This window comes from Gossypium raimondii, chromosome 13, assembly GCF_025698545.1.
Source record: "Gossypium raimondii isolate GPD5lz chromosome 13, ASM2569854v1, whole genome shotgun sequence".
NCBI lineage: Eukaryota > Viridiplantae > Streptophyta > Magnoliopsida > Malvales > Malvaceae > Gossypium > Gossypium raimondii.
This window is the reverse complement of record NC_068577.1, coordinates 27,542,371-27,614,459: the sequence shown is the minus strand read 5'-3', so window position 1 is coordinate 27,614,459 and position 72,089 is coordinate 27,542,371. Positions and strand designations below refer to the sequence as shown.

The following is a 72,089-nucleotide window of genomic DNA, read 5'->3' as shown; positions in this document are numbered from 1 at the left end:
ACATTTCCATCGAAGAAGTTTAGAGGTGACGCAAAATAGTGACTGGCCCTTTAGAGTTCACTAGCATAGATAAACCGAAGCAAAGCAATATGAAGTCTGTTAATTCTCCAGTGGCTAGTGTTGGAAGTGTGAGGAATGTCGAGAGAACTGTCCATGTTCATAATGATTGTGGCAAAAGACATTTTAGGGAATGTCGACCAAAGTTTGGAGCTTGTTTTTGTTGTGGATCTACTGATCATTTCCTTCATGTCTGTCCAAAACAGAAGAATTATTTTAGGCAATCAAACAAGCAAGCCTGAAGTAACCTCACAAAGAGGTAGATGACTTGGAAATGGTAGAAATTCTACTCCTGGTCGAAGAAAGACAAGTGATAAGAACAAACAATTTGAAGCAAAAGCACTAGCCAGAGCGTATGCAATCAGAGCTCCAGAGGAAGCTACTACCCCGGATGTTATTGTTGGTACATTTTCTCTTTTTGATATTAATATATATGCATTGATTGATCCTCGATCATCTCACTCTTGTATATGAAATGCATTAGTAGAAAAAAAGAATTTGCATGTTGTGTTCACTGATTACACTGTTAAGGTAACGAATCCATTGGGTCAATGTGTTTTAGTTAACCAGATCAAAAAATCATGTTCGCTGAAAGTTCAGGGTTACGACTTTCCTGCTAGTTTGATGTTGTTACCATTTGATGATTTTGATCTCATTTTGGGAATGGACTGGTTGTTGGAGCATGATGCAATAGTAAGTTTTTGAAGAAAGCAAGTTAGTTTGAAGCGTCCAAATGGTGAATTTATTTATGTTAGGGCAGATGGGACCAATTGTACTACAAATGTGATTTCGGCATTGTGAGCTCAAAAACTGATTACAAAAGGATATGAAGCTTATTTAGTTTATGTTCTTGATTTGAAAGTGGCAGAATCAACAATGAATCAAGTACCGATAGTCAAAGAATTTGCTAATTTTTTCTGAAGAACTGTCGGGTTGCCATCGACTCGGGAAGTTGAATTTGTGGTCAAACTTGTGCCTGGAACAACTCTAATTTTGATAGCACCATATAGAATGGCTCCTATAGAATTGAAATAGTTAAAAGGACAGTTGCAAGGGTTGTTAGATCGTATATTTATCCGATCGAGTGTATCACATTGGGTTGCTCCAGTTCTGTTTGTGAAAAAGAAAGATGGGTCGATGAGATTGTGTATAAATTATCGACAACTGAATCGAGTCACCATTAAGAATAAATACTCGTTACCTGATATTAACGATTTTTTTGATCTGTTAAAAGGAGCTACAATGTTTTCAAAGATTGATTTGAGGTCCGAATATTACCAATTACGAGTTAAAGATCCAGATGTACCAAAAATTGCTCTCAGAACCCGATATGGTCATTATAAATTTCTGGTAATGCCATTTGGTTTGACTAACGCCCCTGTAGCATTTACGGATTTGATGGATAGGGTCTTTCAACCATATTTGGATCAATCTGTTGTGGTATTCATTGATGATATCTTGATATACTCTTTGAATGCGTTAGACCACACCGAGCATTTGAGAATTTTGTTGCAAACTTTACGTGACAAGAAATTTTATGCAAAATTCAGCAAATGTGGATTTTGGTTGCGAGAAGTCAATTTTCTAGGTCATGTTATTTCAGCTGATGGTGTCCGTGTTGATCCGAATAAAATATTTTCAATTGTTGTTTGGAAAGTTCCAAAGAATGTTTCTGAGGGTCATAGCTTTTTATGTTTAGTAGGATATTATCGACACTTTGTTAAAAAATTTTCTATTATAGCCTCGCCAATGACAAAATTATTGCCAAAAGATATTACTTTTTTTTGGACTGATAAATTTCAAAAAAGTTTTAAGCAACTGGAGAGTATGTTAACTGAAGCTTTAGTTTTGACTAAACCTGAATTGAGGAAAGAATTTTTAGTGTATAGTGATGCATCTCTTTGTGGTTTAGGCTGTATTTTGATGCAAAGTGGCAAAGTAATTGCCTATGCCTCGAGACAGTTGAAGCCTTACGAGTGAAACTATCCGACACGCGATTTGGAACTAACTATAGTAGTTTTTAACTTGAAGGTTTGGCGACACTATTTATATGGTGAAAAATGTCATATCTTTACTGATCATAAAAGTTTGAAATATCTAACGACTCAGAAAGAATTGAATTTGCATCAGCGAAGGCGGCTTGAATTGTTAAAGGATTATGATTTAGTAATTGATATCATCCCAGGAAAGCTAATGTTGTTGCTGACACTTTGAGTCAGAACTCTTTATTTGCTTTGAGGGCTATGAATGCAAATTTGACATTAGAACATGATGCTTCTATTTTGGCTGAGTTGATAGTAAAGCCAGTATTTCTAACGAAGATTCAAGAATTATAGAAAGTCGATTTAGAGTTGTTAATGAAGTTTGACTTGGTTAAAAGAGATCAAAAATCTAATTTTTGTATTGGGAATAATGATTGTTTATATTTCTGAGATCGACTGTGTGTACCACATGATTTAGAGATAAAACGGTAACTATTGCAAGAAGCTTGCAATAGTGCTTATTCGACTCATCCTGGGAGTACAAAAATGTATAACGTCTTGAAACAACATTTTGGTGGCCCGTTATGATGTAAGAAATAATAGAATACGTGTCCCGATGCTTAGTTTGCCAGCAAGTGAAAGCTAAACATTAGGTTCTATCAGGTTTGCTACAACCAATAATGATTCCTGAATGGAAGTGGGAACGAGTCACTGTGGATTTTGTTTCAAGGTTACCTCTTACTCCGAAAAGAAAAGATTCATTTGGGTTATTGTGGATAGATTGAGGAAATCGGCTCATTTTATACCTGTTAGAACCGATTACTCGCTTGAGAAGTTAGCTAAGTTATATATTTTTGAAATTATGAGACTGCATGGTGTGCCATTGTCAATTATATCAGATCGTGATCTGAGATTTACTTCTAGGTTTTGGGGTAAGTTCCACGAAGCTTTAGGCTTGAATTTGAATTTTAGTATCACTATTCATCCGTAAACGGATGGTCAGTCTGAACGAATTATTTAGATTTTAAAAGATATGATACGGTGTTACATCATTGATTCGAGGGCAGCTGGGAAAATTATTTGCCATTAGTTGAATTTGCGTCTAATAATAGTTATCAAACGAGCATAAAAATGTCCCCATACGAAGCTCTATATGGGTGTAAATGAAGAAGTCCACTATTTTGGTATAAGTTGAGTGAAAAGAAGTTAACCGAGGTTGATTTAGTTCGAGAAACCGAGGTTGATTTAGATCGAGAAACTGAAGAAAAAGTCAGGATTATTCGAGATAACTTAAAAGTAGTATCCAATCATCAAAAGTACTGAAAAGGAAAGATATCAAGTTTTCTGTTGGCGAAAAATTATTTTTGAAATTCTCGCTTTGGAAGAAAGTGTGACGATTTGACAGAAAGGGGAAGCTCAGTCCTAGATTTATCAAGCCGTATAAATTTCTAAAAAGAATAGGATCAGTAGCATATCACTTGGCTTTACCTCCAGAACTTGACAAAATTAATATTTTTCACGTTTCAATGCTTCGACGATACCGATCTGGTCTATTGCATATTTTGTCTACGAAAGAAATTGAATTACATTTTGATTTAACATATGATGAAGAACCTGTAAAGATCATAGCCCAAGAAAAAAAAGAGTTGAGAAATAATTCTGTACCATTAGTTAAAGTGTTATGGCAACAACATGGTATAGAACAAGCAACGTGGGAAATAGAAGAAAATATGATTTCTTAGTATTCTAACTTTTTCTCCGATAAGATTTTTTAGAACAAAATTTTCTTTAGGGGGAGAGGGTTGTAATATCCCGTTTTTTAGTAGTGTTGGAGAAATGATTTCGGGACTACAAATCCAATATGTGAAGTCATGTTTTATTATTTAATTAATGTTTTTGGAGTTATAGTAGAGTCATATTAAATTTTGGAGACGAAATTTTCTATGTTTAATTGTTAATTGAATAATAAGGATTAAATTGTAATAGATGTAAAACTCTATTTATAATTGGATTATGGTGATTAAATGGGGTAAGTTCTATAAGTGGAATGGCTTAATGGGTAAATATACCATTCTTGTTAGATATGGACGGTTAAGGATACAATTTAACTATGATAATTGTTTAACTAAAGGGTAAACATGTAATTTAATAATTTTAACTAAATAAACCAATAACATAAAACGATCATCTTCTTCTTTATGGGATTTTTTTCCATCGAAAATAAAAGCTTAGAACACCATGTTAGTGCTTGAAGTTTCGGCAAGCTTGTAGCTCTTGCATAATAAGGAATTGTTAATTGTTTCTTGTAATTTTTATGTTTTTGTGATCGTTGCAACGAGGCTTAGCTAACCCATACCTTCATGTTTGAAACTGTCAAAGTTATTAGATGTTTCCATTAATGAGTTATTGTTGTTTATGATGTTAAAGCTTGGATTTAAAGTGTTGGTTGTTGATTAGGATGAATTTGTAAAGTAATTTTGTTAGTTTTGGTAAAAAGATTATGTCGATTGAATGATAGAATTTGTAAGGAATTTATTTCAATTTAGAATAATTTTGGGTTGAATATGGTAAGGTTGAAATTCGGCTAGCTTATGGTGTTATAATGTTTTGTTAAATTTTGATAGCTTGAGGATAAGGACTAAATTGTAGAGAATATAAAAGTTTAGGATTTGACAGCACATTTGTGCTCCTGATTACACTTTGGTGCCCCTATTTTGCATCTATGATGCCCTTGAAAATAAGTAAGGTTTGAGTATGTAAACCGGGTAATGATGAACTTGATTAAATTATATGAAGAATTACATGGAATTGACATATTCTAGTTATGATGAATTCTTGAAAACTTATAGATATAGCAATTGAGAATTTTAGTTATCATGTTATAATTTTTTTAAAGTGATTTATTTACTTAAAGCAAGTCAAGTACAATTTAAATTATGATCTCACTAAGCCATTTAAGCTTAATGATTTTTCTCATGTCATTTTGTAGTTAACGTTTGCGGACGGCTTAAGGGATTGACATCAAAGCTCACACTATCCATTTACTTTTGGTAGCTTTTATATCTCTTTTTGGCTTGTGGCATGTATATAGGTTTTGTTGTAAAAAGGTTAACATTAGAAGTTTTGGAAGATATGTAAAGTTATTTAGTACTTGTGAATATGTTATGTAATGTTCAATGGTGAACTTTAACAGTATGTTTAGAAGATAATAGTGTGGTTGGTTATGAAAGTTGAATTGAGGCGTGTTAATGGATAAAGTTTTGGTGTGATGTTTGGTTATAATTGAGGTACCTATGAATGGTACATTGGTTAGAAGTTTAGGTTATTAATTTTGATATGTTTTATGTGTATGTTTTGATTCTTTTGGTCATGGGATGGTTTGCGTTTTAGGTGTACCTTTTTGGGCAAGTTTTGTCTTGATCTTAGCTTGTTTAAGGGGTTAATTTGGAAGCACATGGCCTGGGACAAGGGTTTATCACATAGCCGTGTGCCTCATACGGTCACCCCACATGGCCGTGTGTGCTCTGTTAGTTTTAGTGTAAGTTTCACACGCTCTGAGACACGGGCGTGTGTCTCAAGTCAGTGAGTTACACGGGCTAGCACACGGCCTGCGACACGGCTGTGTGAGCTAAGTTAGTGAGTTACACGGTCTATGAAACGGGCTGGGACATGGCCGTGTGTCCTTAATTCGAATGCTCACATAGTCTGAGCTGTGTCACACGGCCTGGTCACATTGTTGTGTGACCCTTGTTTTTTGAATTTTCAAGCTTTTCCTAAAATTTATGTTTTGATTCATTTTGATCCCCAATTGATTTCAAACTAATTTTAAGGCCCCGTAAACCCGAATTAAGGCCCATGTGATTATTTATTCTATGAAATGATATATGTTTATAAATTAATTGAACACTTGTTCTGAATTAAGATAAATTGTTCTGTTTGGTTTTGTAACACTCTAACCCTTAATCCGGCAACGAAGACGGGATACGGGTGTTACAACTGATGAACATAGTTGAGGTAGAATTATTTGATGTTTGGGGTATTGACTTTTTAGGTTCGTTTCCTTCTTTTTATGGTAACAAGTATATCCTAGTGGTTGTGGACTACGTATTAGAATAGGTTGAAATGAAGGCATATTCGAGGAATGATGCCAAAGTAGTCGTGCAATTCCTACATAAGCACATATTTACATGGTTTGGGACTCCTAGATCTATAATTAGCGATGAAGGATCACACTTTGTGAATAAGTGGCTTAAGTGGTTGCTTAACAAGTACAATGTAAAACATAAGGTGGCTATTGCCTATCATCCACAGAAAAATGGGTAGGTCGAGCTGGTGAATCGAGAATTCAAAGGGATACTTGAGAAGGTGGTACATCCAAATGAAAGAGACTAGTCCTAGGGGCTTGATGATGCTCTGTGGGCCTATCAGACAACTTTCAAAACACCTTTAGGGATGACTCCTAATTGGTTGGTGTAATGGCCCAAATTTAAGGTTATCGAAACAGTGGTTTTGGGACCACAAATCCGATGAGGAAAAATTTATTTTTATTATATTTCTATGGCCTTCAATTTCACGAAAAGATTTCATGAAAATTTCGTTCAAAAATTTTGATGTTTGGGCACTCAATTTAGTCAAAAGGACTAAATTGTAAAAAGTGCAAAAGTTGAGTTCTATATGTTAGAGGTGTCCAATTGTTATGAAATTTTAAATTGGAGGTCTTTATATGGTAATTAGACCATTGGTTAAGTTGGTGGACAAAAATGGACATGGTTAGGCATGCTTCCAAAGTTTTTCATTAAGAGCATTTTAGTCATTTAGTTATTAAAATGAATTAAAAATAAAATTAAAAGCCAATTTTTGATCATCTTCTTCATTAGGCCGAATTTAGCAAGGGGAGAAGCCATAGTTAGGGTTTTCAAGCTTCCAAGCTCCATAGTAAGTGACCCCAAGCCCCGTTTTTAATGCTATTTACGTTTTTGAGATCCCGGTAGCTTAATTTAGTTTATTCTAGCAATAATTTAACCTAGGGTTTATATTTGGAAAAATACCCATAGGTGAAAAGTGTTTATTTTGATGTTTTATGATAGAATATGAAGCTAGAAATTATGTTAAACAACTTTTGCTAGCCGATTTTAAGCGAAAAGAAGTAAGTTGACATAATCGGTAAAAATCCCTAATGTACATAAGTAAGTGTTAGAGTGAGAATTTGATGTTGTCATAAAAGAGAAAAATGTTCAGCATGTTATATAACATAAGAATCTGAGATGAAGTTTAATTTCTGAACTTTGGGGCAAAAGCGTAATTATGTAAAAGTTTAGGGGAAAATCGTAATTTTGCAAAAGTTAGAGTCAAGGGCTATTTTGATAAATGTGAGTATTAAATGAGTTAAATTTGCTATTTTAGATCAATAAGAATGAAACTCGAGGTTAGACAAAGGAAAGAATAAAGTTGAAGGCTAAGTTGGTGAATTTGGCTATATTTTGTACTGAAGTAAGTTTACGGTAAATAAATGCAATATTTTAATAATTATTATTAATGTTGTTATTTTCCAGCAATTATATATTTATTTCATGAAAATATCTAATGTTAACTCAAGTATGAGATGACAGAGAATCAGTGTTAAAAAGCCCCGTTGAAACATGAGGAATGTATCGGATACAAATGTCATGACATTTGGGTAAAGAGTTCCCATGTAAGACCATGTTTGGGACATGGCATTGGCACCGAGATGAGAGGTCCCATGTAAGACCATGTCTGGGACATGGCGTTGGCACCGAGATGAGAGGTCCCCCGTAAGACCATGTCTGGGACATGGCTTTGGCATGTTATTATCAGAAAAGACCCAAGTATCCTTATTATTCCACCATGGCTCAACAGGCTAGTAAACGAATCATGTTAATGAAAGTTCATTTAAAAGCATAAATGGCAAGCTCAGATGAGTTATAAGAGTTAAGAACTTACTATATTATGAATTGATACTCAATGTTTCAGCAAGAGAAGAATAAGTTACGATCATGAGTTAACTAAGTAAACCAGCAAGAGAACGAGAATGAGATTAAATAAAGAGTAAACTAGGGATCTTGACATTTGAGTTTAATTATTTGTGTTAAATGTTGTTATTTATTTGCTAGTAAACTTACTAAGCTTTATGCTTACTTCTTTTATTTTTCTTTCTCTTATAGTATTGTAAAGCTACTTTCGGGAACTTAAAGACGTCGGAGATCGTCCACACTATCAACGACAACAACTCGGTATTTTATGATGAACCATGTTTGGGTTATGACATGTATAGGGACTTAGTTATTTTGAATGTTTGTATTTATGATTTTGCTAAAGAATGATATGTAAGTATTTTATGATGAATGGTTGTTAAAATGGCTAAGTATGAAGGTGTTTGTTGTTACGAATATTTAGGTGATAAATCATGCATAGAAATCATGAAAGAGTAAAATTTGCAAAGAAAGTTTCTAGCGACAATAAAGGACGTGACTTTGAAAAATCACCTAGGATAGTATAAATGAATTAGAAGGTGAATGATATATAGAATTAAATCTTATTGAGTCTACTTTCATAGAAAAATAATGGTGTAGCAAAATGAATTTTATATTTTAAGATATGTGAATTTTAGTGAGACAGAGTCAGAACTGTTTTTGGAGTCCTCTCTTTTGAGTTTATAAAATCAATTAAAAATTGTAAAAAAATGGTTATGAGTTTTAGTTTATATGTATAGATTCCTTATTGAGTCTATTTTCTGTAGAAACAAGTGAGAACACCATATGAAAATCCTACAATGAGAAAGCTTAGTTTTAGTGACAAGAGGTGAGGATAGTCGAGTGGTGAAACAATGGAGACTTTAACTAATAAACTGTACTAATTGACTGAACCAAAAATTTTGAAAAATTTATGGTAAGAAGAAAGATAAGTCTAGTTTTAGGGAAAATTTACAGATTTAAATTTTGAATTTCGTAGCTCGAGTTATAACTAAATTAGTAACTGCTGCACAGGTGGACAGCTTCGTTGTGAATAGTGAAATTCATTTCAAAAGTAAAATTTTATGCCCCGAATTTTTAAGTTAAGTAAAGTAATGCCTCGAGCTCGACTCTGGCAACGATCTCGGGTTACAGTTGGTCGTCGAAAAAGCTTGTCATCTATCCTTGGATTTGGAGCATAAAGCTCATTGGACCCTGAAATAGCTTAACCTAGATTTGAAACAAGCTGGAGAAAGAAGGATGATGCAACTCGACGAGGTCGAGGAATTGAGGTTGCTCTCTTACGATAATGCCAAAATCTTTAAAGAAAAGACCAAAAGATGGCATGAAAAATGCATACAACTTTAAGAGTTTAATGCAAGACAAAGGGTCCTATTGTTCAACTCAAGACTAAAGTTATTTCCTAGAAAACTTAAGTCCCAATGGTATGGATCATTCACCATCCATCAAGTCTATCCATACGGAGTGGTCGAATTACATAACTGTAAGGGACGTAAGTTCAAGGTCAATGACCAATGACTTAAACACTATTGGAACAATTAAGATGAGCGGAATAACACCATGCTCACTTTATTGGACCCATAATTTTCTTTTTATTTTTAATAATTAACTTACGCAATATTTTTCTTATATCATTATATTAGAAAAAAATTATGTCGAGGAGATTGGGTTTTAAGCGGGACTATCTGTGATCCCTCCAATCTTTCCTGGAAATTGATTCTAATATAGTTTCTCGAAAAATATTTCACAAGTAATTAGATAAAATTTAATTTGAAAAATAAAGGGTAAATTTGGCATAGGTTTTTATTTTTATGTTATTTGGCATTTTTAGTATTGGTACTTTACTTATTGATTCTATTGTTTTAAAATAAACAACTATAATTTTTTGTAAATATTTTATACAACTACTTTGTCTTCTTTATATATATCTTCATTATTTTAATTTATATTTTGCAAAATAAAATGATTTTGTTTTATTTAAAACTAATCACCTTGTTTTGAGTGATTTGTTATCTCAGAATAATTGTTTACTTGTTTTAGTAAAATTTTGCTTAACAACATTTAACGTGAAATCACCCCTATAAATAGACCCCTTCACAACACTTTAACACATCAGCAGACCATCAACCGTCTCCTCTCTTAAATCCCCTTGTTGTCGCCTCCTCTCTTTATTTTTCCAAGGTTTCTTCTATTTTCTTCCACAATTTTCCTTCCCCAAAGCCACTAGTTGAACCACCATAAGTCGCCGCAACAACCACTGCCACGCTTACCCTTCACACCATAAATCGCTGCACACCCTAGCTACCTAAACCATTGACCTTTGCCACCCTAGTCACTACTTTTATCGCCACCGCCACCATTTTCGATAACCCTACCATCTCGAATTCTTACCAATTTTCCACAAATTTCTTCTACACTCCAAAATATGTCTCACACAAGAAGGGGAAGTATGTTTGAATCAATAGAAAAAAAGCAACAAAAAGGTTTGAATCAATTTTCAAAAAGAAATTGATGCTTCAGAACAAAGAGTTACTTCATAAGTGCTCTCACCACGGAATTCCACATTGCATCTAGCTAGAGACATTTTCTAATGGTCTCAACTTACACACTAGGATGGTGGTAGATGCTTTTGCAAATGGTGCTCTCCTTTAGAAGTCTTATAATGAGGCTTACGAAATAATCGAGAGAATAGCCAGTAACAATTACCAGTGGCCAACCAATCGAGCAACTTCAGGAAGATGAGTAGTAGAAGTGCATGAAATGGATGCTCTCACTTCGCTTGTAGCTCAGTTATCTTCAATTTCTTCAATGCTTAAAATTTTTTCTACTAACGGTCTAAAGAATGTTGCAGCTTAGCCACCGAGTCAATTTGACGTTATTTCCTGCATATACTGTGGGGATGGACATTCATTTGAGAATTGATGACAAGGACCAGAGTCAAAATTCTATAACCCTTCGTGGTGAAACCATCCAAACTTCTCTTGGAGTAGCCAAGGAGCTAGACTAAACATGAACTACATCAGCACTGATCAAACCAACCTCTTGGTTTCAAACAACATTTAGAGACCACCACAAGTTGAACTATCCAACAATTTGGAGAATTGTTTAAAGGTGTACATGGCTAAGAATAATACCTTAATCCAAAGCCAAGCAGTAATGAAAAGTTTGGAGAATCAAATGGGTCAGTTAGCTACGGAGCTTCGCAATAGACCCCAATGAGCCTTGTTAAGTGACATGGAAAATCCAAAGAGTACAGGTAAGGAACACTGTAAAGCAATTGCTTTATGAAGCAGAAGGACTTTGTAACCTAAGGAAGTTGAGGTTGAAGATGAACTTGTTAAGAGAAAGGAAAATCAACCGACAGTTGAAATTCTTGCACCATAGATGCTAGAGTCTAAAAATTATGGAGAGGTAAAATCTAAACTAGTAAATTATAATAAGCTAACACCTTTTTTAGATGAAGATACAACACCTTTGAAAGTTTTTTTGATCCAAGCCAAGGTTCTATCACTTTTGTATCCTCAAAGACTCAAGCAACAAAAGCTGGAGGTGCAATTTAAGATGTTCTTAAGCTGCTTCACATCAATATCCCATTGGTAGAAGCCTTAGAATAAATTCCCAATTATGTCAAGTTCATAAAGGATATTTTGGTTAAGAAGAATAGGCTTGACAAGTTCAAGACTGTAGCATTAACAAAGGAGTGTAGTGCATTCCTACAAAACAAGCTACCTCCGAAAATGAAGAACCCTAGAAACTTTACTATACCCTATAATATTAGAGAATCTTATTGTGGTAAAGCTTTATATGATCTAGGAGCAAACATCAACTTGATGCCAGTGTCTATTTTTCAGATGTTGGGTATAGGTGATGTTAGACCAACAACTTTGACATTCCAACTGGCGAATCAATGTCTAGAACACTTGGAAGGAAAGATCAATGATGTTCTGGTATGTGTAGATAAGTTTATTTTCCTATTGATTTTATTGTTTTAGATTTTGAAGTAGATAAGGAAGTACCGATCATCTTGGGCAGACCTTTACTAGCAACAGGGAGAACATTAATAGATATGCAGAAAGGTGAACTCACTATGCGAAAGATGACCAGTTGACTTTTAATGTTCTTAAAGCCATGAAATTCCTTGATCCAATGGAAGAATGCTCAGTAATGGAAGAGCTAGAATCCTTAGTTTCTACATAATGGGACTGCAATTCTGTAGAAGACCCTTACAAGACACCTTAAGGTCTGAGCCTTTGGAAGATGAACAAGGTAAGGAAAATATAGCTTTGATGGAAGCTAATCCGAAGGACTCTATTCGAAACCATTGAAGTTGGAAACTCGGGAATTCACACAACCAAAGTTGTCAATCAAGGAACCACCCAATCTTGAACTAAAGGTACTACCTTTTCATTTGAAATACACTTGTCTAGGTAACTATTCTACTTTTCTTGTGATTATTTCAACAGAACTAACAGAACACCAAAAGGAGCAAGTGATTGAATTTTTGAACAAATTCAAAAAGACGATCGGCTGGACTCTAGCTAATATTCAAGGAATAAACCCTTCCTTCTGTATGCACAAGATTATCTTAGAGGAGGGTGAGAAAGCGAGAATTGATGAGAAAGGAGACTCAATCCTATTATGAAAGAGGTAGTTTGGAAAGAAGTTATCAAATGGTTAGATGGGAGGATTATTTACATAAATCTCAGATAGTTAATAGGTAAGTCTGGTACAGTGTGTGCCAGAGAAGGGTGGAATCAAGATTGTAGTGAATGAGCGTAACAAATTAATCTCGACAAGAACAGTCATGTGCTTGAGAATCTGTATAGACTACAAAAAGCTGAATAAGGCAACCTGAATGGATCACTTCCCACTGCCTTTTATGGACCAAATTTTAGATTGATTGGCAAGTAAAGAATATTAAGGTTTTTTATATGGGTATTCGGGGTACAATTAGATAGTTGTAGCCTCGGAAGACGAACACAAAACAACTTATACTTGCTCATACAATATGTTTTCTTTTAGGAAAATGCCTTTCGATTTATGTAATGGACCTGCAACATTTCAACGATGCATGATGACAATATTTACTGATATGGTTGAAAATTTTGTTGAGGTATTCACGGATGATTTTTTTTTTTTGTTTTTGGTGATTCATATGATATTTGTTTAAGTAATTTGGCTATGGTACTGAAGAGATGTGAGGAGACAAATCTTTTCCTTAACTAGGAGAAGTGTCACTTTATGGTTAAGAAAGGGATTGTCTTAAGACATAAAATATCCAGAAGAGGGATCAAAGTCGATAAAGAAAGGGTAGATGTAATTGAAAAGTTGCCATCCCCAATCACTATTAAAGGAGTTAAAGTTTCTTGGGGCATGCCAATTTTTACCGAAGGTTTATCAAGGATTTCTCAAAAATTTCCAAGCGTTTGTGTATGCTATTAGAGAAAGACACCACTTTTAAGTGTAACAAAGCTTGCTTGGAAGCCTTTGAAGAATTGAAAAATCGGTTAATCTCAACACCAATAATCGTTACACAGATTGGAACTCTTTTTTTTAGTTGACGTGTGATGCTAGCTATTTTGCTGCGGCAGTTGTAATGGGGCAAAAAAGAAACAAAGTATTTCATTCGATCTACTGTATGAGCAGAACTTTGACAGGAGCCCAGCTTAATTATACGGTAATTGAAAAAGAACTATTTGCTATAGTTTTTTCTTTTGACATGTTCCGTTTATATTTTATAGTTACAAAATTCACAGTCTTCATGGATCACTCAACCATCAAATACTTACTCATAAAGAAAGATGCTAAACCACATTTGATTAGTGGGTACTCTTACTCTAAGAATTCGACCTTGAGTTCCAAGACAGAAAAGGAGTTAAAAATCAAGTAGTGGACCATTTGTTGAGATTGGAACAACACGAGGTAATTCACTCATTTGTTCCTATTAACAAAAAATTCCCAAATAAGCATATTTTTTTAGGTAAGTCAAATCAATGAAACTCTTTGGTTTGTCAATTTTGCAAATTATTTAGCATGTGGAATAATGCCTCCTAGAATGACATACAAACAAAGGAAGAAACTCCTTCATGATAGTAGGTATTACTTTTAGGAGGATTCGTTTATATTTAAATAATGTGTAGATAATATAACTAGGAAGCATATAGTTGGAAGCAAGATCAACGAGATCCTATACCACTGCCATTCATCTCCAAGTGGGGGACTTTTTGGTGGTTCTTGCACTGTAGCAAATATTTTGCGAGCTGGATTTTTCTAGCCTACGGTGTTTGAGGATGCATATGTATATGTGAAGAATTGCGATCGATGCTAGAAGACATAAACATATTAAGGAGGAATGAGATGCCTTTAACAAACATCCTAGAGGTAGGACTATTTGACGTTTGGGGCATTGATTTTTTAGGCTCGTTTCCTTCTTCTTATGGTAACAGGTGCATCCTAGTGGTTGCTGACTATGTATCCAAGTGGGTGGAAGCCGAGGCATACCCAACAAATGATGCTAAGGTAGTCATGCGATTCCCAAATAAGCATTTATTTACAACATTTGGGACTCATAAAGCTATAATTAGCGATGAAGGATCTCACTTTGTAAATAAATGGCTTAAGTGGTTACTTGACAAGTATAATGTAAAACACAAAGTAGTGACAGGCTATCATCCATAGACAAATGGTCAGGTTGAGCTTGCAAACTACGAGATCAAAGGAATGCTTGAGAAGGTGGTTTGATCTAATAGAAAAGATTGGTTTCAGAGGCTCAATGATGCTCTACGGGCTTATTGGACAGATTTCAAAACACCATTAGGAATGACACCTTATCAGCTAGTCTTTCAGAAAACTTGTCATTTTCCACTTGAATTGGAGAATAAAGCTCACTAGGCCCTAAAACAATTAAATCTGGACCTAAAGCAATGTGGTGAAAGAAGGATGTTACAACTTGATGAGTTGGAAGAATTGAGGTTATTTTCACACGAGAATGCCAAGATATATAAAGAAAACACCAACAGAAGGCACAAAAAACATATACAACCTTGATAATTCATAGAAAGTCAAAAGGTCTCGTTGTTCAATTTAAGATTGAGATTATTCCCTGGAAAGCTCAAATCTTAATGGATTGGACCATTCAACATATAGAAAGTCTATCTAAAATCTCGATGAAGCAAATCGAAAATGCCAAGAAGAGGGTGAATTGGCCTTTAAAAATTTTGGTCAAAGAAAAAGCAAGAAAGAAATAAAGAACACAAAGCATTTAGAGTGGTTCAGCCCCAATTGCCTACTCCACTACCTTAGCTTTCCACCACTAAGGATTTTTCCCAAATTCACTAATTTGTTCAACCTTTGAGGACAAGGTTTAACCTTACAACTCCTTAAGATTTCTACCCCAAATCTTAAGTTTCAAAACCTCTCAAAGAGATACAAATGAGCAAACAAAGAAACAATCCTTACAAGATAAATTTGTTTACAAATTGAAGTACAAATATAATGAAGTACACTTGAGCAAAAATAAAGGAGATAAGGCTCACAAGTGTATGTAAGAAGAATATGAAAATTTAAGCTCTAAAATTGTTTAATTGATGATTTTTTCTTAAAGTACTTTTCTTGGATGTTGTAGGACTTTAAAAGATGGTATTTATACCCCCTAATAAATTTCCAGCCGTTGAGGATGTTGGAGAAGTAAATATGGCCATTGGGAATGTAAAACCAGAACATTTATTTCACCTACAACTTCGAGTATCGATACCTTTAAAAAGGGTATCGATATTTTTTGTCATAAATGCTAATTCAGTGACCGTTGGAACAAAAAATTGATACTTCAAAAATATTTTATTGATACTTCCTGAAAGAGGTATCGATACCAGATTGATACTGTGTAGGGTTTTGTGAAACAAAATACAAGTTTGGTATAATTTTTAAGTAAGGTATCGATTATTTTAGAAAAATATCGATACCGAAATCATGGTATCGATAATTTTTAGGTTTTTGACAGATTGACTTTTTGGTCTCGATTTTACTAAGGGTATCGATTATTTTAAAAAATATCGATACCGGGCCAAATGGTATCGATACTTTTTGGCCTGGATCGATTCTGACTTGTTTGAAAATCATTTTGATGTGTTAAAATGATTTTAACTTAATTGGAATCATTTTGACCTGGTTAAAAATAATTTCATTTGATTTTAAAATTGTTTCAAAACTTTCTAAGATTTTATTGTAAGTATTAACAATTTTATTTCTTAGAATTCAAATTTAAAATTATTTTGTCAAATTCATCTTATATTCAAAATACTTTTAATTTGTTATATCAAATTATTTTATCAAATAAAGCTTAATTTAACAATCTACCCTTTTGTATAACAAAACATTTGGTAAATTTGTTTTGAATAATTGCCCCTTAATAAAAGACATTTTAAATTTGAGGCCAAATTAAGATTTGTCAAACAAGTTGGCATTCATTCGTACGTAAAAAATTTTGGTCACAAAATTTACATTTAGTTATCAACAAAGAGTAATCTCAATCATCAATTTACCTTTTTCTTCTCCCTCTTTTTGTTATATCAAAAGACAAATAAAGCTTAAAGAGAGAAGTTAGCTCATCAAAATATAGAAGAAGTGAAATGAGCATAAAAAATAGCTTAGGATAAAAGTAAAATAATAATGTGCAAGAACAAGTTATAGGCATAAAAAAAATAAATGTGCAAATGTTATGAAAATGAAATGTATGGTCTAAAGCTAATCTAATCATCATGATGAGGAGAGAAATGAGACATTGAAGGGAAACGAGCTAATAGAGATGTCATTTGCGTCTCCAAGGTCGAGAGACGATAGTTAACATCTTCCTGAAGACCTCAAATGTTGTTGCTCAAAAAATGTATAGCATCGAGGATAGCACCACTATTAACCTCGGAGGAGGGTTGAGCAGCATGCAACGAAGAAGGCGGTGGAGGAACGGGGTCCGAAGCTAGAATATCATCAAAGGTAGCGTTGACATCATCATCTTAATTTTCCCTCGGTTCATCATGTTTCATCTAAATGTTGGAGTTAGCATCGAAATGGCATCTCGCATGATGTAGAGCCTCATAACTAATAGGTTGATTAGAAGAAACGGGGGTGTCTCCATGAGTGCTAATACCTAATCGTCTAAGAATGCATGACAAATTCGCACCATAAGGAAGAGTGATATTTTTGTTCATCCCTCTTCCAATAGCTTTCGTAATGTCATTAAACAAGATAAGTGCAAGATTAGTGTGCCTATTGGATTTAAAACAATCGAGCCGCCAATAATCGGTGTTTTGAAGCTTGGCATGCTTTTTGATAGGTCTTAGATTCCAAGTAAGAATTAAATGCAGGACACGATCATGGATATTTAGTTCGAAGGTTGATCTGGACTAGATAAAAAAGAAGGGATCAAAATGCCCTTTTTCATCGGAGAAACCTCTGGAAGGTTAGTGAAGATAATCTCCAAACTCATCGAGACTGAGGTGAATGGGAGTTCCCATTAAAAATGAGGTGATGGCAATAACAGAGTCACCAGACTCATCGTGTTCGAGTTTGGCATTGGAAAAGAAAGCTCGAAAAAGATTTAAATAAGTTGACGATGAAATATTTAACAAATCCATCCACCCTCAATTTTGCAAAATAGGCAGATAAGCAAAGATAATGGCTTCTAACATGGGTATATCAATTTTCCTAGCCTCCAATACACGTTTTGATGTAAAATATGAGTTAAAAATATACCGAGATTGTGCGTCTTGAAAACAAGTGCTAAATGATAATCCAACTCACTAGATGAATTAGAAGACGATGCACTACTCCTAGAATGCTTCTTTGGGGCCATAATAGCTAGAAACAACTTAAAGAAACACTAAAACCAAAAAAAAAATTCTTTGAGAAATTTTATCAAACACTTGGTGGGTTAGGGTTTGAAAAAGAGTTTAACAAATATCTTTAAGAATAGGTGACCTCCTGTAAAGAAACATGATATATATATGTTCAAAAACATCCCAATAACCATAAACAAACAAGATTTCAACCTACATTTGTCAAAATCAACAAGTTGAATTTTTTAGAAATTTACCTCAAAATTGTTGAAAACGGAGAAATCTTCAAGCAAGGAGGATCAAATCTTGTGATAGAGAAGTTTAAGATGGAAAAGAACCAAGATTTCAGGAAACAATGAAGAAATTTGAAAAAATTTTGAGAGGAGAAGAGAGAAATTTTCGGTGGATGGAAAAACAACTTAGGGTTCTTTATGTTTAAAAACAGCTGCAGTACCTTTAAAATCCTAATGGTATCAATATTTTTACATGAGTATCGATATTTTTGCAAAAGTATTTATATTTTTTAGTTGGTATCAATACCAAATTAGCATTTTGTTTTCCAAGTGCAGTAAAACGACAAAAACAAGATTTTTAGGTTGTATTATTTCTCAAGTGTCCTAAAATGACTCCAAAACAGTTCCTAAGCATTTCATATGCATAAAGATATGTAATGTGAGTGAAATGCATGAAATGAATGAAGTAAGAGTATGTAGAAAAAAAATGACTAAGTTAATACCAATTCTTTAAAATGTGAATAAAAATAGAACAATTTTTCACAGAAAACTCCCCCTACCTTTTTGCATATAAAAGCTATGAAATTCATGCTCAACAAGCTTGTAGCAATAAAATAATCAAATATGGTACAAGAAGATTGTAACACAAATTTAAGGCAAGGTTGTTAAACCTAGTTCTCCCCTAAGTGTCCAAAATCTTTGTCTAATGGTTTTGTGAAAATGTCAGCTAATTGGTTTAAGATTTCAATATACTCTGGAACTATTTCAACCTTTTGGACATGATCTCTAATGAAATGATGTCTAATTTCAATGTGTTTAGTTCTAGAATGTTGGATGGGATTTTAGTGAGACAAATAGCACTAGTATTATCACACTTGATAGGAACGATATCTATATCAATTCCATAGTCCTTAAGTTGTTGTTTCATCCATAAAATTTGAGCTCAAGAACTACCGATAGAAATATATTCAGCTTCGGTTGTAGACAATGCAACACCATTTTGTTTCTTTGAAAACCATGAAATTAGCATATTGCCTAGAATTTGACAAGTAATAGAGGTGTTGTTCCTATCTAATTTGCAACCTCCAAAATATACATCGAAGTAAGTATGCAAGCTAAAAGATGAGTCTCTAGAGTACCAAAGGCCTAAATTTTGAGTATCACTAAGGTATGTAAAGATTCTCTTAATGGCTTGTAAATGTGATTCTTTAGGGCAAGATTGATATGTAGCACACAAGTATACTCTAAACATAATGTTGGGTCTACTTGAGGTAAGATAAAGCAAAGAACCAATCATTGGCCTATATAATTTTAAATCAATACATTTACCTTCCTTATCTTTGTCAAGCTTTGTAGATTAGCTCATTGGAGTAGCTTGTGGTTTGAGAGTGTCCATCCCAAACTTTTTGAGCATGTCCCTTGTGTATTTAGCTTGATTGATGAAGATACCATCATTTCTTTGCTTGATTTAAAGACCCAAGAAAAAATTTAGTTCTCCCATCATGCTCATCTCAAACTCACCTTGCATTAGCTTAGAAAATTCTTGACAAAGAATATCATCAGTAGAACCAAAAATAATATCATCAACATAGATTTGATCTACTAATAAATCTTTGTCTTTTCTTTTAATAAAAAGTGTTGTATCAACCTTCCCTTTACAAAAATCTTTTTCAAGAAGAAAATTTGATAATCTTTCATTCCAAGCTCTAGGAGCTTCTTTCAAACCATACAAAGCTTTTGAAAGTTTGAAAACATGGTTTGGAAATTTTGGATCTTCAAAACAGGGTGGTTGTTCAACATACACTTCTTTATTTATAAAACCATTTAGAAAAACACTTTTTACATCAATTTGATATAATTTAAAATTGTTAAAGCATGCAAAAGCTAAGAGCATTCTAATGGCTTCCATTCTAGCTATGGAAGCATATGTTTCATCATAATCTATTCCTCCCTCTTGAATGTAACCTTGAGCAACAAGTCTAGCATTGTTTCTCACTATGTTACCATTCTTATCTAGTTTGTTTCTAAAAACCCATTTAGTACCTATAGTAGATTTATAACTAGCTCTATCAACTAGAGTCCAAACTTCACTTTTCTTAAAGTAATTTAACTCTTCTTGCATATCCAATATCCAATATTCATCATTTAATGCTTCTTTAATATTTTTAGGCTCAATGCATGAGATAAATGCAACATACTTACAAGTATTTCTAAGAGAAGATCTAGTGAATACCACTTGGGAAGGATCTCCCAAAATCATACCATCCTTCACATAGTTGAACTCTATTGGATCAGTGATTTCTCTTTCCTAAATTGAAAGTTCTTCTAGAGTATCTTGTATTTGTTCTTGAATTTTTTCATTTGATGATTGATCCTCTTTATTAAAAAATCCTGCATCATCATCATCAACACAAAAATCTTTTCTAAAAAGAGGATTAGAGTCATCAAAGATAACATGTATAGACTCTTCTACTACTAAATTTCTTTTGTTAAAGACTCGATAAGCTTTAAAATTTAAAGAAAAACCAAGAAAAATTTATTCATCACTTTTTACATCAAATTTACCAAGATTATCTTTCCCATTGTTTAAGACAAAACACTTGCATCCAAAATGATGAAAATAGCTAATGTTAGGCTTTTTGTTTTTGAAAAGTTCACATGGAGTTTTATTTAAAATAGGCCTAATCATTACTCTATTAATCACATAGCAAGCCGTGTTTGTTGTTTCCGCCAAAATTATTTTGGTAAATTATTTTCTCAAAGCATAGTTCTAGTCATTTCTTCTAAAGTTTTATTTTTTTTCTCTCAACAAATACATTTTGTTGAGGGGTTCTAGGTGCAAAAAAATTTTGGCTAATTCCATTTGAGTTGCAAAAATTTTCAAAACTAAGATTTTGAAATTCGGTTCCATAATCACTTCTAATACTAGTGATAGAGTAAACTTTTTCATTTTAGTTCATTTTTGAAAATGTAATGAATATTTCTAAAGCTTCATCTTTAGTATTTAAGAAAAGAACCCAAGTAAATCTAGAATAGTCATCAACAAGTACAAAAGCATATTGTTTACCACCCAAGCTAGATTTCCTAATTGGACCAAACAAGTCTATGTGAATTAGTTGAAGAACTCTACTAGTTGATACATCATTAATAGATTTCCTAATTGATCCATCTTCTCCTTGTCATGGACTCTTTTTTTGGAAAAATTACATTTATGTCCTATGTCCGTTTCCGACTTACAAGATTTCTAAAATAAAAATAATCTTATGTAGAGATGATAATCCATGGTCTATTTCCTAAGAATCACAATCTTTGCAAAAATAATAGTTATATAACAAATATATAATCTTGCATTCGTTCACATACATTCCCTTCAACATGTGAATACCAATTGTTATTTCCTAAGAATCACAACCTTGGCAAAAATAATAGTTATATTACAAGAATATTACATCTTATCAAATATTAATCAAACAAGATGAAGAGAGAGATGCGGTCTCGATTTACACTATAAATATAGCATAACCTAAATCTGATACCAATTGTTGGAAAAAAATCCGGTTTGAAAATGGTTTTTTTACATAACGAAAAATTAAAATTTTAAAAAACAACCCGGTTTGTTATATTTATAACATTAAACCTTGAACCAAAATCATACCTATGTTTTCGAAAAAATAGATCCTTAAAGTTTTTAGGCTTTCAACCAAATGATCTTCTCTATTATTCTTAAACCACGAACTGTTTCGAATATGGACTCGAGCCAATTAAATCAAAACATAGAACTAGAAAAAAAATTCTTTTCTTTTTTTGGTGAAAACGAAAATTCTCTCTTCTTTAATAGAAACAGGTAGAATTGTTATTCTGGAAAAATATATTTCATAGTTGCGAATAAATTTTCTTTATTTTTTGGCAGAGTAACAATCTCTCAAAATTGTGTAAATAACTCTACTAGTGTCATCTATTTATAGGTAGAGAAAGTAGAACCCTTGTTGAGTTGTAGTGGTTTATTTCAAATAGAAAAATAACTTCCTACTTAGAGTAAGAGAGGGGTGGACGGCACACCCTAGTATTCCTACTAGGATTGTCCCTTCATGTTACATGAGGGTTTTGGGCCTCTCTCACATCGGCTCCAATTACGAGTACTTCTTGGGCTTTTTTGACCCAATACTCTGTAATGTGATCCAACCCGATTCGGTTTTTCTATTTCCAAAAATAAAAATATTTATATATAAAACAATTTTCTCATCTCTATTTTACCCCAACAAAATTTTGAAAACGTTACCCCTAGTAAAATTTTGGCTGTTTTCCCCTAGTAAAATTTCGAGAAAATATGTTCAATATTTCACAACTCAACATGTTCACCATGACCAAAATGTTCACCATGACCAAATGGTTTGTTTTCATTTTTGGGCTTCAAAATAGTCCAAAAACATAAACTCATTCTTCTGATCATTTTTAAGTAATTCATATAGTATTGCAAATTTCCATTTTCATTTCCATTTCCATTTTTGAAAACCTACATTCATTTTCAAATGATCACATTTCTCCATTTAAGAGGAAACCATAATTATTCCTAAATGTTTCTCATTTCTCTTTTTCTATTCATTCTGTTCATTTCTATTCAAACACGCAATTCATTTCTGGTTTCAACGAGCTAGGTGAGGGACCGATTGGACATATGTAGTTGAGGCTCAAATGATTTATGGTCACAATGTTCCCTTACTAAAACCATGACATCAACCTCTTGAATCCTAGGTCGCGACTCACCTCGATTGCAATTGTGATGTCATGCTTTTGCCCTCAGTCTCGCGACATGCCTCTTTCATAGTCGTGATGTCACCATTGTATTTTTCAATTCTTACATTTTAGTCCCTCATTTATCACGGTGTTTCTTAAGAGCTTTCTTAAGCTCACTTTTAACTTGAATTTGATTAAATAATGTATTTTAATTAAGTTTTGGAACCCAGTGGCTTGCATAAATGAAATTGTAGTTGCTTTGTCAATGAATGTGGTATCTTACATTTGAAATCTGACGATTGAGTCGAGTGTGGTGCGTTACATATATAATATATAAGAATAACATAATATAAAATATTACAAACTTAAAAATGGGTCAGGTCGAGCTTGTGTCTTGAACGTTCAAGCCCAAGTTCAACCCATATTTTAAACAAGCCTAATTTGTTTGTCAAAGCCCATTTTTCGAGTATAATATTTTTACCTGAACCCTCCCAAATTTCGAGTGGGCCTTTGAGCTATGCAAGTAGCCCGACCCATGAACACGTCTAATGAAATACAAACTCATGCCAATTGTATTGGTAAAACCTTAAATTACCACCCAATCAAAGCCTTATTTTGATTTTTTTTTGTACTATTGATTGGGTTAATGTATAAGTTAATCAAAATTGGTGTCATTTTTTAAAGTTTAATATCGTATATATTCCATCTGTTGTTGTTATTGTTGTTGTTGTTGTTGTTATTATTATTATTATTATTATTATTATGACTAGAGGTGGAGCATGAGAGTGTTTAGGATCGATTGGGGTTGAACTTAAGCTTTTATACCTACGATAAAATACTTTTGTCACTGAGCCAAATGATTGTCAAAAGTTTCATTATTTATGATATATTATTTTAAGTACATATTTGTATTTTAAATACATAATTTCTATAAGTATATTCATGTGATAAAATTTCTAATATCTTATAAATAATGATTACTTCTTAATTGTATAAAATTAAAATATTTTATTAAAATTAACTAAACGTTAATGCTCACTGCACGTATATAACTTATTATTATATTCAATGTATTAAAATATCGAGAGGAGATGAAATGATTAAAGGTTTAGAACTTTTGCCAAAAACACATGTTTTTTGTTTTTTTTAGGAAGCCAAAAACACCTATGTTTAAAATTACTTAAAATATTCACCTCATGCTCATTCATTAATATATAATATGGGTAACTTTCAACGCCAAAAACATTAAGTTAATCCCATTTTGCTTCTGGCCAAAAAGAGAAAAAAAAAATCCCCATTTTGCCAGAAACAAAGAGCTTGTCAAGAAAGCTCCAAGATATCAACAATGGCAGTTGAAACAAGCTCTGCAACTCCATCTCCAATCAAAACAGTGGTTGTTTTGGTTCAAGAGAACCGTTCCTTTGACCACATGTTAGGCTGGTTCAAAACTATAAACCCAGAAATCGGCGGTGTGACAGGCTCCGAATCCAACCCCATTTCCACCTCCGACCCCAACTCCACCCAAATCACCTTCAAGGACACCGCCGGCTACGTTGATCCCGACCCCGACCACTCTTTCCAAGCCATATACGAACAAGTATCCGGCAAAACGTGGGATACCAACAACCCGGATCCGAACCCGGAGATAAAAATGAACGGTTTTGTACAAAATGCTGAACGTACAACTCCGGGGCTGTCGGAGACCGTAATGAATGGGTTTAAACCGGAGGCTGTGCCAGTGTTTAAGCAGTTAGTGACGGAGTTCGCAGTGTGTGATCGATGGTTTGCGTCGTTGCCGGCGTCGACGCAGCCTAACAGGCTTTACGTACACTCAGCGACGTCGCATGGTGCCATGAGCAACAACACACAACAGCTTATCGAAGGATTTCCTCAAAAAACTATATTTGAATCATTGGAAGAGAATGGATATAGCTTTGGGATTTATTATCAATCTTTTCCATCTACGCTTTTTTACAGGTAATAATTTTAACTTAGCTCTTCTGGAATTCTTAATTTTTATTCTATAGAATTACGGTATTAATTTTATTTTTTAAATATTATTTCCTTTGATGATATTAATTTATATTTATTTAATATCAATCTTAATCTGAATTAATTTCTGCACGTATACACTTTTTTCATTTGATACACATCAGCTCACAAAAATTTTCCATTATTGAGATGGAGGTCAGATTTTCGTTTTCTATTATTTTCCTTACCTTTCATTTATATAATATATTTTCTAAAATTTTATTTATGTGGCCTTTTTCCTCACTCTTTTAACTATAATACAAAATAAATAAATTCTAATATTAATCTATATTTTTTATAAAAGTTGTGGAAATAATCTCTATATTTTGATTTGATCATTTTAGTTTTTGTATATTTTAAAATTTAAAATTTTAGTAATCACCACACAATAATTATTAAATTTATTAATTAAATTCCAAAATCTAATGCAGCAAGCATATTATCATATATTTAATGTCATATCAGTTTGATATGTTTATATATTACTCACTAAAATTCAAGTTAATAGATAAACAATTATCATTTATGTCAAGATTAAATTTTCAAAATTGAAAGTATAAGGATTTAAAATGACCAATTAGAGAATATTGACTAAATCTACTACTAAACCCATAATACAATATTAGTAATAAAATTTAATCAAACATATTTAACTTCTACTATTTGAGTTAGAATTTAAATTTCAAAATTCAAAGACTACAGGATAAAATTTGATCTATTCAAAAGGACCGAGACTAAAATTGATCAAATTAAAATATAAAGATTAAATTCATAATTTTATAAAATACAAGGATTAATAAAAAATTAACACATTTTAAAGAAATATCTTTTTATAAGAGTAGTAGGAATGTCCAAAATCAAAATATACGAGATTAATTGAATTTTTTCAATAGAATTTTTTTTACACTAGGTTTATGGTATCCTTCTTGTAAATTGTATGTAAATTTATTTAATTAAAATTAGAGTCATCTAACTTCTGAATCATGATAGGCTGGCCATGTTCTATTATTTAAAGTCAATTACTTTAGCTGCATAATAAGATTGTTTAGAATTTAATTATTTCGCTCATCACCATCCAAAACCACAAGAATCCAATAATGTTGAAAGGGTCCCATTCCCATATAATTGAAATTTTAAAAATATAATAAACCACTTTAAAAAACAATAAAGCTCATACACAATAACCACTTGCTGCTCTTCTTTTTCTTCGTCAATCCAAATCCAAAGCTTCATACACTATTCACTTTTTAATATTAAAATTAATTAAATATCATATTGCTGTACACCTTTTATATACTTACAAAAAAATATAACTAAAAGATTTCTTAATAATTAGGAGTGGAGAATAATATTATTTAAAATTGAACTCAAACTTTTGTATTTATAATATAATGCTTTTGCTATTAAATTAAGAGATCATCCACACTTATTATCTCTTATATCATAATTTTTATTGTTTCAAGATTAAATTTTGAAATTGACAAGTTCCATCAATCCATCTTCAAGAATTCTTTTTACCATATTTCTGTTACTGCAAATTGTTTTTTATCCAATCAATTGTTCAAAAGAAATTTTCTTATGTTTGATTGGGATTTATTTACATATATTTTTCCCTCAACCTATAAAATTGAAAATATTATATATTTAAGCACGTTAAAATCAGAACCTCTAAGTTGGTTTTCATTTTTATTTTTTGCTTCCAATTAGGTAACTATGGTAGTCGGTAGATGTGAACACTTTTCTCTCGTTCATATTTTTATCTTTGGAGATGATATATTTTAAAAAAATGCTAGCATATAAATTGAATACCCAACTACCATATCTATACTATATATAAAAGGAAGCCTTCCTTCTTTGACGCTGACTTCTTTTTATATTGTAATGGTTAATTTTAATTTCCGTCCTTGATTTTTTTATATAAAATGATTAAATTTCAATTCCGCTCCTTATATAATATTAAAATTTGAGGTTTGATCTTTATATTTGAATATTTTATATAATTTGGTACTTCAATATTTATAATGTTATTAGTTAATCAAATAATTTATTCTAATTAAAATACCAAAGTAAATTTAAAGAATTATTAACATCATTAAAATGCCAATATTTATATTGTAATGATATTTTTATTACATGATTATCGAGTGAGTATTTTTTTTTTACTTTTAGAATGTCATACAAAGTAAATTTAATAGAAAAATTTAACGACGTCAATAATTAAGCCTAATTTTTAAATTCAAAAAATAAAAAACTAAATTAAAAATTAAATTCTAAATATAAACTTAAAACATATAATAACTTTAAATTTTAACTATTTAATCCAAAAAATTAATACTAACTATTCATAAAACAATATCAATTATTAAGAGATTAAAATACACGTCATTTCAAAAATAAATGAATTAAAATTCATTTTTCCTTTTCCTAGTGTGAAGGTAACAATAGCTAACGAAAAGCAATAAACAGGGACCAATTAAAATCATGACACCCTTTCAATATCATTAAAAACATCATGACTACTGCTGAATTCTTTATTATTATTACCTACCTTTTAGATATATACAAAGTTTTTTCTCCAAAACCATATCATATTCAAAGTTTAATATTTTACATTTAGTTTAATGATTTGTGTTTGTTTTAGGTAAAGTTATTTTGTTTCTTTCTAATAAGATTCCTTGACTTTGGGTGCCAATTTTAGATCTACATTACACGTAACGTGTTCAAAGAAGAAATTTTGTATTTTCTATCAAACTTTCAACTAATTCATCTATAAATTACACGTCAAGTAAAATTTAAAGTTAGTGTTTATCTATAATTGCTATTCTTTTAAATGTTTAATTGTGTTGGTATGGCTTATTATTTATCGTATTATTAAAAATATTTTTATAAAATAATTAATATTACTGTAAAATTTTAAAAATAGCCACATATTATAATATTTGAATTCCCATTGTTTTTATAAAATAATCAAAACCTCATTTGTTTTTCATATTAATTTTTTTATAAATATATTTCTTACATAATATATTTTCAGGGTGCCAAGGGCAAAGTCAAAAATTTTGAGACTAAAATTAAACTATATATTTCTATGAGCTAAAATGTAATTTCACCATTATATTAGCTTACATTATTATAATTGTTAGAAAGTTTGAATAAAAAATTTGTCATTTTAAGGGCAAATTATAATTTTACCTTGTATTAACTTATAATTTTGTTGATTTTAGAGAGGTCTAAAGAGCAATGTTCCATTTAGGGGGAGGGGGAGGGAGCATGTCCCCTACCTATCCTGGTGTGCCATAATCTGGTACTTACATAATGCAGCTGATTAAATTGGCGTCATAGGTGAATTCGACATCAATTTAAACAAAAAAAAATTTACTTAAAAATAAATTTTTTAACAAAGTAATGAATATTAATATAATTGTGTTTTTATCTTTTACTATTTTATATAAAATATTTAAATAAATCAACTAAAAATTAAATATCTAATGATTGAACATGAAAATGATGAGGGTCTGATTATAGATATTTTACCATTTTACCTATAATTTAATTGTTAAATAAGTCATTTATAAATATATATTGATATAATCTAGTATATATAATATTTAGAACTACATATAATTTCTCCCCAACTTATAAATAAGAGGATAATGTGCTTTAACGCACTCGAACTCACGTCCTCTTGCATGGACAACAATGTCCACGCTAATGGAGCTAAGACTCAATGCAATTATTCAACATTTTTATTGGATATATCTAAGGGAAAATGTTTATTTTGCTTTATTTCAACTTTTATTAATTTTGTTTTGAATCTCAAACATTTATAGATAAAAAAATTAAAAAAGAAAACTTAATAACAAATAAAATCACTTAGATTCGGTGGATTGGAGAAAAAAAAATCCAAATCCATCTACAAATGAAAGAAAAGAGACGTAAATAAATCTCATTATTCTTACAAAGATCATATAATAGAAGAGATGTACTAATATGAATTAATTGATGCTGATAATATGGTTTCATTAATTAATATCAGGAAGCTTAGGCACTTGAAATATGTGGACAATTTCCATCAATACGATCTAAGCTTCAAGCGTCACTGTAAGGATGGGAAGCTACCAAATTATGTGGTGATTGAGCCCAGATATTTTGACATTTTAACAGCTGCTGCAAACGACGACCACCCTTCCCATGACGTCTCAGAGGGCCAGAAGCTTGTGAAGGAAATCTATGAAGCGCTCAGATCAAGTCCTCAATGGAATGAAATCTTGTTCCTGGTCATATATGATGAACATGGTGGTTTCTATGACCATGTTCCGACACCAACCGGAGTCCCTAGCCCCGATGATATTGTCGGTCCTGAGCCTTATAACTTCAAGTTTGATCGTCTTGGTTGCAGGGTTCCTGCCATTATGGTTTCCCCTTGGATTGAGCCTGAAACAGGTAAGTCCGGATGCAAGATTATGATATGTTGCTTATAACCTAGCTTACTCAGATTGGTTTGGATAAAAATGTGGCTGACATTGAGTATGCTGAATTCAGTGTTGCATAGGCCATCAGGGCCAGATCCTACATCAGAGTTCGAGCATTCCTCCATTGCAGCAACACTTAAGAAGATTTTCAATCTCAAAGAATTTCTAACAAAGCGTGATGCGTGGGCTGGTTCCTTTGATATTGTTGTCAATCGAAGCACCCCAAGAACGGACTGTCCAGGTAAATTCAACTATCTAAACACCCTACAGTTGTTTTTTTCGCAGTAAAGTGATTGAAAGCTATAATAATAATTACTGCATAAAAATGTAGAAAAACTGGCAGAGCCAGTGAAAATGAGAGACACTGATGCCAAAGAAACAGCAAAACTAAGCGATTTTCAAGAAGAGCTAGTGCAAGCAGCAGCAGCATTGAAAGGAGATCCATTCAATCTTGTCGAAAACATGACAGTCTCATCTGGTCTCAAGTACGTTGAAGATGCCTTCAAAAAATTCTATGATGACGGCCAGAAAGCTAAGGAAATTAATGAAGTTGAAGATACTGTTTCAGCTGATGCATCAACTAGGAGGACAACAGCTTCCAAAACTTTCATGCAAAAAGTTTTCTCCTGTTTGGTTTGTGATCGTTGATCTACAAAAACATGATCATCAATTATCTGCCAAGCTTCCATCAATCCTTTTTTCCCTATATGTTTGCAATTTGAAGAGATTTGGGGTTTGAAAAGTTAGCATGCGTAGCTACTTTGACGAGACAAGTTTGTGAGAATCGTGTCATGTTACCGCATTTTAAATTTGATTGACTTTCTTTTTTCGCATCATGAGGTGGCTATTCTTCTTCTTCTTCTTCTTCTTATTATTATAAATTATGTGTATAAAAAATATGTATTAAAATGCAAACGTTATTTTGAAATATACAATAAATAATTAAACGTATAGTTTAAAATCAATTAATAATAATACATCAAATATATATACGATACTAAAATAGAAAAAGATTAAATTGTGAGTAAAATGAAAATTAAACATGTAAATACATCATATTAAAAACACTAAATACACTACAATTGTTGATTATGGTGTTTTCATTGATCTTGAATTAGTGTCTAATTAACTAATAACGCAAACTCAATCAACAACATTATCAATAATACAATTAATAGAGATAATAAAGTATGTATAATACAATGAAAATGTAAAAATTATATTAAAATAAAGTTTTGGTTTAGTAGTAAGTTTATGATTATTTATTGATGTAAACAGCATATGTTCAAATCCTACCACATGCAACATCCCGAGGTTACAACGGCAAAGCTGCTCGTTTGATTCCTTCCTTTAGTTAAGTCCTTGAAAGTGCCTTAGCGATACATTAAGCTCAATTTCACATATAATTGATAATTTTATTGAAAATAACATAGGAAATAAATAAAAAGTGCAATGTTAGTAAATTCTAATCTAAATGCGAAAAAATGATAAAAGACTCAAAACATCGCTCGGAATTAAGCTCTTTAAGTATGAAAAGAGCCTAATTTTTCATATCGAAATATGACGTATCAAGTTACATGATCACTTTTGCAGGGGAACTTATGGGTTGGCAATCTAGATTGTAGAAATGTATTGTTTTATCCACTACAGAATTTGAGTTTATTGCAACTATCGAAGCGTGCAATGAGTTCTTTTAGAAGAAGAAATTTGTGCAAGAACTCAACTTTGTTCAAGAGGTATGAGAATTTTGACAAAAGCTCAGCTTTGCTCAAGAAATGAAAATGTGACAAAAAAAAGACTAAATTGCAAAATCTAAAAAGTTTGAGAACTAAAGTCTAAATTTGACTAAAAAGATAATTTGAACTATTATTGATTTTTTGGTATGAGAATAAGTTGGAGTATGCTTTGGAATGAGGAAAATCAATTTTGGGACCAAACTGGAAAGATTTGAAATTACAAGCACTAAACTGTAAATTTCTCATTTTATTGGGAAATGGGTAAAATTGTAATTTTCACTATTCATGGATTTCTATTGAAGGTGAATTATGATATTTGGAATAGATAAGTGCTTATTGTTGTAAAGAAAATGGGCTTTGAGGCAAAAGAGGGCAAAATGATAATTTTCCCATACAAGGGCATTTTAGTCATTTATCAATAATTATACATTGGAAATATTATTTTTATGTGATATTTGATATAAGGAATTATTTTGGACCATTGAATGTGATTTTTATGAAGAGATTGAATGTGAATCATACAATTTAACTGGGTTTGACCAAACTTTGACTTGAGACTTTTAAATGGATAAAATAAAGGGAAAAAGAGAGAAAAATACCATCTTCCTTCCAGCAAGCTGTTGTGACCTTCCCTCTTCCAAATAGTTCTAATTTCTTCTCCATTTTTCTTTGCTTTTCTCTTCAAATCTCTTAAAAACCCAACACCTAAACCATAAGTTTTGTTGAAATCACTTGGAAAATCATCTTTTAAACGTATTTCCACCATCAATCTCTCAAATTTTAGCCTAGGGTTTCATGCTTTCTTGAGAGAGAAAATAAAGCTAGAGTAAGAAAGCTTCAAAGAGGAAGAAATAGTGCTTTTCATCTCTCTTAACTTGATTTTTGAGATTAGTTACATGGAAAAGCTTGGATAGATTATGTGTAAATATTTTTGTGTATGAAAATGAGGAAATGTTGAGAAATGGAATCTCAAGCTTAGATGAGGGTGAATTCAAGAATATGGAAGCTTGATTTTGTGTTTATGTGCATCCAAGAGGTAAGTACCTTGGATACTCATACTTCTCTTATGCTTTAAGTTTGGAAAAATTATATTATTATGAATATTTAAATAAGTTGACTATGTAACAGCTCGATTTTCAGTGGTACCGAAAAAAGTAATTTCGGAATCCCATTTCCGTAAATCGAATATGTAAATATTAAATTAAAATATTTACAGAGTTAGTATAATAGAATATTAAAGTTTATTCCTTCAATTTTTCTAGTAATTTCTTAATTAAGGTACAAAGACTAAATTGTAAAAGTTTTATCACTATAGATTTTAATTGGTCAAAGAATTAAGGACTTAAATTGCAATTAACCAAAGATCCAAAATGGTAATCAAATCAGTTTTCTATTATGGTTAGTGGATGGTGATGATTTCTCTATTAACTAAGTTTAATTATTAGTTTTTTTGTTAATTAAGTATAATTAAATTAATTAAACCTAATTAACTAATCCCTAATCCAACTATATATGATAAAATAAAGAATTAAAAATGCCATTTTCTATTCATCTTCTCCATCGAACAAAGAAAGAAAGAAAACCCTTAAGGAAGCTTCAAACATTTGACCCTAATTTGTAAGTTCAATTAAGTCATTTTTCTTGTAAGTTTTATGTTTTTTAGGTCTTGGGAGCTTGATTTAACTAGCCCATGTACCAATTTGCAAATTTTTGAAGTTTTTAGAAGTTTCCATTGATGATATCTTGAAGAAATTAGTGTTAAATTGATATATTTTAAGCTTAGAAGTGAAAATGACTAGATTGTAATGTTTAATTGTTAGTTTTGCTCAAAAGGAATAAAGTGAATAAATTATGAAATTAATGTGAAATTTCTTTAATAATAGATAGTAGGGGGTCTATATGGATGCAATTGAGATCAATTTTGAAATCGAAGCTCAAATTTGAAAGATATTGTTATTTCGGTTTCGGGGACTAAATTAAATAAAATGACAAACTTAAGGGGCATTCAAAAAGTGGAATTAAATAGGTTCATGCATATCATGAAATGATATAAAAATATTTGGTATTAGTGAATTGTCTAAAATAATTATTTAGATCAAGAATTGAATCAAATTGAAGATAACCGGGGAAAAACCATAATTGTCGATTAGTCCTTGAAGATTCAATTTGCTTGTTGTTTTGACTAGGTAAGCTCATATGGTATTTATAAATTAGATTGAATGCATTTTAATTATATATATGTTTGATTGTAAATTGAATTGGTACAAAAATGTGAGATTTGGAGTAAATTGTAAAGGAATGTTAAATTATGTAATAGATGTCCGTTTGAACTTAGTAGAGGTTAGGATATGATTGGTATGCCAATAGGGTCTTATGCACGCTTGTATGAGATATGTGTTTGTACAGAGGTTGCCACAGGTTAAACCGAGATCCAACATTTTTTGTGGATCATCGAGTATTATTCATCTCTACAAAGACCTTAGTGTGGTGGAGGGATGTATTAGCATGTGAATATGCATATGATGCCTACAGGCTTTGCACTTTGGTGCGCTGGTGTGGTGTAGTCACCTGTGTATCTGAGTTCATTTACTAGGGTTCATCGGGCAAAACAATTTATATGAAACGAGAAATTGAAATGACATGAAATGAATTCGATGTTCAAATAAAGGAATATTGAATGATCTGAGTATAAAGCCTTTGATATATATATGTGATTATATCACTCTTGAATTGAATGAGATTTAAGTTTGTTACCTATTATAGCATGAATTTATATGTTAAATACTTGTGATATTACATGTTTAGATTTTATGCTAAAACTCACCTTGTTGATGCTGTGACTTGCCATGTCCAGCTAAACCATGCTCAAGTTATGTTGGCTTTTTGTATTTATTTGAAAGTTAAGGTAAGTTTTGTTTAATGCCTATGAACTTACTAAGCATCATATATGCTTATCCCGTTGTTTTCCCTTTCCTTTGTAGATTGTCACCTTGCGGAATGTGTTAAGCCGAATCATTCGAAGCTCACACTACCCTATCACCGATTTGGTAGCTTTTGAACATTTTGAGTCATAGTTTGTGTCATGTATATAGTTGTCATGCTACTTACTTAAATGTATGAAAGTCTTGTTAAATTGAACATGTAAATGATTTTGGTATATGTTGAATTTGAATGATGTACATGGCTAATGACTTGGTTAATACTTGACTATGTAATGTTGGATACTTTGGTAAGTTAAAACATGAACCTAACAGTTAGTATGTGAATTACAAATGCAAGATTTGGAATTGGTTGGTACCTAGTTGAAAAGGTATAACTTGTTGATACGCTTAAGTTACATATTAATGAATGGTATGTTTGGTTCATGGATTATGTCATAAAAGTGTTGATGAATGAATGGTGCATGTATTGAAAGTGAAATGACATATTTTGATTGATCTGGTATAAGTAAAAATAGGCATTTGAATGTTTAGGTTAATATGACAAATGGTATTGAAATGTTTAAGTTTAGTTGATGAAAATGTATTGAATAGTGAGGATGAGGGCATATTTCTAGTAGAGATGCCCCTAACGTCCCATGATATTTTTAGCATGGGAATCCCTTCAAAATCTCCCTTGTGTGGCTGACCTTGATTACTGGGAGTGGAAAGGTTGAATTTTCTATTTTTGGAAGATGTCATCCTTGATTCTCTCTATTGGTGGTTGTTGTCCCTTGAAAGGAGGAGGAAAATGTTTCTTGATTCAAGGAATGAGTCTTCTGGACCATTTTACCCTTGGTTGGATGGTTGGGCTCCTCTAGGTTGAATTGCCTTGTTGAAGCCCAAGGAAGCTGGGCTGAGATGCCCTAAAAAGGTGTAAATTTCATATTAAGTCCTTAAAAATATAAAAAAATTTTGAATTTAGCATAAAATTAATTAAATGGACACTTTTCCATAGTAGAATTTAATATAACAAAAATTATAAAAAAAACTATAAACAATATTATCAATTGCTCAGAATTTGCATAAATTAAATACGAAAAAGTGTTGAAAATAAGTTATCACATCCCCAAACTTAATTCATTGCTTGTCCCTAGTAATGTCCTTTAAACAAATGCTAAAACATCTAAATTCAACCCCCTCCAGCATAATTAATTCTCCATTTTGGCCATGCTTAAGAAAATTTTATGCTCAAAAATAAAAATTGCACACTTGTAACTTAAGTACATATATCATCCAATTTCTGTCAAGTATTAAAGTGCTAACAAAGTTCATGAATTGAATGCCTTCTCCCCATGATTGTGCACTAACTTCTTCCCCATCAATTTTTGTTTCTCTTGATTAAGCTAAGCAACAATCCTAAGGGTTAAATTATGTCTTCAAATGTTGAACTTAATAATTCCACTCCATTAATGTAGCAGGCATAAAATTTTAAACTAATAGGTATTTAACAAGGTTGTAATGGGGCTTGGTTTAAGGCATGGAAAGATATAGTTATTTTTATGCTATACAACCTCAAATCTAGCTTACTTCGAGCCTCTACAATTTCCCCCCTAAAGTACCCAATTCTTCTCTTTTTCTCACTTTTGGAAGTGTAACGACCCAAAAGTTAGTGGTGTTAGGATGTGTGGTTTTGAAACCTCATTTCCATAATCCGAACCCATAAATAGTTTTATTAAGTATTTATGAAGTTATATTAGGAGCAAATTAAATCTCGGTCAGGTAATTTTGTTGAATTAGCGCTTAATTAGGGTATATGGATTAAATCGTAAAAGTGTCAAAAGTTCAATTGTTAGTAAATCAAAATGTAGAACATGACAAAGAGAATCATAAGGAAATTAAACCATTTATTTAATAATAGTGCACGGTAACAACGAGTTTGATGGTTAAAAATGTTATAAAAATTTAATTTAAAATAAATAAAAAATTTACTAAAATATAAGTAATAGTGAAAATAAAAGAACAAAACATTTTCATCTTTCTTCATGCAACGAAAACCAAGGGAAGGAGAATAAAGAGGTTCGGCCATGGAGTTTTAAGTTTTCAAGCTCCAATTTGGTTAGTTCAATTTAGTATTTTTCTCATAATTTTTATGTTTTCGAAATCCTGAGAGCTTAAGCTATGTCCTACCCGGTGAAGCCTTAGTGTTCAAATATTGTATATAGAAGTAAGGCATATAGAGTAAGTCTAGAGTAGGAAGGTATTAAGTTCTACTAAGTATAAGAATTCCTTGAGTATTCCTTCGAACGAAGTCTGCATTAGGCGAGCTTGGTGGTTTGGCGAGCTGATCAGTCGTAATTCAGTGTAGTAGATTAAACTAGTTTTCTCACTTGAGGAGCCTGAATACAAGCATTTTTATTATGTTTTAGTTGAGTTTTTAGAATTTCATTTTCATTAAATAAAAAGGGTAATTTGAGTCTTTTATTGACCTTAGGGGCCGAATGTGACCTAAGGGTGAGCTAATATACTTTGTGAGGGTGGAGGAGACCATTAGAGGGGCGTACCAACTCAGTACTGGTTGTTGTGTTGCAACGTGGGGAGTTTGATGTCACAACATAGGGAGCAGAGCACAAGAATCCCAAGATTACCTTCAATGTCGCAACACAACTAAGGGATGTCGCGACACACCCCTGAAGCCACCCTGGGTACGAGCATATTGCCTTCGATGTCGCAACACAGGTACTAGAGTGTCGTGACATCGGTCCTGTACAATAAATACTTACGAGCCAGGGGAATTTTGGTCTGCACAATCATTATTTAATATGAGAGTGTCAGCTAACCTAGGGTTGAGGATGGCGACAACCCTAAATCTATAAATAGGCTCATTTAACACTTGTTATATACAACTTTTCATACTTTATAATTTCCTTTGTAATTCCAGTTTCAATTTTTTGCCTTTTTCTTAGGCTTTAGGTTATTTCCAGTTTTGCTATTTGCATTTTCAGAGAGATCTGAATTTTGGAAGTTGATCAACTCTTTATGGATTTAGTGCTTCAATCAATGCAATTTAGGATTCTTTTAAACCTTCTTCTCTTAACTTGTTATTAATGTTTATCTATCGCATCAAATTTACTATGTTTTTGGGATCCATGAGGAACTAATCCTCTTATGGGGGATTAGCGAGTGGAGGTATGATTAATTGATTGTTGTGCGGGGTTTTCTTAGTGGATCAACTGTTCAGGAAAGGAAGAACTTAAACCCTAGGCTTGACAACCCTAGAAAGTCACCTAGGTAGGAATTAACCCAAAATTGGTATGGCCTATCCGTGAACACCTTAGCCTCGAACCAGTGTAGACTGTGAGGTCGAGAGATAAGTAATTCTTACCAACTCGTTATTCTAGTGGAAGATCGAGAGATACTACTAGGGTAATGACTAGTTGATTGAATAGGGAACCTAAAGCAATAGTTAGTTATGATTATGGAAGCGAGCTAATCACCCATGCTCATATCTGATTCAATTTCTAGATCATATTTCCCAAAGTCTTTCCCTTTATATTATTTTATTCTTTATTTATAAAAGTATCGAAAATATTTCTTTATGTTATTCATAATATAATTTATTTAAAATACTAATTAGCTTTATTTGTGCTTAGGTTAGGATTAATTTAGTGCTTATTTCTTTTAGGTATGATCCTCGAAGTACTCACCTACTTTGTTGTAACTTTATTATAACCTGACCCCTATACTTACTCTGGACGTTAATACCACTAGAGGCGGTCAAGTTGTTGACACCATTGCCGGGGACGCAAAGCCACTAGATAATTTTAGTTGTTGCATTCTAATAGAATAATTAGGAAAATTTTAAATTATAGATACAATTTTATTTTCTAATTGTTGCTAACATCTTTTATTCTCTTTTTGGTTTAGTGTATGACTCGTAGTAAGGGAACACCTATAAAGCCAGCTACCGATCTAGAAAGAATAATTCATAGGAATCATCGATAGCAACAGTAATAGATGCAACAGCAGATACAGAACCAACCGCCTGCTACAAGCAATTTACCACTGCGAGATAACCCGTTGTTCAATGAAATTAACAATAATAACACAGAAGACCTATTAGCACCACCACAACTACCCACAAATATACATATGGCACATAACAAAAGAACCCTAATGGACAATGCTACCAAGTCTGGAGATGGTTCAAGGAAGTATAACAAGGCCAACCATCACGACTAATAAATTTGATATCAAACCAGCAATGATCCAGATGATCTAGAACAATTTGCAGTTCAAAGGCACAATTATCGAAGACCCAAATTAGCATTTAAAACGGTTCCTTCAACTTTGTGATACTTTTAAATATAACGGGGTCACTAATGATGCTATTTATCTTCGGCTGTTCCCCTTCTCCTTAATAGATAACACTTTCTCTTGGTTAGATTCGCAGACACCAAGATCTATCACGACATGGGATTAACTTGTTGGAAAATTTTTACAGAAGTTCTTCCCTATCAGCAAAATGATCCAACTAAGGAGGGAGATCACAACTTTTAAATAATTAGAGGGGAAAGTTTTCATGAAGCTTGGTAGCGTTTTAAAACATTAATTCAAAGATACCCATACCATAGATTACCTAAGTGGCTATGACTGCAAATGTTCTATAATGGGTTGGATGCACACTGTAACACCCCTAACCCGTATCCGTTTTCAAAATAATGTTACAGAGTATTACTTGAGTTTATAGTACAAACAAACAAAATTTCGAACATTTCATAACATATCAATATTCATATAAAAAACCAATCAAAATCTTTCATATTGTCCCATATACGAGCCCTCGAGGCCCAAAATAAGCATTAGAAACAAGTCAAGGCTAAATCGTAAACTCGGAGAATTTTTCGAAAAACATTGAAAAATTTCAAAGCTGTAGGGATCACACGGCCAAGAGACACACTCTTGTCTTAAGCATTGTGTTAGGGACACATGGCCTGTCCCAACCCGTGTCCGTGCCCGTGTAACTCAATAACTTGGTTACACGCCTAAGCTACACTCCTGTGTGCGAGGCCGTGTACCCTTCGAAGTAACCTCACACGCCCGTGTGCCAGGCCTTGTGTTAGGCCATGTAACAGCCTGAGTTGCAACCCTTTGAAAGCTACAGGGGACACACAACCGTGTCACCTGGCTGTGTGTCACACACGGCTGAGACACACGCCCTTTTGGATGAAAATAGGCCATTCTACAAGCCATATTTATCACCCAATTTGGCATAAACCTACACTCAACATTATGCATATAAGCAAACCATAATAAGGTACTAAACCATGCATTTTCTAGCCTTATACAAAAGGTATGATCACATACGACCAATATGCCCTTAGACACCTCAAATGACAATTTATAAACATGACTAATCATGTGTTCAATATAACCAATTTATCAACTAACATATATGCATATCTACACCAAAACTTACCATGTAGATCATTTAACAAAATATATCATTTGGTACAAAACTCCATTCTAAAACTAGCATCAAATGACCATATAAATCATTTCCACCAAAACACCAATTTACAACAATTACATCCTATCACAAATCACATATTCAATATGCATATTCATTCCACAATATTCATCTTCCATAATTCAGCCATACCAACTTATTCATCAACCATTAGAGAGCAAATATTTACATACCATATACTAGACTTATACTATCATCAAAGTGCCAAAACACTAGCCAAACAAATGGCTAAATTATCAGCAAAGCATATAGGCCAACATTAGCCAAACTAACCTATACATGTTATTATAACCAAACTTAAACCAACTGAAAGTACCGAATGAGCCAATGGATAGTGTGATATAGCTCCTACAAGCTTCCAACAAGAACGAGCTTCCGATTCACTAAAAACATAGAAACTACACAAAGTAAGCATTTAAGCTTAGTAAGTTCGTATAACATAGAATTTAACTCACCATTTAAGCAAATATTAGGTAAGTAAACAATACATATCCCAACACAACTTGGCTAAGTGCCTAAGCACATATTCACCAACATGTTAGCCATGTAAGATCACATATAAACCAAATCATGGATGAGATTAAGAAATAATCAAATTTCCATATACATGTATCTTCCATTTCATTTAACTATATATCATGTAATAATCTTTCCATGTATTTCATGTATATACCTATAATAGTTGGTATCGAACTCATATAATCTTGTAATAGAACATTGCCCGTTGAACCATTTAAAATATCATTGGATACTCGAGATAGCTTACACATAGTGTGATAAACTATAATATGTCAATTTCTGTACATGTATGCTCATACAAGCTATAAATCAGTATGCTCTTATGAGCTATAAATTGATAAGCTCATACGAGCTGAGAATCAGTAAGCTCTCATGAGCCACAAATCGGTAAGCTCATACGAGCTGTGGTGTATCCACAACACATACAAGACCTCAACCAAATCGGTAACCCTAAACCATTTAATGATGCATCGCTAGAAATCATAAATTTTTTACCCAATTCAGGCTGAGCCAAAACTGGTGCTTTGGTTAAGAGTGCTCTGAATTGGTTAAAACTTTGCTGATATCTATCAGACTATTCAAACTTCACATCTTTCTGTAATAGTTACGTCATCGGTATAGCTATCATTGAGAACTCGATCATAGCCAGCTAATCCTAGAAACTTCTAACTTCAGATACATTTCTTGGTGGTTTCCAGTCAACAACTACGAAAATTTTACTCGGATCAACTCTGATGCCTTCAGCCAATACTACGTGTCCCAGAAAACTAACGTCTCAGAGCGAAAACTCGCATTTACGAAATATAGCAAATAGTTTTTTTATCTCGCAGAGTTTACAAAACAATTCTCAAATGCCCAGCATGCTCGAACTCGTCTTGAGAATAGATCAGAATGTCGTCAATAAATACCACCACAAATATATCTAAATACAGTCTAAAGATTCTGTTAATAAAATCCATAAATACTGCAGGTGCATTAGTTAAACCAAACGACATCACAAGAAATTCGTTGTGTCCGTACTTGGTTCTAAATGCAGTTTTCGGCACATCAGAATCTTTCACTCGTAGCTAATAATAACCAGAATGAATATCAATCTTCGAGAATACTGTGACACCTTTCAACTGACCTAACAGATCATCAATACGAGGCAATGGATACCTGTTCTTAGTTGTAACTTTGTTGAGTTGACGGTAGTCTATACACAATCTCATTGATCCGTCCTTTTTCTTAACGAACAGAACCGGTGCACCCTAAGGTGAAAAGCTAGGTCGAGCAAAAACCCTATCTGTCAACTCTTATAGTTGTGCTTTCAACTCTTTCAATTTGGTAAGAGCCATTCTGCAAGGTGCTATCGATATGGGTGTTGTTCCTATTACAAGTTCTATAGCAAACTCAAACTCTTTGACCGACAGTAGTCCAGGTAAATCCTCTGGAAATACATCGGAATACTCGCAAACCACTGGCACTGATTCAAGCTTCGATTCAAACACTTTAGTATCCAATACATAAGCAAGATAAGCATTGTAACCATTTCTCACATGTTTCTGCACTGACATAGCTGATATAACAATAGGCAACCCCAGAGTCATATCAAATTTATCAAACGGTAATAACATCAAATCAGCTGAAAAACTGTAACCCCGTGTCATCAAAGGATAGTTCTTGCAAACTTTATCAACTAGCACATACTGACGTAGGGGGTTCGATACTTTAACTACGAATTTAGTGGACTCAACAGATTAATTCTTACTAGACACTAAATTCGTGCAAACATAAGAATCGATTGATCCTAGATCAATCAAAGCAGTAACATCAGTATCATAAGCATCTGGTGCAGAAGCATCCTCACGTGTGTGAATAGCATAAGCCCTACCTGGTGCTCGTGCCTCGGATCTCACAGCAAAATTTTTCATCACATCATGGCTACCACTCATATTTCTAGGATTACGAGGTGGTCTACCTTTCGCAACAGTATTGCTCAGCCTGGTGGTCTGAACTTTCTCTTTCTCAGATTTCTCTTGACAATCTATAAGATAGTGGTCTAAGGAACCACACCTGAAACACGCTTCATTCTTCACTCGACACTCATCATAATGTGGTCTATTACAGTGCTTACACTCGGGTCTGGCCTCCCTAACACTACCCACACTCGCTATAGATATAACCTGAGGTTTTGGACAGGAGCGTCAAGTACCTCTGTCTTTACTAGAATAACCCACAGTGTAAGACCCTAAACCCGGCCTAGAAGTTAGGCTCGAATTTGGTGTGTCACATTCAAGTGTTTTTTGAAAAACATGTTTTCATTAAAAACCCTTCTTGAAATTTCAAACTTTTTTCCATTTAAAACTTGTATAAAACATCAGTTTGTGTTTGTTTATTTTCAATCGAGGTTTATTAAAAAGTTATTACCTTCAAAACCTTATTGTTGCGAAAGCTTAAGTTAAAGCAAATGATTTATGAAAACGTGATATTTAAAAATTTACGTCCGAAAATGCATTGTTAGAAAACAGTTATTGTTTTGGAAAATCTTGTTCCACTTCTAGCAGATATAAATCCCAATCACATCAAATCCAAAAATTATAGAGGCCTTATTACAACTCGAATCAAAATCAATTTTCTTAAGTAAATGAGCAAAACAAAATAAAACAAGTGTCGTTGTGTTGCCCTTTCCGAGTCCCTCGCAGCTCCAAACTGTCTAACGCTGGAGATTACCTGAAAGGTTAAAAATGGGGTGAGTTTACGAAAACTCAGTGTGTAATTCCCCTTTATTAAAAAAACAGAATCAGTCTAGGCCTGAGCCCTTTAACAGTAACAGTTAAGGGTGGCCTTAGCCCCATACAGTAACAGTGACAATTGGGCCTTAGCCCCCATCAACCTCGGTTGGACCCGAGCCTATAACAAAGGGCACATATCACATATATCTGGGCCTAAGCCCATCTCAATATCAGAATCAGTATATGCAATGCATAAATACCCATACCAACCCTACACTCCATCTCCTGTCCAACCCTACACTCTTGTAGGGATTAAATCGACCCACCCATCCCTACACTCCTTAAGTAGCACCAGTTGCGGCACTAACCAATAGTTTAGTAGAGCTGCCAATCACATAATCGGCTTAAAGCCATCTGTGGGTCCACATTCGTTTCATGCGACCCGTGCGACCCTTACATATCAATCATTTCTTCCAATACAAGATCCCAACCCCATACAGTATGTCGTGTATGTAGTATGCCATGCTCAGAATCAGTCATATCATTCACAGTTAAGTTAATCAAACCATAGCACAAATCAGTCATTTACCCTCGAGGGGCAAAATAGTCATTTACCCTCCAAGGGCATTACGATTATTTAACAACCTTTTTGAAGGTCTACAGTCGCCTCGAGTGACACAAATAACCTAAATGGTCATAACGGTGTAAATGGGCCCAAGGCCCATATTCGTCCCAAGTGGGCCCACACGCTCGTGTGACCCATTTAGCCCAAATTCAGCCACGGCTATGCGAACTACATAGCCCAGTCTAGAATTTACGACTTAACATGGATTTTATCTGTGTAGGGCCCATGAGCCTTTTGGGCCCACATGACTCATTTCAGCCCAACGTGGCCCATAACAGCCTAAGAGCACGAGAACGCTCGTGGTGACCTCTACAGTCTAACCTATGTTTTATGGGCCCAGTTCACCACACGAGCGTTCGCACGCCCATGTGGCCTCAATCGTCATATTCATAGTTTTTTTGCTTTTGTCGTGTTATAGTCAGATCAGTGTGTGTATACACTTATTTGCGAACACTTGCCAAAAACTCTTTAGCACCAACCTACATTCATTCCAACCTTTAGGTAGGTAACTGACGAATCAAGTTAACCACTTCTTAACTTTTAGCCCAAAAATACCACCTTACCTTGATTGAATGAGGGTGGCTTAATCCACGAATACCATCTTCTCGACCAAAAGAATGTTCGGCTTTTAGAAAAATTTAAAGAAACCATATTTGAATGGAGAGAGGGAATACAACCACTTACCACCTTATCAGAAATACTTGTGGAACCGAAACAGAGAGGGGACAGTGTTGAGTTTCGGTTAGAGTAAGAACCACCCGAAGAAGAGAAGAATCCAAATCGAAAAGGGAGGGGAGAACTTTCGGTCCCAAGCCGAAAAGGAGGAAGAGTCCCAAGGGTTAGGGCGATAGATTTGGCCGAAAGAATCAATAGGCAAGAAGGGATGAAACAAGCAGTTGGCTGAACTTGAAAAGAATAGAGAAGAATAGGAGGTTTCGGCAGATGTTAGTGCAAAAGAAGGGGAGAGGAATGGACTTGAAAACAAAATAGTTTAATTTACCAGAATGGTAGGAGTCGGATACCCAAAATGCACAAATGGCCACTTGCAAATTCGGCACAAGAGAGCAGAGAAAGAAAAGAGCCTTCACAATTTCAGAAACCGATGACAAACTAACGAAAACTGAGAAAAAAACCCTCAGCCGAAATTCCTAAGGCCTTAGAGCGCCATTCGACCACTACTCTCCTCCCCCTTCAAACTCCTTGAAAATCTCCACAAATCCCTCCCCTTATCCCTTCGTGATATTCTCTATAACAACTCCAAGACCAATTCAAACTTCACTGGAGTTTCAGTTTAACTCCACTTCTCATGGAGCAAGGAAATAAAATAAATACTCTTTGCATGCCAAGGGATTCGAACCCAAGCTCTCGCATCAGCCAATTCACACCACCACCACTAGCCACAAGCTCATTTGTGCCACATTTTATCTTCAATTAATTAAAAGGTCTAAAAGCCAAAGTCCAGGTTCAATTAAAAGAAAAACCAAAATAAATTACAAGAGCCAAGACTTGAACCTAGGCTCCCTTGTAACCTTAATGACGCCACAACCACTAGACCACATGCTTCCTTATGTCATTTTTTTAACACAATAATTTAAAAGGCCTACATCCAAGCATCTAGGGTTATATCCACTTAAAACCAAAATTTTTGCTAAAGCTCAGGTTTGAACCCGGGACTTTTCCAACTCCTCTCAAGACCCTTAACCACTAAAATAGACATACTTTTGTGCACAGTTTCCTAACCGTTCCCTTGCTCAAGTCCCAATACTTCTAGGCCCAAATTCTGGGGCGTTACACATAGAAGCTGTAGAATGATTGTGATGTTCTTTTAATTTTTTTGATACCGCTAATAGGACTTCCCAGTCAATCTCTTTCTCGAGTCTCTAGCTTCAAAATTAGCACGTCTTTTCTCTTTACTCAGCTCCTCAGCTTTATGTGCTCGATCAACCAATACAAAGAATTCTTTCAGCTTAAGAGTTCCAACTAAAAGCTTTATGTCTTTATTTGACCCTTCTTCAAATCTTTTACACGTGGTAGTCTCGGTTGAAATACACTCCCGGGTATATTTGCTTAGTATAACAAATTCCCGCTCATACTCTGACACAGTCGTATGACCCTTTTTAAGCTTTAGAAATTCTTTACGTTTCTAATGCAGAAGCCTCTAGTTAATATATTTCTTTCGAAACTCAGTTTGGAAAAATTCCTCTGTGATCCGCTCTCTCGGCACAATAGAAATCAACTGGTTGGGGAGCAGGAGAAGGTGAAGGTTGTTGACCAGTCGGTTTTGTTCGTACGAACTCGGTGAACCATTCACTCATCATCTGGAAGAAAGCTTCCTTAGCCTCTCTTCCTCGACCTTCAAATACGGGCCTCGCACCACTCGAAGCTACTCCGTAAATGGAGGCTTTAGCGTTGCTCTCTACCTTATCGGAGTCAGCTCGATTGAATTTCATTGGTATAAGAAAACATATTTTAAAATGATCAGGAGGTATCACACTATCACAGGTTATATAATGGCATGTATAGCTAGACTCGTACACACTACACTCAGTCCAAGAATCAATTAAACCTGTAATAGCCTGATTTTCAGTGGTGTTAGAAATAGTAGTTTTGGGGCCACCAACTATGATGAGTAGGTTCGTAAATATTATATTTAATATTTATGATTTAATTGTGACTTTGAAAAGGTTTTTGATATAGTGATTTTTGTTTTATAAGCGATTTATTAAGTTCAAGTGGTTTTAAAAAATGAGGTATCGGGACCTTGTTTCTATAAACTGAACCATAAATATTTTTATAAATATTTACTAAGTGTCATTAAAGTGGTATTAAAGTTTCGTTGAAAAATTCTAACGTTTTGATACTTAATTAATTAAAAGGACTAATTTGTAAAAGATGTAAAACCTAATTGCTATTGAATTTTAATGATTTAATGGATTACTTAGTGGAAGTAGGTGAACTTATATGATAATTATACCGTGATGAATTATTATAGTCGGTCAATTCTTGTTTTTAGGATAAGTACGTGTTATTTTTATTAATTAAAATAATAATGTATTAAAAATATTGAAATAAGTAAAACAAAAAGTAAGAAAACATTTTATACTTGTCATCTTCTCCAAACCTCTGAAACACCATAGGAAGAATAACCACGGTTCGACCATGCTTCAATTCATGCATGGTAAGCCATCTTTTACCCGTTTCTTTTAATCTTTATGTTTTTGATATCGTTGCAATTAGGTCCAGCTAACCCGTACCTTCGATTTTGAAACTGTTAAAGATTTTGGATATTGCCATTGATGAATCTTGTGATTTGATGTTAAATGATGAATTTGAAATATTAGTTGGTATTTAAAAGTATTTTGTTAAGTGATATTTGATGAATTCATCGATTAGGGACTAAATTGTTAAATTAATAAAAGTACAAGGATTTGATGTGAAATTTTCATAAATATGGGCTGTATTGGGAGCTATGAACCTTTATCTAAGCTCAATTTTGGGTAAAAATGGTTAATTTGCATGTTTTGGCCTTAGGGACTAAATTGAATAAAAGTAAAACTTCAGGAAATTTTGTAAAATGTCAAAATGACTAAATTGCATGAAATTAATTTTTTTATATAAATTAATAAATTGAATGAAAATATTAATTTAGATCAAGATCGAATGAAAAATCGAGGAAAATAAAAAATTACCAAAATACCTCTAAATCTTGGTATTTCTGCAATTTAGCCAAGTAAGTTGTATGAATTGTATTCTGTATAATTTGGCTTAAATTGAATGTTAATATGTGATTATATTGTGATTAAATCAATATGTATATATATTAGTATGCAATTTATTGTGTTATGAAACGATGTAAATCCAAAGACGTACGACGATTATCGAGTTCCGTTTAAACTTTAGGAATTTGTAGGATACAAATGACATGTCTTTAGGGTTACTTATTCTCATCTCGAGAGAGAGCTTACCGATATTCAGCTCGTATGAGCTTACCATTTAGAACTCGTAAGAACATATTAATTCAGAGCTCGTAAGAGCATACATGTACAGGAATTAATGGATTACAATTCAGTACACCTCATGTGTGCTACCTGAGTATCCAACTATATTCTAAGTGGTTCAACGGTCAATGTTTTGTTACGAGACGATATGAGTTCGATACGAACTAATACAGGTATATACATCAAATACATGGAAATGATGATACATGATATATTGATATATTGAAATGGATGATATATGTATATGAAGAAATGGTAAGAGAATGATATGTATCATGACATGTACATATATAAATATCTTTGATATGTTGATACATGAAAATTATGTAAGTTGAGACGAGTAATAAACTCAAGTGTGACATGTTGAGATAATAAGGTTATCGATGTTGAATTTATATGAAATATGTTCAAGTATGCTAACAAGTGTTATTGTTTTATGCTTAGGAAAATGTCAAGCTGTTGGTTAAGTGGTAATATGTTTAATTATAAGTTGCATTGAAATGGTAAGTGCTCAAATGAAAATATGCTTGAGCTCATGAAAGAGTAGTAAGGTTTAAAGTTATTTAAAATCCTACTATGCTAGGGATGATATGTATAAGTGATGATGTGAATTTATTCACCTTGTGAGTTGTTGAATATAGCTTCATGAATCTTGCAGTATCAATATTAGATTATCTTTGATATGTATAAATTACATATTTGAAATAAATTAATATGATTAAAGTTTATACAAGCTTACTAAGCATTCATTGCTTACGTAGTTGTTTACCTTTACTTTTCAGATTATCAGAAGCTCGATTGGGTTGAAAGCTCATCGAAGACCTATCACACTATCCAGAGATTATATCGGTAGATTTTGATGTCTTTGTTAAGGTTATAATGGCATGTATAGGTTATTTTGGCTAATGTTGGCCTATATGTGTTTTGTTGAGATTAGCCACTTACTTGGCTTGTGTTTTGGTATTTTGGTATGTGCATAATTTTCCTTATAATGTTGATGTGTGGAATGATTTGTGGTTAAATGATTAAAGGTAAAATAGAAGTTGAATATGCATATAAGGTATGTTTTATAACTTGGTGTGATTTGGTACTCTGCTATAGTAAGTGTATATGTATTTGATGCTATTGAATAAATGATACAATTGGTACCAAATGGTAAGCTTTGGTAAATGATTTATGTGTTGTGTATTAATGCAATTATACATAAAAGTTGGTTGATTACTTGGTTACATGGATTACATGGTTAAACATGTTTATAATTGTCATTTGAGGTGCATTAGGGCATATTGGTTGTATGTGAATATACATGTTTGAGGCTTGATTTTGCTTGTTTTGGATGCCATAATATTGCTTTTTTATATGCACAATGTTAAGTGTAGGTGGATGTCATATTGGGTGAGAAATATGGCTTGTAAAATAGCTTATTTTTGTTTACACGGGCAGAGACACGGGCTTGTGTCTCAGTTGTTTGTGATAGATGGCCAAGCGCACAACCGTGTGTCCCCTGTAGCTTGTAAAGGTTTGCACGTCAGTATGTTCACACGGGCGTGTGGCTTGGCCGTGTGACCCAAGTCAGTATACTTGTACATGCACGGGTATGGGCTGGGACACAATTGTGTGTCCCTATTTTGAATGCCCACACGGCCTAAGACACGGGCGTGTCTCTTGGTCGTGTGAGTCACACGGCCTGGCCACACAGCCGTGTGACCCCTACAATTTTGAAAATTTTAGGGGTTTTTGAAAAATTCTCTACGTTTTCGATTTAGTCCCGATTTGTTTCTAATGTGTATTTTGGGACTCGAGGGCTCGTATATGTTACAATATGTACGATTTTGATTGGTTTTTTACATGAAAGCTATATGATATGAAATGTTTTCATTTTTTGTCTTTTTGATTTGCAGACTTCGGTAATGCTCCGTAACCTTGTTTTGGTGATAGATTCGGGTTAGGGGTGTTACAAAACTTGGCTCTGATACCAATAAATATAACACCCCTAACCTTTATCCGTTTCCGGAATAGGATTTTGGAGTATTACTAGAGTTTATTATACAAACAAATAGAATTTCAAACATTTCATAACATATCAATATTCATATAAAAACCAATCAAAATAGTTCATATTGTCCCATATACGAGCCCTCGAGGCCCAAAATAAGCATTAGAAATAAATCGGGACTAAATAAAAAACTAAGAGAAATTTTCGAAAAACATTAAAAGATTTCAAAGCTGCAAGGGTCACACGGACATGTGCCCACCGTGTGACTCACACGGTCAAGAGACACGCCCATGTCTTAGGCCATGTAGGCATTCAAATTAGGGGCAGACGATCGTGTCCCAGCCTGTGTCCGTACCTGTGTAACTCACTGACTTGGTCACATGGCCAAGCCACACACTCGTGTGCTAGGCTGTGTACCCGTGGAAGTAACCTCACATGCCCATGTGCCAGGCTGTGTTCTAGGCCTTGCAACAGCCTGACTTGCAACCCTTTGAAAGCTACAGGGGACACACGGCCATGTCACCTGGTCGTGTATCACACACGGTTGAGACACACGCCCGTGTGGACGAAAATTTTACAAGTCATATTTCTCACCCAATTTGGCATAAACCTACACTCAACATTATGCATATAAGTGGAATGCATAGGTTTGTGCAAGTGTACACAATCGTTATCAAGTAATAAGTAAGTATCGAGTTATCGTCTCCACAGTGATTGTATTTTTGCTAAGTCACTTAATTTGTAAAATTATATTAACAATTAAATAAAAACATCATATAGTTGAGAAGTGGTGATTAAAATATATTAAACTAAATGCAATGATCTCTAATGCAAATTATCCTAAGTATGCATACTATATGAGTGAAATAGATTTTAGTAAAATTAAACACAATTTGAAACAATTATAACATAAATAAACTAGGATAATTACTTTAATCAAACTCAATTTATTATCAACATGCTTAATAAAATTCAGAAAGACATTCCATGGCAACTCGATCTTTCATGAGTTTGGAAACCACATTAGGTCTTTTCGAAATCCTTTACTTAGTAAATACGCATTTTACAGATCCTTATTTACTAAGGGTTTCTTAGCATTTGTGTGAGGTAACAGGGACGTGTCAGGTTTGAAACAATTTAATCACACAAATTTAAAAACTATGCAGATAAAAGAGCTTAGTTAGAGTTGTTATGCAACCTTCAATTTAATCGAGTCAGGATCTAAATTGAGCATGCACATTTCAATTATGTGTCCATTAACCATCGCCTGGTCAGGATCGCTCAGCTAATTCAGGTGCATTTCAATCACGTATGAATGAAATACAGACTTGATTTTAATTGAAAACATGATTGATTGAGGTACAAACATTATAAGCATGAATCAAACAAATATTATTTAATCAAAGCAATCATCCTAGCTTAAATAAAATTAAGCTAACATTGTTGTAAATAAGAACAAAGAACACATAGCAAACATCTTTATATTAAATTAAAGAAAAGGAAGATTAGACCCAATTCAAAGTGGTCGTCACCCAAGACTCTAACTGATGAGGCTCCTTCGTTCCTTTGCTTTGCTCCTTTACTGATGGTTCTCCAAGGTGGCCGACCAAGGGTTCTTTAATAGGCTTAATTGCTAAAATCTCTATGAAGAGATGATCCTAGGCATGAGAATGGAAATGGCTAAGAGAATTTGGAGAAAAGAGAGAATAATGCTTGAGGGATGATGAATGAATGAATGAGAGGGTCTTATTTATAAGTGAGGAGAGGGGGATAGTTTGCTGAAAATAGGAGTTTTCATCTTTTGAAGCATCTTCCATGGGTGGCCGGCCATAAATTGAGCAAGTTGAGTTGATTTTTCCTTGATTTTTGGTCAATTTGAGTGCCACAGCAACTCCGGATTGAGACTCGGTCAAGTGCAAATCTTCAGGTAAATCTCTAATTTCTTCAACTCTTCAAGGACCTTATGCAATTAAACCAAAAAGTGGTTTATGGACAGCCATGTGCAGTCAAATTTTGGGGTTGACTTGGTCTCTAATTTGGACGGTTTTGTAATCCAACAAAGCTATCAGACCTATTCAGGATAAATCAACAAGTTAGAGGACCCAAGAATAAAATTTGTCCAATTTAATTAATTAATTAAAAACCCAAATTATTAATGAAATATTTTAAAATGAATTATTAAATATCATTTTATAGTTTATTATGTAATTTAATCATGCATGGCCCACTTTATGTCTTAAAAATATAATATATTCAAATTAATATAAAATAAGCCATTTATTGCTTGAAAACTATATAATAAAGCATAAAATCACATTTTAATAATTTTTATGTCCTAATTTCATATTTTCACATATTTCATTAATTTATTAAACAATTACTTAGTTTTAACAATAGATTTAAGTAAAAAGGTGATAAATTATATAGGAAAAATCCTATATATTTTTTCGTTTACACACCCCCAAACTTAAATCGTTGCCCGTCCCGAGTAATGTTTATGCACAACACAGGGTCTTGCTAAGGCAAAATTGCTAATTGTGTAAGTAGCATCAATCTTTATCCCATAATCATGCATTAATAACTTCATGCTTATCGATCTCCTTTATTAACAAGTAATTCATATGCAAACATTCATTAAGATTATACTAAGCTAAAATATGCCAACTTGAATCATGGTTTGCATGTATGTCATAGCCATAGATAACATTCTTCATTCAACATAATTTCCTATCAATCAAGCAAACAATCACAAGGCTTATTTATGATCTTCATATATTGAACTTAGGACCTCCTCTCCACTAATGTAGGTGGCATAATCATCAAATCAATAGGTCTTTTATAAGGTTTTAATGGGGCTCAGTTAAAGGTAGGGATTTTAAGAGATGGAACATTTCGATTTTAAAAATCTTAACCTTTAACTTTGTCTTGGTTTCCTCGTAATACAACCTTTTTCTTTAAGTGAACTTTTGGAACACCCCCAAACTTATTTTGAACTCAAGCTCAACATTTTCCTTTTTGGAGACTGAGTGAACTTTTCTTTGCTTTTTTTTTAAACATGAGCACATACATCTTTATGAAAATTTCCTCAAATGTTGATTCCCAAGATAACTTTAGTTAAGATAGGTGCAAAAAATTTAGGATTAATTTAAAAAGATGGTAACTGGCTTATAATGTAGGTTCATTGCAAAAATAGGCCTTTAAGCTCAAAATTTCACTTTCAAGGGTCTAATATCATAGGGTTGGCTTGAAAAGGCTCAAACGGTCCAATGAAATAGCGCCTATATCATTTTAGATTTTTATGTCCCCTAGGATTTCGCCTCAAGAAAGCTACTAAGTCAATTCTAAAGATATAAACCTTCATGCATGTCTAATCTCAAAAGAAACTAAGTTTTCATGGTAAACATTACTAAAGCTAAGATCATACAAGCATTCCATTCTTCATGATAACATACTTTCGCTTAGATAAAATCATCATTCATACTTGCCTACAAACTATCTCAGTAACAAAAAAAATATCTCTAAACATTCATTTATTAAAACATACTTATGAAAGAAATAATTGAAGCATACTTGAAAAATATTTAAAAGTTTGAGCAATTTATTTGCCTTACCCCCTTTAAAAAGAAGCAATGCTCTCATTGCAAGAACAAAGTAATGAATGCAAAATGAACACTAGGTAGGGCTGTAAATAAAGAGAGGCGAGTCATTAAGACTGATTAAATACCAAGTCTTCCCTAATAACCCAATCCTAGACATGTTCATTCCCATTACCACATCACTTAGTCTTATTCTTTCTAAAGAAGTGTTAAGTTTGTTCATGCTTGCTATGTTTTATTTTGCAGAAATTAAATCCTAATTATGAAAGAAATAAATTCCTAAAGACTTAAAAATAATTAAATAAATAACAGGACAAGAATCCCCCTTTTATTTTTCTGACTTATTCCCCTTGTCTTCTTTAGCTCCATCTCTGCTTGCATCGTTAGTATCTTCCGTCCATGTCTCAAAGATAGCATCTGGAAACTCAGGAACAAAATTATTAGAGATATTCTTAAAAGTATTTCGAATTGAGTCATCTCTAATTTTTGCATACTTCCAATAAGTTTGTTGTTGATTGTGCATGAACTTGCACATATCCATCAAAATTGACAACTCTGATTTCCTTGAAGTACTTACAGAAGTCGGCATGGGAGTTGTATATTCAGGTTCAACACTTAGCTTGACTAGTTCTTCTTCTGGCTCAACCCTTGGTTCAGGAATGTTCAGTTCCTTATCAGATTCTTCCTCTTCAGTGTTTGTGACTGAATTAGCTTCAGTTTCAGTTCCATCTGTTGACTCCTCTGTAACCAGCTCAGTTGGCTCTTCTTGCTCACCTTGATTCAATTTATGCACCCTCTCTACTAATCTTTCAAGATCATTATTTGTAATGCATCCTTGAACATATCGCCCCTTCAGATTTTCTTGTGTTTTAACACGGGCCTTTAAGCAAAGTGAAGTGATTAATGATGGGGAATAAGCACTTCCTGCCTTCTTTTTAGCACAATCGTGAATCTTCTTTAGGATAATATTCCCAACATTAATGGACTTTTCTGTCAAAATTGCATATAACAAAAGCATCTGTTCCATCGAGACGGTGGAACTATGTGAGATAGGCATAAAACTACAGCGAATGAAATAAAACCATACCTTTGCTACTGGTTTTAAGTATTCTCTTCGACAAGAATGACTCCCATACTTTCTTATAATCCATTAGGATCCCAAATTTGTCACAACATCAAACACTTGTTGAAGAAAATCCCAATTGTTATTGTTCATCATAGGGTAGTACTCATCTTCTTCAACATCAGGTAAATTAAACAAATCATTGATGGACTTAGAAGTAAGAGGTACCTTTTTCTTTCGGACGATGACTTCAATAGCATCTTGCATAGTCAAACTAGCATAGAATTCTTGAACTACTTAATCATCGGGAAGTGAACGAGTATCACAAAATCGTTCCCACTTGAGAGCATTGATTTTCTTTCTAATCGGTATAGGGACAACCATCAAATCATTACTCTTCAAGTCAAAACCTTATTCCGGCATCATAGGTTGATGCTTAAAAATTGAATCAAATCTCTCTTTCACTTCTTCATCGATCAAAATCCAGTTTTCAGGAGTAGTCTTTGAAAATCTAGTTTTTCTGCGAGACATGGTATATTTTCTCAAAAATTCAACAAATCTGCAAAATGGGTAGAACTTGCTACAGCAAAAAAGCTTGCGACAACAAGGATGGTGCGACGGCGGTGACGACGTGCGATAGTAACGGTGGTGCTTCGGCAATCTCTTTGCGACGGTAATAGGAAATTTTGGTAAAAAGGGAAGAGAACTAGGGTTTCTTCTAGGATTTGAGGTTGACGACACAAAAGGGAGATTTAGGAACTTTTAGGGTGTAAGCAAATTGCTTTGAGGGATATGAAAATTTTTAGCGTAATAGTTGTAGGTTTTACTTCACCTATCCCTAACATCTTGAAAATAGACTTAGGCATTAGGTTGATACTCGCTCCTAGGTCACACAAAGCTTTACCATAGTAAGATTCACCAATGTTATAGGGTATAGTAAAGCTTCTTGGGTCTTTCAATTTCAGTGGCAATTTGTTCTGCAGGAAAGCACTACACTCTTTTGTCAAGGCAACAGTCTCATACTCACTCAGTCGTTTCTTCTTGGATAGTATATCCTTCATAAACTTCACATAATTCGACATTTGTTCTAAAGCCTCCACTAATGGAATATTGATGTGTAACTGCTTCAGAACATCCAAAAACTTCATGAATTGCACCTCCTATTTCTACTTGTTTTACTGCAATCTTTGTGGATATGGAGGTGATAGAACTTTTGGTTGAACCAGACAACTTTTTTGAGTAGGTAAATCTGTATCCAAAGAAGATGTTAAAATATCTGAATTCACTGAGTCAGGGTTTACCTTGTCAGACTTTGCAGATTCTGATTCCTTTGGTGTAGGAACTTCAACAGCTAGTTGATTCTTCTCAACGGGCTTATCTTCAACATCAATTAATCGTGGTTCTAGAATTTTACCACTTCGCAATGTCACTGCCTTGATATGTTCTTTAACCAAATTTCTTGGATTTTCAGTATCGCTCGGCAAGGTTCCTTGCGGTCTATTACGTAGCTCCGTAGCTAACTGACCCATTTGGTTTTCCAAATTTTTCAGTGTTGCTGCTTGGCTTTGGATCAAAACGTCATTCTTCGCCATTTATGCTTTCAACAAGTTCTCCAAACTATTTAATGTCTCAACTTGAGGTGGTTTTTGGAGCTTGTTGATTAAACCCTTGAGATTGGTTGGGTATTTGCTGTAATAAGTTGTTGCTCGGTCCATTTCCTTGGTTGCTCTAAGAAAAGTTAGGATGATTACGCCATGAAGGATTGTAGAAGTTGGACTGGGGTCCTTGTCCACTCCTATTTTGATATTAGTTCCCCACATAGTACACTGACTCGGGATTTGATAGAGAATTCTCAAAAGAATGACCTTCTCCACAATACACACAGAAAACTACTTCAAACAGACTTGGTGGCTGAGCTGTAGAATTATTAGTACTATTAGTGGTTAACTATTTTATCATAGAGGAAATAGACGATACCTGAGCTGATAACGAAGTGAGGGCATCAACTTCATGAACTCCAACTACACGTCTTCCTGAAGCTGTTCGATTTGTTGGCCATTGATAGTTGTTACTCGCGATCCTCTCGATGATCTCATAAGCCTCATTATAAGACTAAAACAAAATTGCACCATTCGCGGAAGCATCTACCATCAATCTTGTATGTGCACTGAGACCATTATAGAATGTCTCCAATTGGATACAATGAGGAATCCCATGATGAGGACACTTACGAAGTAACTCCTTGAATCGCTCCCAAGCCTCATACAAAGACTCGTCATCCAATTGTTGGAAAGTTGTGATCTCGTTCCTTAACTTAGCATTTTTGCTAGGTGGGAAATACTTTACCAAAAATCTCTCTGCTAATTCTTGCCATGTAGATATGGAACTTGGTGGCAATGAATTGAGCCATGCTCGTGCTCAATCTTGCAACGAGTACGGAAACAACTTCAACCTTAGTGCATCTTTAGTCATAACGGCTATCTTGAATGAATCACTCACCTCCATAAACAATCGAAGGTGGAGATGTGGATCTTCCTTGGGCATACCACTAAATTGGCCCACCGTTTGTAGCATTTGAAACATCACTGGTTTCAATTCAAACTAGGTTGCCTCAATGTCTAGCCATCTAATTCCTCGGTTTAACTCATTAAAAAGTGGCACAACATATTGTCTGATGCATCGATCCCTATCATCGGCAATGAGGATAGGATTTCGTACATAATCGGCTTCATTACCTTGGTCTTGATTCTGATTTCCAAGGTCCATCTCGACTTGTCTTTGTGCTGTTCGTTCACATCTTCTTTGTCTGAAAGATGGCTCAATTTTAGGGTCTATTGGGAGTAAATCGATAATTCGATCTATGCTCATAAACACCTGAAAAGAAAATCACAAAAATTAAAAATAATAAGTTAGTAATGTTAGAAATAAAACAAATTCAAAAGAAATACTTTCACAAAAAAAACTATGGCAACAGTTGACAATCCTCGGCAACGGCGCCAAAAACTTGTAACGTGTAGGTTTTTGCAAGTGTACACAGTCGTTATCAAGTAATAAGTAAGTATCGAGTTATCGTCTCCACAGGGATTGTATTTGTGCTAAGTCACTTAATTTGTAAAGTTATATTAACAATTTGGTAAATAAAAACACAATATAGTTGAGAAGTGGTGATTAAAATATATTAAACTAAATGCAATGATCCCTAAAACAAATTACCCTAAGTATGCAAACTATATGAATGAAATAGATTTTAGTAAAATTAAACACAATCTGCAACAATTATAACATAAATAAACTAGGATAATTACTTTTATCAAACTCAATTTTTTATCAACATGCTTAATAACATTCAGAAAAAAATTCCATGGCAACTCGATCTTTCATGAGTTTGGAAACCACATTAGGTTCTTTCGGAATCCTTTACTTAGTAAATATGCATTTTACTGATCCTTATTTACTAAGGGTTTCTTAGTATTCATGTGAGGTAACAGGGACATGTCAGGTTTGAAATAATTTAATCACACAAATCTAAAAACTATGCGATAATAGAGCTTGGTTAAAGTTATTATGCAACCTTCAATTTAATCGGGTCAGGATCTAAATTGAGCATGCACATTTCAATTATGTGTCCATTAGCCGTCGTCTGGTTAGGATCACTCAACTTAAAGAAAAGGAAGATTAAACCCAATTCAGAGTGGCTGTCACCCAAGACTCTGACTAACGAGGCTCATTCGTTCCTTTGCTTTACTCCTTTGCTGATGGCTCTCCAAGGTGGCCGACCAAAGGTTCTTTAAGAAGCTTAATTGCTAAAATCTCTATGAAGAGATGATGCTAGACTTGGGAATGGAAAAGGCTATGAGAATTTGGAGAAAAGAGAGAATGATGCTTGAGGGATAATGAATGAAGGAATGAAAGGGTCTTATTTATAGGTGAGTAGAGGGGGATAGTTTGCTAAAAATAGGAGTTTTCATCTTTTGAAACATCTTCCATGGGTGGCCGACCATAAATTGAGCAAGTTAAGCTAATTTTTTCTTGATTTTTGGTCAATTTGAGTGCCACAACAACTCAGGACTAAGACTCGGTCAAGTGCAAATCTTCAGGTAAATCTCTAATTTCTTCAACTCTTCAAGGACCTTGTGCAATTAAACCAAAGAGTGGTTTATGGATAGCCATGTGTAGCCAAATTTTGGGGTTGACTTGGTCTCCAATTTGGATGGTTTTGTAATCCAACAAAGCTATCAGACTTGTCTAGAATAAATCAACAAGTTAGAGGACCAGAGAATAAAATTTGTCCAATTTAATTAATGAATTAAAAACCCAAATTATTAATGAAATATTTTAAAATGAATTATTAAATATTATTTTATATTTTATTATTTAATTTAATCTTGCATGGCCCACTTTATGTCTTAAAAAATATAATATATTCAAATTAATATAAAATAAGCTATTTATTGCATGAAAACTATATAATAAAACATAAAATCACATTTTAATAATTTTTATGTCCTAATTTCATATTTTCACATATTTCATTAATTTATTAAACAATTACTTAGTTTTAACAACATATTTAAGTAAAAAGGTGATAAATTACATAAGTAAAATCCTATATATTTTTTCGTTTACAATAAGCAAGCCATAATAAGGTACTAAACCTGTAACATCCTGATTTTGGGTCTAGTCGAAACAGTGGTTTCGGGACCACAAATCCGATGAGAAAAAAAATTTATTTTATTATATTTTTATGGTCTACGATTTCACAAAATGATTTTTTGAAAATTTCGTTCGAAAATTTTGACGTTTGGGCACTCAATTTAGTCAAAAAGACTAAATTGTAAAAAGTGCAAAAGTTGAGTTCTACATGTTAGTGGTGTCCAATTGTTATGAAATTTTAAATTGGAGGTCCTTATATGGTAATTACACCATTGGTTAATTTGGTAGACAAAAGTGGACATGGTTAGGCATGTTTCCAAAGTTTTTCATTAAGGGCATTTTGGTCATTTAGTTATTAAAATGAATTAAAAACAAAATTAAAAGCCAATTTTTGTCCATCTTCAACCCCATGACCGAATTTCAGAAGGGGAAACCATGGCTAGGGTTTTCCAAGTTCCAAGCTCGATTGTAAGTCTGTTGTAGCCCCGTTTTTAATATTCTTTACGTTTTTAGAATCTCGGTAGCTTAATTTAGCTTATTCTAGCAATTATTTAACCTAGGGTTCATACTTGGAAAAATACCCATAGGTGAAATATGTTTATTTTGATGTTTTATGGTAGAATATGAAGCTAGGAATTATGTTAAACAACTTTTTCTTGTCGATTTTAAGTGAAAACGAGTATATTGACATAATCAGAAAAAATACCTAATGTTCATAAGTAAGTGTTAGAGTAAGAATTTGATGTTGTCATAGAAGGGAAAAATTTTCAGCATGTTATAAAACATAAGAATAAGGGATGAAGTTGAATTTCCAAGCTTTGGGGCAAAAGTGTAATTATATAAAAGTTGAGAGGCAAAATTGTAATTTTGTCAAATTTAGAGTCAAGGACTGTTTTGATGAATGCAGGTATTAAATAAGCTAAATTTGCAATTATAGATCACGAAGAATGAAATCCGGAGCTAGACTGGGGAAAGAAAAGGATTGAGGACTGTTTTGCATTTATTTACGTTTACGGTAAATAAATGCAATATTTTGATAATTATTATTAATGCTGTTATTTTTCAGCAATTATGTATTTATTTCATGAAAATATCTAATGTTAACTCAAGTATGAGATGACAGAGAATCAGTGTTAAAAGGCCCCTTTGAAACATAAGGAATGTATCGGATACAAATGTCATGACATTAAGAGGATGAGATCCCATGTAAGACCATGTCTGGGACATGGCATTGGCATCATTGAGATTATGGGAGGTCCCATGTAAGACCATGTCTGGGACATGGCATTGGCACCGAGATGAGAGGTCCCATGTAAGACCATATTTGGGACATGGCGTTGGCACTGAGATGGGAGGTCCCATGTAAGACCATGTCTGGGACATGGCATGAGCACCTATATCAGAACTCCTATGTAAGACCATATCTGGGATATGGCATTGGCAGTACAAGAAACATCCCATGTAAGACTATATTTGGGACATAGCTTTGGCATGTTATATTCATATAGGAGACCTGAGTATCCTTAGTATTCCAAGTGATTCAATGGGCTAGTAAATAGACGATGTTACATGAAAGTTCAGGTAAAAGCCTAATAGACAAGTTCAGGTGAGTTAATAAGATTAAGAGTATCTCAGTTATCAGTTGAGAAAAGAAATTTTAGCAACAAAGGAGTAAGTTAAGCAAGCAAGTAAGTAAACCAGTAAGAGAGTAAGTAAAGAAGAAAGTAAAGATCTTAATGCTTAACGAAAATTTATGAATATAATTGTTTATGATAAATGTTGTTATTTTTTTACTTGTAAACTTACTAAGCTTTATACTTACTTCTTTTATTTCTTTTTCTTTCATATAGTATTATCAAGCATAGTCGGGATCTTGAAGACGTCAGAGAGCGTTCACACTATCAACCACCACAACTCGGTATTTTAAGACGATAAATGTTTTGAGCTATGGCATGTATAGGGACTTGGTCATTTCGATTGTATATTCTTAAGATATGACCAAAAGATGATATGTAAATATTTGATGATGAATAGTTATTAAAATGGCTAAGTATGAAGGTGTTTGTTGTTATAAATGTCTAGGTGCTAAATTATGCATAGAAATCATGAAAAAGTAAAAATTGGTAGTAAATCAGTTTTGAGACAGCAGTAGTGACGTGATTTTGAAAAATCACCAAGGATAGTAGAAAATGAATTAGAGGGTGGATGAGATATAGAATTAAAGCTTATTGAGTCTATTTTCATATAAAAATAATTTTTTAGACAAAGGAATTATGTATTCTGAGATTTTTCATTTTATTAGACGAGGTCAAAGTGGTTTTTGGAATCCCCTGTTCCAAATTTGTAAAATCATTAAAAATTGTACCAAAATATTTATGAGTTATAATTTATATTTATAGATTCCTTATTGAGTCTATTTTTTTTAAAAACAAGTGATAACACTATATGAAGCCTGTACAATGAGATAATTGAATTTTAGTGATGAGAGGTCAGGACAGTCATTCAGTGAAATAGGGGAGACTTTAACTAATAACCTGTACTAATTGGATAAACCAAAAATTTTAAAAAATTTATGATAAAAATATATATGAGTCTAGTTTCAGGAAAAATTTACGGATCTAAATTTTGAGTTTTTTTATCTCGAGTTATAATTAATTTAGTAACTGCTGCGCAGGTGGAAAGCCTTATTATGAACAGTGATATAACTTTTAAAAGTAAATTTTTATGCCCCGAACTTTTAAGTTAAGTCAAGTAACGCCTCAAGCTCGACTCTGGCAACGATCTCGGGTAAGGGGTGTTACAAAACCATGCATTTTCTATCCTTATACAAAAGGTATGATCACATACAACCAATATGCCCTTAGGCACATCAAATGACAATTTATAAACATGAATAATCATGTGTTCAATATAACCAATTGATCAACTAACATATATGCATATTTACACCAAAACTTACCATGTAGGTCTTTTAACAAAACATACCATTTGGTACCAAAACTCTATTCTAAAACTAGCATCAAATGACCATATAAATCATTTCCACCAAAACACCAATTTACCACAATTACATCCTATCACAAAGCACATATTCAATATGCATATTCATTCCACAATATTCATCTTCCATAATTTATCCATACCAAGTTATTCATCAACCATTAGAGAGAAAATATTTACATACCATATACTAGACTTATACTATCGTCAAAGTGCCAAAACATTAGCCAAACAAATGGCCAAATTACCAATAAAGCATATAGGCCAACATTAGCCAAAATAACCTATACATGCCATTATAACCAATATTAAACCAACCGAAAGTACCGAGTGAGTCGATGGATAGGGTGTAACACCCTTTACCTGTATTCGACACCAGAATAGGGTACAAGGCATTACCAGAACACATACACTTATATAAACATGTTAAACCGAGTTATAAAATTTCATTCAAATTTAAACTCTTCAAATTTTTAACATGCTTTTATAAATCTTCACGTTATAACTTCAAAATACTATATTTGTAACAAATAGAGCTTCTGAGACCCAATACATACTCATGCAATTCAATACTTCATTTCCATTTCATTTAATTCATGATTCTCACGTTCACGATTCAATTCAATTTCTCAATCCAATATACATTTCAATACCACAATAATTCATTTAATTCAAATCAAATCATTTGCAATTTCCATTTAATTCACGTACAGTTCAATTTCATTAAGTTCAATACTATTACATATTTATCGTTTAACTTAACGTCCCATTTTTGCGTCATTTTACACTTCAAGCATGAACTTAGTATTTCATTTCCTTTCCACTCCCGTTTCCTATGCATATCACACAAGATATAAACATTACACTCAACTATAGTCGCAAGCTAGTGCATTTAATCCATATACCATTCATGGCCTTACTTTATACCAAATCATATACCAAATATACCATACATACATACTATGAAACTTTATTTTTCAATATGAGCTTAAACCATGATCAATAATATACAAAAGTAAGCATCATTTCTATTTCCATGTTTATCGATTATAATCGATCATATAACCAATTATACATAAATCATTCAGTATATATATATTTAATTTTCCTCTTCCTCCTCTCCATTCCACATCCTTAGTGAACTTAACATTCTTAGAAATAACATTTTCTATAGTTTCTTTATTCACCCTTATGTATATTCAAAGCTATCTATCCGAGTCAATATCACTAAATTATTTTTATCTAGATCTACAAAACTCCAAATTAAGAACCGTTAATTTTCCCTGAAACTAGACTCACATATCTTCTTACCATAACATTTTCAGAATTTTTGGTTTAGCCAAATAGTACAGTTTATTCTTTAAAGTTTACCCTGTTACGCATTTTGACAGTTCTGACCACTCTTCACTAAAAATGAATTATCTCATTGTACAGAATTCAAATGGTGTTCTTGTTTGTTTCTCTTGAAAATATATTCATTAAGGATTCTAAGAATATAAATTATAACTCATAATTATTTTTGTATAATTTTAATGATTTTCCAAAGTCAAAATAGGAGATTCTGAAATCAATCCATCCCTATCTCACTAAAATTCAAATATCTCAAAATATATAACTCTTTTGCTTTCTTTGTTTCTTTTATGTAAAAATAGACTCACTAAGATTTCAATTCATATCTTATTCACTCTCTAATTCTATTTCCAAAATTTTTGGTGATTTTTCAAAGTCACATGATTGTTGTTATCCAAAACTGTTTTGTTGCTAATTCTACTTTTTCATAATTTCACTTTTTCACTTTCAATCACTATTCAATTCAAAATTCACTTTGCCATTTTCAAGTCAATATTCAATTCAATACCACACATATATTCATTATTCAATTACACTTAATCGTTACATGATCTCATGTATTTTCACTTAGTCAATTTCCTGATGAACAGTTTGGAATAATAACAGATACACGATGGATTCAGCACACAACAACCACCCTTTGTAATCAATGATATCCGGTGGGATCAGCATATAGCAACCACCTTATAATTAATGATACTGGTTCACATAGTAGCCTACACATAGTACTACACATGTGACCATCACTATCCGATACACGTAGTAGCCTGCACATAGTACTACACACGTGACCATCACTTTCACTTTCACATAGTGGCCTACACACAGTCTGTGTCAGACATGTGATCATTTCTGTCACTTCATTTGTATCCCTATTTATTCCAAAGGTTCAACTAGGAATTTCTCACTTTTTCTCACTTTTCTTTTTCACTAATGAAAGTCAATTCTTTGTCTTTCTTGACTTATGATGACACATTTAACTTATTTAACACTCACATTCATAAAAAAAGTCCTTGACTCGAATTTTCGCAAAATTACGATTTTTCCCATAAACTTTTGCATATTTACACTTTTGCCCCAAAGCTCGGAAATTAAAATTCATCTCTTATTCTTATGTTTAATGACATGCTGAACATTTTTCCCTTCTATGCAACATCAAATTCCCACTCTAATACTTACTTATGAACATTAGGTATTTTTACCGATTATGTCGTTTTACTCGTTTTCACTTAAAATCGCTTAGTAAAGTTGTTTAACATAATTTATAGCTTTATATTCTACCATAAAACATAAAAATAAACACATTTCACCTATGGGTATTTTTCCAAATATAAACCCTAGGTTAAATTATTGCTAGAATAAGCTAAATCAAGTTACTAGGACTCCAAAAACGTAAAGAACATTAAAAACTGGGTTAGAACGGACTTACAATCGAGCTTGGAAGCTTGAAAACCCTAACCATGGCTTCCCCCTTGCTAATTTCAGCCACGAGGTTGAAGATGATGATTTTTGGCCTATTTTGTCTTTTTAATACTTTTTAATTACCAAATTACCAAAATGTCCCTAACTTAAAATTTTCCTATTTCACTTATCTCATGTCCATTTTTGTCCACAATAACCAATGGTCTAATTACCATTTAAGGACCTCCAATTTAAAATTTCATAGCAATTGGACACTTCTAACATGTAGAACTCAACTTTTGCACTTTTTACAATTTAGTTTTTTTGGCTAAATTGAGTGCCCAAACGTCGAAATTTTCGAACGAAATTTTTACAAAATTATTTTGTGAAATTGTAGACCATAAAAATATAATAAAAATAAATTTTTCCTCATCAAATTTGTGGTCCTGAAACCATTGTTCCGACTAGCCCCAAATTCGAGCTGTTACATAGTATGATATAGCTCTGACAAGCTTCCAACCTGAACGATCTTTCGATTCACTAAAAACACAAAAAATACACAAAGTAAGCATTTAAGCTTAGTAGGTTTGAATAACATGGAATTTAACTTACCATTTAAGTACATATTATGTAAGTAAACAATACATATCCCAACACAACTTGGCCAAGTGCTTAAGCACATATTCACCGACATGTTAGCCAAGTAAAATCACATATAAACCAAATCATGGATGAGCTCAAGAAATAATCAAATTTCCATATATATGTATCATCCATTTCATTTAACTATATATCAAGTAATAACCTTTCCATGTATTTCATGTATATACCTATAATAGTTGGTATCGAAGTCATATCATCTCGTAACAGAACATTGTTGAACCATTTAGAATATCGTTGGATACTCGGGATAGCTCATACATAGTGTGTTAAACTGTAATCCGTCAATTCCTGTACATGTATGCTCATACGAGCTATGAATCGGTATGCTCTCACGAGTTGTAAATCAGTAAGCTCATACGAGCTGAGAATCGATAAGCTTTCACGAGTTACAAATCGGTAAGCTCATACGAGCCGTGGTGTGTCTGCAACACATGCAGGACCTCAACCAAATCAGTAACCCTACTGACATGTCGTTTGTATCCTACGAATTCCTAAGGTTCAAATGGGACTCGGTAATCGACATACGTCGTCGGATATGCGATCGGTATTTATACATGGCAATTATACAAATCACATACATATACTTGAATTAAAACATATAAATACTCAATTTAATTACACGAACTTAACTTGACGAGTATACGTAGAGACAGAGGCGAGTAATCCAAGATTTTTTCTTTGCCTCGATCTAACTCCGTACGAGGTCTGACTGGATCAATTAAGCATTCAAAGTTGTCAAAACCTAGCTTCCAAAAATGGTTTTTCTTTTGTTGATATTTGGTTGAAAAAGAATAGAAGAAGATGACAATTTGTTTGGTTTTATTTATTATGACTTTAATTACTTAATTACCTAATTAACCTTTAAAATTAAACCAATTTTCAAAATTGCCAAACCAATATCTTCCACTAACTCATTTATGAACTAATTACCATATAAGGACCTCCACTTTAAAGTTCAATAGCTATTTAATACCTTTAGCTATTAGAACTCAACTTTTGCACTTTACTCGATTTAGTTCTTTTTATCAAATTGAGCTTGTAAATGGTAAAATTTCTTAACAAAATTTTTATACAATATTTCTATCATGCGATAGACCATAAAATAATAGTAAAATAAATTTTTTGACATCGAATTTGTGGTCCAAAAACCATTGTTTTGATTTCACTGAAAATGGGTTGTTACACACACGCATAATCAAGACTAGATTGAGCCATAGGATGAGCCCTAATGAACAAGACTTACAATGATGCGTATGGATTAATAGCGAATATGGCAATGAATTGCTGCCAGTGGCCAACCGAATGCTACACCTATAACCAGAAGCCATCTACGATCAAAGTTGTCCAAGATGATGATAGACACCAACAAATTGTGGACAGACTCAATTTTATAGAATCTTCAACTAGTGTGTCACCTATGTATGGAGGAGGTAAACCTCTCTTCCATTATATCAGTAATCCCATTGTGGACATGAGCTATGTTGGGAATAGGTGGAAATCCTTATTCAAACACCTTATAATATCGGATGGAGAGATCGCCCGAACCAGAGATGGGCCAGAAATCAAAGAGGAAGTAATAACTCTAACCAGGTTAAGAATGCTAATTATCAACCTCCTTACTTTCAAAAGCCTCAAGATAGGGCCAACCTGAATGACTATACCATATGTGGTCAATGCTTGGATCGAATAGAGAGGAAATTTCAGTCAATAAGGACAGACGTGAAATAGGTGCAATCTTAATGCACCAACTCTATGTGACCCGAAATTAGATATATTTATATCTGATTCATCCCTTCATTCATTCTTAATCATCTCGTTAGAACTTAACTAGCATAGTAACTAAACAAACTTAGCGTACTATACCTTTAGTGATGCCCATATTACCTAAAAACCCTCAATATTGATACCAATCTCTTCTTCCTTACATCTCAACACATTCAGAGAACATCTTACCTGATGCTCTAACATCAACCATGTGCCTGATGTATACGCCAAGAGCATCAATTGGGCAGATAGGACTGTGCCACTCTGAATACTTTCGGGTTATGTGCCAAACTCAAGACCCGCCAAAACTGGGTGTTACAACTCTCTCCCACTTAGGAAATTTCGTCCCCAAAATTAATATATTATTGGCAAATTCATTTACTCAAATAATTACTAGCCACTCGTTTGACGCATCACCAGGAGTCCATACTTTCTCAGAATACCAATAGGTTAGCCCACTTACTAAGACTTATCAGTTACACCAGAATTTCAATTTTTCACAACTTATCCCGTTACAAATGTCACCATCACATTGGAGAACTTAAATAGCCATTTATTACTTGACTTCTCTTGCAAGATTACCTCTATTTGTATCCATCGTTTCAATAGCCCCTTTTTCTTTTTCACTTTGTTGCAACATCTAAATCCCTAATTTCTTGTCATCTCAATTTGTTCTTCACTTTCTTCGTCTTCATCTACTCAAAGCTACTAATCATTCTTCCTTTATTTTCTTTTTCTTACACTTACCACCAAAATCGTTCGAACTACAACCTGGGGAAGGGGCCAAAGCCAATCTAGATGAAATGTTACTCTGACCAATCCCATTCCTTTGGACCTCTAGGTACCAAGAATACCCCACCAAGTGTATGGTCACAGTCGATCATTTGTAGCACCTCCGAGGACGAGATGGATTGGTATTTAGGAGTCCGAGGCATACTAAACCCAAACTTAGCTTACTCTAACTTCCTATACACGCGTTAGATGTTATGGCCGAATTTGAAAAACTACATTGGTCACTGGAATGGCCTAGAAAATTCTTCATAGTTTTCAAACATATTTTTTAAACCATTTGGCTAAATCATTTCAAAACTAGTGAAATCGAGAATTTTAGAAATCAATGATTTCGTTATTTTATAATTTGTAAGAGTTTGATTGCTATTCAAAACTTTCATAATTTCAATCATATTTTAAAAAATCATTTATTAATTCAAAACTAAAGAACTTGGTTGTTCATCATTATTCGGAAAAACATGTTAACTTCGTAAATCAAATGTCTTTAAAAATCTCATTTGTAAGCATTAGTAATTTTGAAAACTAAATCTAATTTTATTAAAATTGCATTTTGTTAAAATTAATATTTCATGTAAATTCAATAAAACATCAATAGACAATTTAAAACCTCAAATACGAAGTCGTATTTTTCGTCTAAAACTTATTTTCATTGTCACAGCAAAAAAGATTGATTTTGTCAAGTTTTAATAAAAACCAAGATCTCATGCATAATCTTATCAAATACTATTTTATGTAGTTTTCAAAACTTAATGCCATGAAAATCAAAATAAATATCCCCAGAGTAATGCCCAATGCCATAGTCTAAGTCAAACTTAAAACAATCTTAAAGTAACAAAATACAAAAATAGACTTGAAGTACTTTGATTTGAAAATAACTCTGAGAAGCTCCTCCAAATGTCGTCACCGAATCCTGACTTTACGAAAAATTTGAAAGGAAAAAAATGAAGGGGGTGAGCTATAAAGCCCAATGTGAGACTTAACTCAAGTATTAAAAAGGAATTTAGTATACAAATCAAAATATTACAGAGAATTTATATAGTTTAATTCCATAGAGTCTTAACTTAGGTAACAACCAGTAATTAAACTTACATTTCAAAAAAATAACAAAATTTTATATCAAAACAATTTCACAAGTAGCAGTGTGCATAAGGTGCCAATGCAAAGCTTTTTAAAAATCGGTGCAAGTTTTTCAAAAAATGTTCCTACCCAACTTAGCTACGCACCATAAAAGAGTTCTCCCAGAACTCAGTCATCCATTAACACACTAATATTGTGGATAGACCACTAGATAATGCAGACAAGCTGCCAGATACATATAATTGTGGACAAGCCACTAGAAATTATAGATAACCAGAAATCATGGTTAAACCACCAAAATATACAGATCATTAAACTGCTAGAATCTTCCTCCTTTCAATATCATCCCAATCCCATGCATGTAATATGGCGTACAGAAACAACATTTTCAATGGGCATGCTTAACATGTGAATCATATTTATTTTACAAAACCGTTCAGTGGGCATGCTTATCATGCAAACCATATTTCAATTACAGTAACAGTCGCATGAGTTATATTTCATGCATATTAGATAATGTCATTATATCACATATCATGAGTAATGGAATGTAAACATAATTTCACATTTAACATTAAATCACACAAACACAACCATACTATCACAGGATAACCAGTTCAGAATCACTTACTTGAAAATCACCCATTTAACAAATTTCACATCCCTTTTCGAATACAATATATTCACATTAATTCACATTATTGAGAACTTAACGGAGTATGAATTATTAATAGGTATATACTTTATTTAAAAATGAATCATATATATATTTGATATTAAGTTAAACCCACACCTGAGCTAAGCAAATCCAATGCAAAAACTCCTAACTCCCACTTCTAGATTGAATTAGATCTATATCAGATCTAAACACAAAATGAATAATCCATCATTAAAACACCATTAATAAATATTTGATAAACGGTTAGGCTTTGGTTTCTATGACAATACTTACTTTTGAGATATTTTAATTGGAGATATGAATAACTTCCGAAATTACTGACACTCCAAAATAATCGTATTTGGTCCTTAATCATCAAAATAATATAAAGAGATTAGTTGTGAAAAAATTACGATTACACAATAGGTAAAATCGACCATAAGAAATGAATAAGAGAATATTAGTTGATATATATTCAATGTTAATCCTTACTTATGCTTATGCCAGCCAAAACTATATTGATTCAATCTTGTCTAGAGAGGAGGATTTCTTGATACATAATAAATGAAAGAAATAGATGATATAGGAGGATAAAAATGACAAAAACATTTTAGCATGGTTTAATCAATAAGAAGAAAGAAAAAAGAAAGAGAGTGGTGGTCACGATGGTGGTTCAACAGTGGTGCGATGATGGTCTTATGGTGGTGTTGTTAACTAATGGTGGTGGAAAGTGGTGGTCTTAAAAAGAATAAATTAAAATATGGAGGAGAACAACCAAATAAGGGGGCGGCACAAGGCGGCTCAAAGAAGGAGAAATGAGAGGAAATAGAGTTTTTACCAAATGAACAACAAAAAAGTGAGCATAGCCTTCAAGGGTTGGACAACTACCTAGTGAACACTTTACATTTTTGGAAGGAAATGAGACAAAAGGGGGAAGGAAAAGATGAAATAAAAAAATGAATGTGGATGGTTTCATGTGCTAGGGGAGGTATACGTTAGTTCAAAGGTAAGTGAGGAAAATTAGAAGAAAAAAAGGAAAGAAGGGAACACATAGAGTAGAAAGGGGATTAGAATCTCCTTTGTATGGTAACTTGTAGGGAAGAAAAGGATGGGTTTGACCAAGCTGTTACTACCAACTATTAAACAAAAATAAAATAAACATAAGGAAATTCAAACTTGGGCCACTATAGAAACTTCTACACAACTCCTTACTACTTAACTACTAGGCCAATTCACTTACTTGTTATCACTATTGCATCTTTTATTTAAAAACAAGGTGTGACATTTACTAAGGTTTGAAGCAAAAATTATACCAATTAGAATATAATGTGGGGGAAAGGATTCAAACTCATGTCTTGAAGGACAGCTCCACCATTACTAAATCACTAGACTTGATACTTATATATTGTCAAATGTGCCAAATTCAACTTAAAAAAATTTTTGGGCGTGAACACTCTCGGTTCGTTAATCCAATTTCTACTAACTTGGTTTTTGGAATGTGACACACTTTCTATATTCCTGAGCGATGTCGTTTAAGTGATAATGTCGTAGGTTTTATTTTACCATTGATTCTACTAGAGGCCAGATTCCATTTGTCATTGAATCCTTTCTTCTTTGTCATTTTAAATGAGTATGGTATTGTACCAGGGCAGTTATCGGCTCTATTCTGGTGGACCCTGGTGGCTTATTATATCAACTATTGTATGCATAATGAACCACCTCTACTAGGGATTTTTCATATGTTATAACAATTGAAGGTGATCAGACAAGAAATTTCTGTTGGCAATGCCCATTTCAGTGTACGTTTAGGGTGTGAGCCCATTATACAGAATATCATTCCTAACATTCATCAACGGAAAGACAAATACTTAAGAGTTATTTGTAAACTCAAGTCTGGTTTTGGTTTTCCAACAAAATGGTCCCTTCCCAAGAATAGTACTTGCACTTAGTGTCAGCCAGTGGATTTTAAGCATGCTAATATATAGTATAAAAGGTTAAAAAAGGATGCGTACTTGACTTGGTGGAACTCGTTTCAGTTAGAAACATATTCTAATACTATATTTAGGAATTTAACCTAAATGGTTATTGATCAAATGATTCGATTAAGTGATTTGACGGTCTTAAGGTGACATATGCTTTTGAAGCGTGGCCATATAATTCAAATGATGACTTAGCAAACATCTTGCTAGGGAAAAAAAGAGAGCCACCTTTCTATTTTTATAGCATTTGCGGCCTTTCTCCACAAAATTGGAATCTTATTACTAACCCTGTTACAACTTTTGCTTCTACTTCCAATCGAGCTAATTCTCCTATTGATAGTGCAAGGTCGTCATCTCATTCCAATTCTCAAGATATGGACATTTTGTCTATCCTTAAGGGAGTTCACACCTAGAGAAAGACCACTTCTTTTTCATATAGTAAGACAATAGAAAGGAAAATGAAGAAGAGGATTAGAGCATAAGAGAGTACTTAGGAGTTTAAAAGCGGTGAGTGCCCTCTACTACAGCTCATAATGTGCCCAAGTTTCAAGTGCCCGTAGAAGAGTATAATAGTGCCTTTTTCTAGATGATGAATGATATGTTTACTACCTATATGAGTGTCAATTTTACTGCTCAACAACCTTCACCTCCTCATCCTCAAAGTCATATACAATAGAATATTCACCAGATTCCTATTGATAAAGTTCATAAATATGGGGCCGGAGAGT

The 72,089-nt window shown here is 33.2% G+C and overlaps 1 protein-coding gene and 2 non-coding genes across 3 annotated transcripts; 2 read left to right on the top strand and 1 right to left on the bottom strand.

Moving 5' to 3' along the window:
* Positions 1 to 24,062: 24,062 nt before the first annotated feature.
* Positions 24,063 to 30,162, top strand: LOC105783855 (non-specific phospholipase C3). The gene is made up of 4 exons (XM_012609537.2): positions 24,063 to 24,803; positions 28,894 to 29,300; positions 29,400 to 29,570; positions 29,661 to 30,162. The coding sequence occupies exons 1-4, from the start codon at positions 24,172 to 24,174 to the stop codon at positions 29,975 to 29,977; spliced, it is 1,527 nt and encodes a 508-aa protein (XP_012464991.1). The 5' UTR covers positions 24,063 to 24,171; the 3' UTR covers positions 29,978 to 30,162.
* An 8,352-nt stretch (positions 30,163 to 38,514) lies between these two features.
* LOC128036390 (small nucleolar RNA R71) lies at positions 38,515 to 38,620 on the bottom strand. Its single transcript, XR_008193187.1, has one exon. It is a non-coding gene; the product is annotated as a small nucleolar RNA R71 (small nucleolar RNA).
* Positions 38,621 to 56,233: 17,613 nt separating this feature from the next.
* On the top strand, positions 56,234 to 56,340 carry LOC128036484 (small nucleolar RNA R71). The gene has a single exon (XR_008193279.1). It is a non-coding gene; the product is annotated as a small nucleolar RNA R71 (small nucleolar RNA).
* Positions 56,341 to 72,089: the final 15,749 nt, after the last annotated feature.

Coding starts and splice junctions, on each gene's coding strand:
- LOC105783855 (XM_012609537.2), top strand. CDS start 24,172: ATGGCAGTTGAAACAAGCTCTGCAACTCCATCTCCAATCAAAACAGTG. Junction 24,804..28,893: donor CCATCTACGCTTTTTTACAG/GTAATAATTTTA, acceptor AATTAATATCAG/GAAGCTTAGGCACTTGAAAT. Junction 29,301..29,399: donor TTGGATTGAGCCTGAAACAG/GTAAGTCCGGAT, acceptor TGCTGAATTCAG/TGTTGCATAGGCCATCAGGG.